General features: G+C 36.0%; 3 protein-coding genes and 1 non-coding gene across 6 annotated transcripts; 2 read left to right on the top strand and 2 right to left on the bottom strand.

Annotated features, from left to right (window-relative positions):
- Window positions 1-15,088: 15,088 nt before the first annotated feature.
- On the bottom strand, window positions 15,089-15,195 carry LOC120072372 (small nucleolar RNA R71). Its single transcript, XR_005480436.1, has one exon. It is a non-coding gene; the product is annotated as a small nucleolar RNA R71 (small nucleolar RNA).
- Window positions 15,196-28,662: 13,467 nt separating this feature from the next.
- Window positions 28,663-31,364, top strand: UBC27 (ubiquitin-conjugating enzyme 27). Its single transcript, XM_039023693.2, has 5 exons — window positions 28,663-29,128; window positions 30,059-30,107; window positions 30,508-30,667; window positions 30,791-30,880; window positions 30,994-31,364. The coding sequence occupies exons 1-5, from the start codon at window positions 28,951-28,953 to the stop codon at window positions 31,099-31,101; spliced, it is 585 nt and encodes a 194-aa protein (XP_038879621.1). The 5' UTR covers window positions 28,663-28,950; the 3' UTR covers window positions 31,102-31,364.
- A 16,992-nt stretch (window positions 31,365-48,356) lies between these two features.
- LOC120071283 (ATP/DNA binding protein) lies at window positions 48,357-58,718 on the top strand. Of its 3 annotated transcripts, none has more exons than XM_039023471.2 (4): window positions 48,357-48,572; window positions 48,692-48,902; window positions 49,885-54,636; window positions 58,489-58,718. In XM_039023471.2, exons 1-3 carry the CDS (start codon window positions 48,408-48,410, stop codon window positions 54,630-54,632), a joined length of 5,124 nt encoding a protein of 1,707 aa, XP_038879399.1. In that variant the 5' UTR covers window positions 48,357-48,407; the 3' UTR covers window positions 54,633-54,636; window positions 58,489-58,718. The 3 variants fall into 3 exon arrangements, with proteins under 3 accessions (XP_038879399.1, XP_038879400.1, XP_038879398.1); XM_039023472.2 differs by lacking the exon at window positions 58,489-58,718 and adding an exon at window positions 55,661-56,237; XM_039023470.2 differs by lacking the exon at window positions 58,489-58,718 and having other exon boundaries at window positions 49,885-54,749.
- On the bottom strand, window positions 52,494-56,005 carry LOC120071284 (nuclear polyadenylated RNA-binding protein). Its single transcript, XM_039023473.2, has 3 exons — window positions 55,432-56,005; window positions 55,248-55,342; window positions 52,494-55,176 (listed from the first exon to the last, which is right to left on the bottom strand). Exons 1-3 carry the CDS (start codon window positions 56,003-56,005, stop codon window positions 54,997-54,999), a joined length of 849 nt encoding a protein of 282 aa, XP_038879401.2. The 3' UTR covers window positions 52,494-54,996.
- Window positions 58,719-72,089: the final 13,371 nt, after the last annotated feature.

Here is a 72,089-nt window from a genome sequence, read left to right as displayed (position 1 = left end):
TCATTTGATTGGGGAGCTGAGAACTCAACAACACAAGATGAAATTCACTCCTTCCCTGAAGAAAAGGTAAGTAAATAGATTGCTCCCTTAAGGGCTGATTCCGAGGCTTGAACAATGTGACACCACACACTTTTTCATGGCCCGAGAAGTGTTCACTCATAGTAGGACTATGATGTATTGTTCATTAGAGGAATCAGTGGTACTTAAGGAGTTAAATGTAACTACAGGGGCAAAACGATAAATTGGCCTAGTTGTACTTACGAGCGATCTATGAAGGATTATCGTACTATTGATTGGTTATATCCAATGGACACAGAAATATATCTGTAGTGCAAAGAGTGCAGCTGTCGGTCTTTAGTGGAGTGCCCGGCAGTTAATGGATGGTGGATATCGTGATTAAAGACTTTAGTCAGTTATTCACATACCTTGGAGCTTCAAGCTACAAGTCCATAAGGTCCCCTTGGTAGCTCAATGGATTCAAGTTGAAAATCAGTTTTTAGGTTAGATTGAAGTGTTCAAATTAATATGAGGGAATTTGATTATATATGATATAATTAAATTGGTTCAATTATATGTGATATAATTGATTTGATGTATTAGATACGTTAATTGAAGAATTTGATATAAATATGATTTATATTAAATAAAGGAGAAAAAAACTATGGTTTGAATATTACATATGATGTGAATTAAAACTATATGTTATAAATATATCATGATAAGTTAGTTATTACATTTATTTATAATAAAAAAATAATTATGAGATAATTGTTTAGTCGGTTTTTTTTCTGTTAACCGTGAAAGTGGGAGGTTATTTTAGGTTTTAATAACTAAAGAATAAAATGAAAAGAGTTTTCATTTTATGAACGATTACTTCATTTTTTCAGATAACTAATCGATCGCTCACGAAAGATTATACGATAGCCCATTCGAGAGACTAATGATCGAGTGAGATTTGGCTAGACGATTGCTCACGAGAGCGAGAGATTGCTAGACGATTGGCTAGACCATTGCACACGCGAGCGAGACATTGCTAGATGATTGTTCACGAGAGCGAGAGATTGCTAGACGATTGAGTACCCTTTGTCTATACGATAGACTAGACCTTTCTCCCACTTACTCGATCGTGTAGCTTGATCGTATACATCCTCCTTCCCTCTACCAAATTCACACAGAGCCCACACTTTCTGAATTCTCACTCCGAGAATACCAAGGTTACTGAGTGGTTGTATCGAGGGTTGCTGTTCAAGGTTCAGACAAATCGTGTTTGTGACGAGAGCGAGATTTTGCGAGACGATTGCAACGTGAGCGAGATTTTTCTAGACGATTGCTCCTCATTTCTTTGCGTTTGTGATCGTTGAGACTTTGCTAAAGAAGAGTTCTTCAAAGGTATGTCTCTTGATTCCCTTTGTTTTAGTAATAAAGCATGCTGTAATTTTCTCTTTAATGCATAACTGTATTATTGTATGTTTGTGAATGCATTTATTCTTTCACAATGCGCTTGGAAAGATCTTGCTTCCGCTCACTGGTTCTCTTGAATAAGAGATCCTTCAACTATAAAATAAAATCATGCAACTACATATTATTACATTTATAATATAAATTATGCATGAATAAAATGCATAAACTATGGTGGGATTTTACTATATGGCATACCTTATGATATATAATAATAAATATAAATCATACATCAAATTCATAATTAAAAAAATAATTATTGGACCGGGATTGTACTCTTAAAACCAATAATTAAATTAATATAACATTTATATTAATTTAATTAATCAAAAAGTCTAACTATTACAAAATAATAGTCAACCGGTTCGAAACAAGTGAACCGGGCCTTGATCCGCTTGAACCGAACCGCCCATCGACAATCTCTTAGCAGCCATCTCTTAGCAACGATCTCTTAGAAAATGCTGAGAGATCTCTTAGCAAACACTAAAAGAGCGCATAGTAGCAAATGCTACACAATCTCTTAGTAAACGCTACGTGATCTCATACCAAACACTACGCGATCTCTTACCAAATGCTACGTGATATCTACCTCATTGTAGCAATGTTTTTTTCCCTCTAAAACACATCGAGAACAGCATGAGTGACTCAAAACTTTAAAATACAGACTCAATTGCAAACAATTATGTTCAACACAGGGGCCCTTACAAACCAATTTGTAAAAAGAAAACGATAAATCTAAATAGTCCAATCTCAAATATACATCCAATAATCATAAACCATTCATATTCACAAACATTCAACACATGAACATATACAAAATGCTATGCACCAATTCTGTAAAAATTAATTCTAAAAAAAAAAAAAAAGGGAACCAAAACCTGGCTCTGATACCAATTGAAGGGAAATTGGTGAAGGTTCTTGTGCAAAAGCATGAGGATCGGTCCCAATTCTTCAGTTTTTATAGAATCACAAAATTTTACAAAACATAAAAAACTTATGCATTATAAGATTTAAATTACAACATGCTAAAAATAACATAATAAGATGCGAAGAAAAACGTTTACCCTTGAAGCCAATCTTCTTCGCGAATTCCCTTGATCCAGATCACGAACTCTTCAATTTAGATCTAGATCTTCAAAACTGAAAACCCAAATGAACACCACCACAAATGAACCTCTTGTATTCTCTTTAGGGATTGAGAATTAGTAGGAGGTGTGGGCTCTGCTATGGATTTTGGAAGAGGGAAGAAAGTTTTTCAGGGAGAGGAATTCTATGAGTCCAGTTAGTGAGTAGAAGATAAAAAATTGAACACCCCATAATCATCAAACTGTAAACTCTTCACACGTTTTTGTTGAGAGAAAAAAGGGGAGGAAGTTATAACTCCCTCCTTTTATTAAATTCAAAATTTAATAAATAAGTAAATAAATAAATAAATATATATATATATATATATATATATATATATATTCTATGATAACCAACTTATCATACAAAATATATTAAACTATATGTTATATAAAATATAACGCATAATCTATAGTTCTTATATTGTATCAAATACAATATAACCTATAGTTTATATTTCTCTCAATTAATCAACATATTTAATATAAATCTCATTTATACCAAATTCAATTATATGAATCTCATCCATATAATTAATATTTGAATCATAAAATATTTAATTCCTCTCAAATAAAATGTATCAAATACATTATATTAATCATATCGCAAATAATTAAATTCACTAGTTATATCATATATAATTAATTCCCTCAACTAATTTGAACAATTCAAAGTAATCCAAAATTAATTCTCAATAAACCTTGTTGAGCTATAGAGGGGACCTTATGGATCTGTAGATTAAAGCTCCAATAGTACTTGGATAATTAACTAAACTCTTTAACTAAATTACCAAATATCTATTAACTATCGGTCACTCCATTAAAGACCGACAATTGCACTCTTCGCACTATAGATATATTTTTGTGTCCATTGGATATAACCAGAAAAAAATGCGATAACCCTTCCCAAATTGCTCGTAAGTACAGTTGTGCCAAAATTACCGTTTTGCTCCTATAGTTGCATTTAACTCCTTAAGTACCATTGATCCCTCTAATGAAAAATAAGTTATAGTCCAACTATAACCAAGTCCTTCTCGGGCCAAGAGAGGGTGTGCCACATTGTTCAAGCCCTTAAGAGAACAATTTATCTACTTATCCCGGCAACGGGAAAGAAGTGAATTCAGTCTTGTGTAGCTATGATTGTTGGGGAGGATGCCCTAAAGTCTCGTGTCCTGTAGTTTGTAAACAAAATTTGTACAAACACTTGTGGTGTATAATATATGATATTTTCTTCACTACTTGACTTTGGACATTGGATGTTTTATTTTCTTTACCACAAACCAATAAACTAAAATCCCTGATTGTCATTATGTAACTTAAGCATGTATGTGGTGACATACAAGTGGATCATGTCTTAAGAGACAACTAAAATGGTCTGTAGTATATGGATATAGAAAGGAAACCTTATCCTAGTAACGCTATAGATGCGGTCCACTTTGTGGAATAGTTACAAGTGTTGTGACTTGCTATAGATGGTCTGATCCTGATCATTCGTGTGGGGACATGTGAGCGGGGGCATCCTATACAAAGAGTTTGTATAAGACCTGACCACGAAGTGTTAATGTCTCGTTATACCTTCTCATGGCCCGAGAGGTGTCCACACATAATAGGACTATGTTGTATTGTTCATTAGAAGGATCAATGGTAATTAAGAAGTTAGATGTAACTACAAGGGCAAAATGGTAAATTGGCCCAGTTGTACTTACGAGCATCTGTGAAGGGTTATCGTACTGATGATTGGTTATATTCGATGGACAAAGAAATATATTTGTGGTAAGAAGAGTTCAACTATCGGTCTTTAGTGGAATGCCTGGCAGTTAATGAATGGTGGATCTCGTGGCTAAAGAGTTTAGTCAGCTATTCACATACTGTTGGAGCTTTGAGCCATAGGTTCATAAGGTCCCCTTGGTAGCTTGGATTCAAGTTGAGAATCAGTTTTTGGGTCAGTTTGAAATGTTCAAATTGACAAGAGGGAGTTCGATTATATATGATATAATTGAACTAGTTAATTATATATGATATGATTGACTTTATGTATGAGATACATTAATTGGAGGAAAATGGATATAAATATGATTTATATCTAGTGGAGGAGAAAATACTATGGTTGATATATGGTATTAAACTATAGGTTAATGAATATTATATGATCATATTTATTATTATTATTTTTGGCAATTATGAGATAATTGACCGTTGTTTTCTCTGTAACTGTGCGTTAGTGGGAAGTTCCATTCGATTTTCATAACTGAAGAATAAAATGAAATTTTTTTTCATTTTGCAAAGAACACTATTGCTCACGAGGGTTTTGCATCCTATCGCTTAGTGAATTGAGAGACTATGCGATAACTCACTTTTTACTACACGATCGCTTACACGTGTGCGCTTCTTTTTAAACGATCGCCTACTTTTTGCTAAATGATCATCTAGTGCCCGAGCTTTACTAAACGATCGTATAGACGATCATCTACCTTTTCCTATTCAATCGTATATTTTAGCTAAACGATCAAGCACTTTGTCTATACGATAGACTTATCTCTCTCCCACTTGCTTGATCATTGTATACGATCTCTTTTCCTCCTCCCCTCTACCAAATCCGAGCAAAGCCTACTCTTTGGATTCTCATACCAAGAATGCTAAGAGTTCCAAGTGGTGGTGTCATCCTCATTCTTCATCTGTTCGTGTGGAGACCGTTCGTGGTAGACGACCGATGGTGTTGTTGAGCGATTGGCTTGCCGATCCAGTAAGAGCGTGAGGAGTTTGTTCACTTGGAGAGAACGAGCTTTGCTAAAGAGAGTCTTCAACTGGTAAGTTTCCTTATTCTCTTGTTTCTTAATCTTAAAGCATGTCGGTAATTTACAGTTTAATGCATATATGTTTGTTTGAATGTAAATGTGGTAATTCTGTCACAATGTTTTTGGAAAGATCCGCTTCTGCTCAGAAGTACTCTTGTATAAGAGTTCCTTCAGTTTCTAGCTCCTCAATCAGACGAATCCCCAAAATGGTAGGCATATTGAGTTGGTAATCTGACCACTCTCACCCATACAAATCAAAAGATACCTTCATGAGTAAGAATTCATACATCACTCAAGATTTAGGTAATGTCACTTGTGGTCATCTTGGTGAAATGTAAATCTATATTATTAACGGTGTTATATAATGAGACTAATCATTTCATGGTCTGGTCTTATACAAACTCTTTGTATAGGATGCCCCCGCTCGCATGTCTCTACATGAATGATCAGGATTAAATCATTTGTAGCACTTTACAACACTTGTAACAACTACAAAGCGGGTCGTATCCGTAGTGTCACCAGGAAGGTACCTAACCTTATCCATCTACTATAGACCATTTAGGTTATCATTTAAACAAGATCCACATGTATGTATCTACATACTTGTTTATATTACATCAAATAACCTAGGATCTTAGTTTATTGGATTGAGTGTATGCTTACAAAATAACAATTATTTTATTAATAACAATTTGTTTATATAATATTTACGGAGGAGCAGTAGTATGGGTGAACACCAAGCAAGGGTGCGTTGCTAACTCTACCATGGAGGCTGAGTATGTAGTAGCTTGTGAAGCTGCTAAGGAAGCTGTGTGGCTTAGGAAATTCCTGACTAATCTGCTCATCCAAATGCGGGAAGCATATAGATCGGAAGTATCATCTCATCCAAGAGATTGTGCATCGAGGGGACGTGATCATCACACAGATAGCTTCGGAGCACAACATTGCTGATCCGTTTACAAAAACCCTCATGGCTAAGGTGTTTGAGGGTCACCTATAGAGTATGGGTCTATGAGATAGGCCATGTTTAGACTAGGGCACGTGGGAGATTTGTATTGGGCGGGTTATGCCCTATTTTATCGTTTTGTGTACTTTGTATATTAGTTTGACTTTTATATTGTATACCCAACTAGCTTTAGGTCAAGTGGGAGATTGTTGATTGATGCCCTAAATCTCATATGGTTCTATAGTTTGTAATTGTATTGTACAAACATCTTATTTATCTAATAAAATATGTGATGTTTTATTTAACATGTAGTTGCATTAAACCCACAAACCAACAAACTAACATCCAAGGTTATCTTGTAGCTTAAACATATATGTAGAGACATACAGGTAGATCATGTTTAAGTGATAACCTAAATGGTCTGTAGTAGATGGATAAAGTTGGGTACCTTATCCTTGTGACACTACGAGTATGACCCACGCTGTAGATGTTACGATTGTTGTAAAGTGCTACAAATGACTTGATCTTGATCATTCATGTGAAGACATATGAGCGAGGATATTCTATACAAAGGAATTTGTATTAGACTGGATCACGATATGACTAGTCTCATTATATAACCCTGTTCATAATATAGACTTACATTTAACCAGGATGACCATAGGTAACATGACCAGAATCCTGAGTGAGTTGTGAACTCCTACCTATGAAGGCAGATCTTTGATTTGTATGAATGAGACTGGCTAGATCGCCGAATCAACAAGCCTACCATTTTTTGGATTTGTTTGATTGGGGAGCTGGGAATACAGCTACATAAGAAGGAATTCACTTCTTCCCCTATGTCAGGGCAAATAGATAAATTGCTCCCTTAAGGGATGATTCTGGGACTTGAACAATGAAGCGCCACACCCTCTCTTTGCTCAAGAGGGGTTTGGTCATAGTTAGACTATGATTTATTGTTCATTCGAGGGATCAGTGGTACTTAAGGAGTTAGATGTAACTACAGGGGTAAAATAGTAATTTTGGCCTATTGTACTTATAAGCAATTTATGAAGGGTCATTGTCACACTTGGCAGGTTGGCGGATTCACCGTCGTTCATAAACTCGTATCTACCAAAATAATATTTATAAATCACCAAACTAACTACTTATACTAACTGGTAGTACAAGTGGCAAGTCTGGGGTCGAACCTTAGGGAAGCACGAAAGATTAGTTCATTAAGTTTGTTTTCAGCTAAAGTGATAAATTGGGGAGGGGGAGGGGGAGGGGGAGGGGGATTGGTATGGTTGGATAATCGAAATTACTTGAAAATAAAAATGCAAGAAAAGTAAAGATAGAAACACAATTAACTGAGATGTCTTATTTAGAGAACAGATTTGCACAACGTAATTTAGATCATCGACCCAATTTATGACTTAAATTTCTTGTTTATACTTAGCCCAATTGATTAGAATCCCAACCAATAGTCCTAATTATCTAATTAGTCAAAATGCCACAGAAAACGAATCCGTTCCATACAAATTAATGGATCTCATTAAGATCTAAGGATTACGCTAAGATGAATGTTAATTTCCATTGTCTAATTAAACAATCAATGCGGTCTTTTTCTAGGTTGCTAGGAACAATCCTTTTTGCCTAACTATCCTATTGCTTCCAATGGGATTATCCTATAAATACGTGTCAGGTATTACAAGGTAATCTCAAAAGCGTTAAAATTACATGATAAAATTATTGGGCGTTAATCAACAATTAAAATCATGCAATTCATACATATAGATTCAGATCAAAACCCATAAACAAATTCGAATAAATCATTAAATTAAAATCTCATAAATTACATCGAGTTCCTTCGAATGCCTAAACTAAGAAACCAAAATCTTAGCTTCCCATGGGAGATGAGAAGTTACAATCTGGAATTACTCGATTAACTACTAAAGAAACACCCCAAAATACAAGTGGATAGGGAAAAGAAAGGGGAAAATCAGTTGGAAGCCAATGGTGGGCGTCCTTTTTTTTACCTAAAAAGGGAAAAATTTATATAGGGCAGAGTCGCAGCGTTGCAACGCTGCCTAGCGTGCATGTCCGTCATCATGTTCATAGCGTTGCAACGCTACAACGCTGTCCTATTTTGTCCAATATGGGAAGTTACTGCCTTATAGCATTGTGCAACGCTCCGTCTAGGGGTGTTTTCGTCCATTCACGCCTCTTTGAAGCCCAGTAGCTCAAATTAGCTTCTAATTGCTTCAAATTAACCCCAAATAGCTCGTAACGACCGATTCTACCTCCAAGATGCTCAATACCTATAAAATCATCAAATAAACACAGTAAACATAGTAATGATCGAGAATTAAGCAGAAAAAATAGCACATTTTTGGTGCTATCAAATCCCCCAACTTAATTCTTGATCATCCTCGAGTAAGGTAAAATAACATATTCATACAAAAGATTATGCTTGCTCAATCACATGGGTCGTTACTCTAGTTTCAATAGTCTATAAGGATTAGATTTTCAATAAAAAAATATAATCAGATTTCAATCAATCAATGAAATACGTTTAAAAATGATTTTAATCATACTCATGCATGAGTGAGTCGGAAGCCTTACTGTTTAAGCTCGTAAAACTCGGAATGGTTTTATAAGGCTCTCAATTCGTTTTTCCCCTATACTAGCTCGAAGGCTCAAGGGCCAAGCTTCTTAGACTCGATTTTGTAATGACACACTTAAGGAAACCATACTTTTATTTTACCCTTTTATATATATATATATATTCCTTTTTTTTTTTTACATCAAAGGGGAAGCCTTATCCAGACACATCATCTTCATTTTGGCTTGCGCACACGGGTATCATGTGAGTCATCTAACTACAAGCAATGTCTCCTAACAAGGTGTCAAAGCTTACTCAATCCTCGGGGTACTTTAGCTCAGAGGGAAACTCCAGGTGTCATAGCCGCCCTAGTTTAATCATAACCCAAGAAAAAGGAGTAATCCCCTTCGAAAATAACATACAACTTGCTTCTACTTTACAACACACTCTGCCTTTTAAAAACTTGCTATTTATATACTCTACATATGGCTTTTATAATACAAAACAAAAGTTTGGCAAAAACTTAGGCATGTATTACTAGGTTCAGTTTTCAGTCACTTAACACGTATAACCTAGGCCTTTCGGGGTGACAATGAAAATATAAGCCCCATAATACGACTATAAGCATGCAAGTCCTAATTTCGTTGGACAAGGGAATTACAGATGCATGAGAGATAAGAAAATATTTTAAAACGGGCTAAAAATCATGATCATGCTCTTCAAAACATAGTTTCATGTAAATCTAATCACAAAATGGGTGTGTCATCAACTACTTCATCGTAACAAACCAAGCAAGAGAGCAAACAAGCAAATTAAGCACACAAACATCGTCCAAGCACAACGCTTAAGGACCCCAACAACCACCACATACCTCCACCCTCAACTTAAAATAATACATTGTCCCCAATGTATTTCCCAAATAAAGCTCAATGAAATAAAATAGTCAAGGGAACAAAAAACCTCCCCTTTTCTACACATGGGATGGTGGTAAGATGGCGGCATTAAGTTGATCTTCTTCCTTTTTTAGAGCAGAAGGAAAGATCCTACAAAAAAAAACAAAAGAAAGAAAAACTATAAAACAAAACCTACAAAACAAAAAAAGAAGTTAGCCAATTAAAAAAGGAAAGAGAAATAAAAAAGGTAAAAGAAAAGAAAAGAAAATAAAGAAACCGAGGGTATATAGTAGAAAGAAAAGACTAGCCTCAGTCAGAATCTGGAGAATCTGGATCTCTTTGAAGACACTCTGGAAACCGATGCTAGCGTAGTAGAGATGGTTTTCCTCAGCAATGAAGTTCACCGTCCTTTCCATACGCCTCGCCCGAGGAGCAGCCTCATGACTTATTCTCAGCGACTCAGTGGCTACCTTAGTGCCTCAGTGGACATCCTCAATGCCTGCTCCGCATAAGACTCCATTGATATTGAAACGTTAGTTTGATCCTGGCGACCAACACGGGGGATCTCTTCTATTGTGGGAGCCTGCTCATCCTCCTCGTCTGGCTAGTCTACACCTCTCCCATGGAAAGTGGCAACCGAAGACCTGCAGATGGGAGCACGACGCCCCATCCTCTCCTCATCCTCTAGAATCTCCACCCCCGACCTCTAGCACAACTCCGTAATCAGGCTCGGGTGACCTAAGCTACGGTTTGTGGAACAACGTCCACAAAAGTGGATCAAAGCCCTAATGAATCGTCCGACGTTAATGAATATTCCCTGGACAAGACAGTAAAGGAGCTTGGCCTGGTCCTTTGTGACGTTAGTGAGGTGTAGCATTGGCATTAACCTAGAATACACCAATGCATGCCAGATCTGGCTAGAGACGGACATATCCGTATCCCTGAATCTCACTGCCACTCCCCTGGACCTGGCCTACTGAACTCCTGGACCACACAAGATCTGAATTATCTCATCCTCTAGGAACTGACGAGACCAGAACTTGTTGTACTCATTATTGAAGTCACATAGATCGTAGTCTTCGTTGATGCGGGACGACGAAAAAGGGACCCTAACACCTCTAACCAATAAGAAGTCCCTACTCTTGGTGTAGAACTCCTTAACTAGGGGAACAACTGCCTCACCAGAACAGCCGGCCAAAGACTCCCACCCCCTCTCCTGAATCTCTTCAGTGATGTGTGGGTAGTAATTAGCCTCCAAGGTTAAGGCTCTCTCTGGAACTAGACTCCTAGAAGACACTACATAATGGTATCTATATAAAACCTCATTAAAACTAAACCTAGGGTGCCAAAAGCTGCCTCGTGGTTTTGCTCGGCCCCACTGGAACTCGTCTCACTTCTTCCTACTCTTCTAGAACCCATTCTAAAAGATTTTAACAAATGGCGAACACAAAATTTGGTATCCTAGGCATTCCCACAACTCTCCCTCTAAACTATCAACTCACAAACCACCCAAAAACTCTCACACTCAATCAAGTTCAACCTGCACGAAGAAAAAATCCCAACCATTCACAAATATATTCAATATCCACAACATCCAAATCTTCAAACTATATAAAATCAAGGAAGGATCTATGCAATACCAAGAAATCTCCTACCATTCACTATCAATATGCAATAACAAGCAAGGAATGGAAAAAAAACGTACACTCGAAGTGGAGAAACCTGAAAATGCCAAGAACTTGCTAGACTTTCAAGTTTTGAGAAAAACCCACAACAATGGCTTTAGATCTGAAGCAAAACGTGGGGATTTGGAAGAGATTGAAGGGGAAAATGTGTTTTGGAAGTAAAATGATGAAGAAATGGAGAAAAAAACATGGGTGAAGAGTGCTTGAAATCGAGAGAAAATGGAAGAATAATGTGGAGCAACAAAGCAACACAGTGTTATAACGTTGTTCTGCTTCACAGCGTTGCGATGCCATGCCTTAATTTTTTTGAATATATATATACATACACTTTAATTAAGACCTAGAAATTTTAAAACCTTAGAATTTAAAACCCTAAAAATATAATAAATAAATAAATAAATCTAACCTAAAAAAAGAAAACTTTTAAAACCTGGTTGCCTTTAGGAAGCACAAATTTTTAACATTGGTTGCTCGACGTAATCTATCTCTCTATCAAGGTATAAAGAAATTCTCGTATTTCTCTGGTCCCTTCTTGGATGAGTCAAGATAGCTTGTAGGGGCTATAAGGTTTCTCATCTTTTGAAGAGAACCAGGAAGGTTGAATTTGGGTTTTTTGAAATATGGTAAAAAAGAAAAAAAATTAAATAATCGAAAGACTCAAGTGACTCAAAAGAATCAAAAGAAAAAAAAGACATAACTGACTCGGGAGGACTAGCGGAACAAAACTCTAGTATATACGAAATACCAGAAGTTAGAACAGGGCGAGGTCTTTTCACCTCTAACTCTATCACTTGGGTGTCGTTAAATGTAGGCATAGAATTCTCCTTAGCCTCAAAAACTGGCAAGCATAGAGGGACGTCCTCATCATCACTAGAGTAGTAGCACTTTGTAAAGAACTTGGCCTTTGAGGTATAGACGATGCATTGCTCTAAGGTGCTTTCCAGTTCCTACGTGGTCTCTGTTAGCTGGGCAACATGGATGATCAATCCTTGCTGCTGAGCTTGAAGATCCTGCTAAGACTGAAAAGAACTATTAGCAAGTTTAGAAATTGAAAATTCCAAATTCATCTTGGGCACGAATCTTTAGGAAGTGGTTCCTACTCCTCCATCGGGTCGATTTGGACTTCCTCATGCCTATGGGTCTTTAGAAAATCAAAGGAATGGTTTGGCAACAGCTCGTCCGGCCTCCCAATTGAAGTTGCAAGCCAAGCAACGAAGTCATTTAGACTTTGCAAGTTAGTCTTAGCCTCTGCCTTGGGGCAAAGACTCTCCTACTGGATGCATTTGAACTCTTGCTGCCTATGGAGGTTGTTCTGCTCAAGCTTAAAAATTCTGTTAGCAAGCTCCATATCCAAATCCTGTAAAGACATACCTGACCTCGAAGACTGAACGTGAGTCAACTCGTGTGGTATTGTGAAATCTTGGCCGCCAAAGCCCTGTTTCCATCCTGAGTATCTATGGTCAAAGGATTCACCCCGCAAAGGGTCGTGAGGTTCATAATCCCAAGGACCATAACACCCCTCCTCGGTAAATCCATGTGGTGCTGGCATCCACTGCAACCTCGGGCATGCTTGCGTGGAATGCCCTTCAAGTAGGCAAATCTCACACACCTCTATTTGTTGCGATCTTCTTTTCACCAAGTGGCCAACCAAGGAAGTCAACTCGGTAAGCTCGTGGCAAAGGCCACTTACCTTGTCCTCGAAATTTGCAACTTGACCTTTGGACGTCGAAGATTGATTTAGAAATCCTACCATGCTTAACTGACACAAAAAGAAAAGAAATCAAAGCAAAAGAAACTTTAACTAAAAACTAACTAAGAAAAACTAATTTCCTTCTCCAGTAACGACGCCAATTTGGCAGGTCGATGGATTCACTATCGTTCGTAAACCCGCGCCTACGCAAATAATATTTATAAATCACCAAGCTAACTACTTATACTAACTAGTAGTGCAAGGGCAAGTTCAGGGTCGAACCTCAGAGAAGCACAGAAGATTAGTTCATCAAGTTTGTTTTCAGTTAAAGTGATAAATGGGGGGATTGGTATGATTCGATAATTGAAATTGCGTGAAAATAAAAATACAAGAAAAGTAAATTGAAATGCAATTAACTGAGATGTCTTAGTTTAGAGGAACGAATTTACCCAACGTAATTTAGATCATTGACCCAATTTATGACTTAAATTTCTTGTTTATGCATAGCTCAATTGATTGGAATCCCAACTAATGGCCCTAATTATCTAATTAGTCAAAATGCATAGAAAACGAATCCACTCCATACAAATTAACGAAACGCATTAAGATCTAGAGATTACGCTAAGATGAATGTTAATTGCCATCGTCTAATTAAACAATCAATGCAGTTTTTCTCCAGGTTGCTAGGAATAGTCCTTTTTGCCTAACTAACCTATTGCTTCCATGGGATTATCCTATAAATACGTGTCAGGTATTATAAGGTAATCTTAAAAGCATTAAAATTACATGACAAAATTATTGGGCATCAATCAAGAATCCAAATCATGCAATTCATACATATAGATTCAGAACAAAACCCATAAACAAGTTCGAATTAATCATTAAATTAAAATCTCATAAATTACATCAAGTTCTGATAACTGGTAGAAATACAAGTTATTAAAGCTCAAATTATTAAAACAATGGGAGAAAACGATGATAAAATAGGCAATATTACGATTGAATGCGCTAAACTAAAAGAAAATTGTGATCGCTAACGATCATCGCGTAAAAATAGTTACATTGCATTATTCTGTGCAAGTATAATGCGATGGCGCGTTTGAGTTTGCGATCCAAGGGTACCTCAAATATGATCGCGTAAAGACCTTACATAAAGGCGACAACATAATATAATTATTAAAACTTGTATGATCATCGCATCCACACATCCCTACATCGCATGATAAACCAACGCATAAAGTTTTTGGCACCGTTGTCGGGGATTATGGTATAGATTGCACTAACATCAAACCTCTTGATATTTGTTGCTTTCGATCTTTGTTGTATCACCATTCCACTTGCGAAGGAAGAAACAAGCATCGTATGAGCAAAGGACATACTCCGGAGCTCAAGTACGACTCAGAGATTGAAAGAACTTTTCGCGAAAGGCAGAGAAACAGACGTAAACGACAAGGAAGAGGTTACAGAATGGCTGAACAACCTGAGGAACGAGTAGCAAATGAAAACAAATGATGGAAAATCCTATCCTATTGGAAAATTATCGCAATAGACCCATCCGGGACTATACGTGACCAAACTTGTATGATTTCTCCCCAGGAATCATGAGACCATCATTGGATGGATCAAGGTTCGAGATGAAGCCAATAATGTTACAAATGATACAAACAGCAGGACAGTTTGGAGGACGGCGTGGTGAAGATCCGCATGCCCATCTACGAAGCTTCATTGAAATTTGCAACACTTTTATGTTCCCTAATATTTCCCCAAAAGAGGTTCGACTTACGTTATTTCCATTTTCACTATGCGATAAAGTAAGAAAATGGGCTTACTCTCTCAAACCAAGAGAGATAACATCATGGGAGTAAGTTATGGAGAAGTTTATGAAGAAATATTTTCCTCCTACAGAAAATGCCAGAAGGAGGAAATTGATCCCCAATTTCGAACAAGAAGAAGATGAATCACTCAGTGACATATGGGCGAGATTCAAGAGACTAGTACGCGATTGCCCACATAATGGATTGTCGGATTGCCTCCAAATGGAGATTTTTTTATCATGGACTCAACTCTACATCGCAGACAGCTGTCAATGCGGCAACAGCAGAAGGTCTGCTGGACAAAACATATGATGAAGCAAAGAATATTCTTGATCGCATCTCGAAAAACCACAAAGATTGGCAAGAAAGCGATCAAAGAACAAAGCCCATAGAAGATAATGCGAGGGTGCCATCACATCATTACAAAATCAGATGAATGTGATGATAAACTTGTTGCAAGGCATCACAATAAACAATTCAGGAACTCGAAATGGGCAAGTCAATGCGATAGAGTAAACAAGTACCAGTTATATGAAGAATCACATTCTTTTGAGGAATGTCCACGAAATCCTCAATCAGTTTACTTTGTCAAAAACAATCCTTTTTCAAACATTTACAACCCGAGGTGGCGAAATCACCCTAATTTTTCTTGGAAGAACAACCAACAACAAGGCAGTCAGCCTATGGCTCAGAGAGAGGGACCGCCAAGGTTTTTCCATAGAACTAATGGACAACAGCAACAGCAAGCTAGCATCTCTCAAACACCATCCTCATCATTCCTGGAAAACTTGTTGAAGCAATACATCGAAAAGAATGAAACAATTCTTAAAAAATAAGCTACATCCATCCGCAATTTGGAAATTCAAATAGGAAAAATTGCGGGAGAGCTAAAGAACAGACCCTACGGAACATTGCCTAGCTCAACCGAGCTTCCACGCAATCCAGGGAATACAAGGAAAGAACACTACCAAGCAGTCACCCTAAGAAATGGATCGGCGACAGTAGAAGCCATAAAGGAGCTTGCAGAACCAAGTCAAAGGATTAACATGTAATTGAATCAAAGAAACCTCTATCGCAGATTGAATCAAAGGAGTCCGAAACTACGGAACCAGAAGATGTGATCACCTCTAAGCCTCCAGACCATGAAACATTGAAAGTACAGCTACCTCAATTTCCTCAAAGATGAAAAGAAACATAACGATGAAGGCCAGTATCAGTGATTCTTGGAAATATTGAAACAATTGCACATCAATATTCCATTCATAGAAGCGATAGGGTAGATGTCCATGTATGCGAATTTTTTTAAAGACATTGTCTCAAAGAAGAGAAGCACAGAAAGATTTTCCATGGTGGCATTGACACAAGAATCCAACACTATAATCCCACCAAAGATGCTCGGCCCAGGCATTTTCATAATACCCTGCTCAATAGGAGGAATCTATATTGGTCAAGCATTATGCGATCTTGGGGAAAGCATAAACTTAATGTCCCTTTCAATCTTCAAAAGATTGAATGTAGGACAGCTAACACCCACAACAGTGACTCTTCAACTCGCCGATAGATCCTTGGTGCACCCTGAAGGGAAATTAAAGGATATCTTGGTATAATAGACATATTCATTCTACCTATAGACTTCATTATCTTAGATTATAAGGCAGATAAAAATGTTCCATTCATATTGGGACGACCATTCTTGTCTACTAGTCATGCTCAAATAGGTGTGCACAAGGGAGAAATCACAATGAGCATCAACGAAAAGAAGCTCAGGTTCAATATTATCAAGGCAATGAAGTTCCCAGATGAGGAAGGCTTATCAGATTCTAATGATGAACACACTTGCGTTGAAGATTGGGAGTCTGAGTAAGAAAATAAAGAAAGAGAGGATGTGACAACATTCATAGAGACTTGCCATGCAATAACAGAGATATTGAAGAATGAAGAAATGCTGAATTTGAATGAAGAAAGAAAAGCACAGAAGCCCTCTTTAGAGCAACCACCTACACTGGAACTAAAAACTCTACCAACCTACTTGAAGTACGTATTTCTTGGCCAAAATGAAACCTTATCAATCATCATATCCTCTGCGTTACCTGAAGAAAAAGAAACTGCGCTCCTCAGTGTTCTAAAGAAATATATTAAAGCAATCGGATGGACGCTTGCAGACATTAGAGGTATCAGCTCGATGTATTGCATGCATCGAATTCGGCTTGAAGAAAACCAAAAGGGCTAGATAGAACCTTAACGTAGATTGAAACCTACGATGAAAGAGGTTGTTAAAAAAGAAATCATCAAATGGTTAAATGCCGACATTATCTCCTCTATCGCAGATAGCACATGGGTCAGCCCCGTGCAGTGTGTTCCCAAAAAGGGTGGGATGACAGTAGTTCTTAACGCAAACAACGATATGATCCCCATGAGGACCGTCACGGGTTAGGATTTGTATGGACTACAAAAAACTCAACGCGGCGACAAAGAAAGATCATTTCCCCCTACTTTTCGTTGATCAAATGCTCGACCGATTAGCAGTGAATGACTATTTCTACTTCCTTGATGGGTACGCAGGCTATAACCAAATTATGATCGCACTAGAGGATCAAGAAAATACCACGTTCACATGTCGTTATGGAACGTTCGCCTTTCGTCGCATGCCTTTTGGATTATGAAATGCTCCAAGTACGTTTTAAACGTGTATGATGGGGATCTTCTCCGAGTACCTTGAAGACTCAGTTGAAATCTTTCTGGATGATTTCTCAGTCTATGGGCAAACATATGAAATCTATCTGCAAAACCTGGAGAGAATACTAAAAAGATGTGAAGAAACTAATCTGGTTCTGAATTGGGAAAAGTTCCATTTTATGGTTAAAGAAGGAATTGTGCTCAGGCACAAGGTTTCGAAGGATGGGTTAGAAGTGGACAAAGCTAAAATTGAAGCTATAAAAAAACTTCCACCTCCAGCAAATGTGAAAGCTTTGAGGATTTTCCTAGGACACGCAGGGTTTTACAGAAGTTTTATGAAGGACTTCTCCAAAATCGCTCGACCCTTGAATGCGTTGTTGGAAGCTGATAGACCCTTTGATTTTGATTCACACTGTCTCACTGCATTCAAAACACTAAAGGACGCTTTGACTATAGCGCCAATTTTGATCGCACCCGATTGGGCAAAGCCATTCGAACTAATGTGCGATGCCAGCGGATATGCGATGGAGGCAGTCTTGGCACAAAAAGTAAAGACAATATTACACCCTATCGCATATGCTAGCAGAACACTAAACTCCACGCAAGCGAATTACACCACCACCGATAAGGAACTTTTAGCGGTAAATTTTTAGATTGAAAATTCAGACCTTACTTGTTGGGGTCAAAAGTGATAGTCCGCACAGACCATTCGGTGATAAGATATTTGATGACCAAAAAAGATGCGAAGCCTAGACTAATCTGATGGGTTCTCTTACTTTAAGAATTTAATATGGAAATAATTGGCCGAAAGGGAACAGAGAATCAGGTCACTGACCATTTATCGAGATTAGAAAATCCTGAAGTGGATCGCATCCAATCGAAGGTGAACGCTTCATTTCTTGATGAGTAATTGTTTAAGATTGAAGAACTACCCTAGTATGCATATATTGTCAACTTCTTGGTCTACAAACAATTCCCTGAAAACTACATATCCCATCAAAAGAAAAGGCTCATTCATGAATGCAAATTTTACTACTGGGACTATCCGAATATCTACAAAAGGGAACCAAACCAGATATTGAGACTCTATGTTCCAGAAACTGCTTTCCATCACATACTGTTTCAATGTCATGAATCACCCTATGGAGGGCATTTCGGTGGACAGCGCACAATAGCAAGAGTTTTGCAATGTGGGTATTATTGGCACACTCTGTTTAAGGACGCACGAAAATACTCCATGAAATGTGATAAGTGCCAATGCACTGGAAGCATTTCAGAAAAAAATTTGATGCCAATGAACATCATATTGGAGGTAGAACTATTCAACGTCTGAGGAATAGATTTCATGGGACCATTTCCATCGTCAAATGGTCATAAATACATTCTATTGGCTGTCGTCTATATTTCCAAATGGATTGAAGTTGTTTCATGCATTGCAAATGATGCGACAACAGTCTCTAAGTTCTTGCAGAAAAACATCTTCACTCGTTTTGGTACCCCACGTGCCGTAATAAGTGACGAAGGAACCCACTTTGTGAATTGCATTGTTAGTAAATTGTTGATCAAATATAATGTCCAACATAAGATTGCCACCGCATATCACCCCCAAACAAACGGGCAAGCAGAGGTTTCTAACAGGGAAATCAAGTCAATCTTAGAGAAGGTGGTGAACCAATCACGGAAGGATTGGACCATTAAACTGGATGATGCCTTGTGGGCATATCAGATTGCTTATAAGACACCCATAGACATGTCACCAAATGTGTTAGTGTTTGGAAAGGCTTGTCATCTGCCGTTGGAACTAGAATATAAGGCGATGTGGGCAGTTAAGAAACTTAACTTTGATCTTAAGGCTGCAGGAGAAGAGAGAAAACTTTAGCTACTAGAGCTGGACGAGTGAAGATTACAGGCGTATGAGAATTCCAAAATTTACAAAAAACGCACTAAGCGATGGCATGATAAGCGTCTTTGCGAGAAAACCCTCAAGGTAGGTCAAAGGGTATTACTGTTCAACTCTAGGCTGTGTTTCTTTCCTGGAAAATTGAAGTCGCGTTGGTTCGGGCCTTTCATAATCAAGGACGTATTCCCGCATGGAACGGTGGAATTGACCAACGAAGATGGGACCAACGCATTTAAAGTGAATGGACAAAGAGTAAAGATGTATCATGGAGGAGATTTCCAACGCGAAAAAACCTCCATTGACTTGTAGCCAGAATAAAGAAGAAACATTCAGTCCCTGCGATGATAAGCAACATACATTCATCTGGGACGAAGTATATCCTTTTGAGTATCCTTTTTGTTTTTTTGTCAAGAATCTATTTTACTCTTTGCATATTTACTCTTTATGATTGTCAATTTTTTCTTTCATACTTCTAATCTTTTTGATTTCATCATTTTGATTGCAATAAACGAATGCGATGGGGTAATGTGATGGGCTTAAAACACGTGATTGGTTCAATTTAAATAATAATAATAATAATAACATCAGCCTATCGCAATTACAATTTCAGAGAATCACAAGAAAGGATGCGATCACAATGATGCAGGCAAAAAAATTAAAGGGTTGTATCCTTCCTTGCCTAATCTAATCAATTTTTGTACTTCTCACTTTCAATTTAATATTGCTGAATTCTACTATCGCATTCTCTCTCGTTTGGCTCAATCCTGAATTTTTGATTGCTTTATTTAGTCGCCACATTCATTCTTTGCCCATTATGACTTCATTGATGAAATATATGCTTCTTTTTTTATCACAGGAACTAGTGTCAGATTAAATTTCAGGACAATCGATTCACAAAATATTTCTAAAATTTAGTGGTTTACCAGCTTTACTTCAAAACTATTTTTTCCAAAATTTTCTAAGTCCATTGCATGAATTATTTCGTCTTCAGCAATGAGACATTGCTTCATATTAAATTTGGAGGGTTCTATTTTCAGCCTTGTTATTTTCAGATGTTCAATTTAAAAAAAAAAAGAGAGGAGAAAGAAAAATAATATATAACATTGAGATCGGATCCTGCTAGTAGTTGGATGTTTGCATGACACCCGTGGGGGAAAGCTAAAACGAAGGTGGGAATCGTGATCAATGCAGAAGCTAAGTGATCGCAACTTTGCTACCAAATAAAAAGATGGGCATGAGTTTTGACTGAAAAGAGCGCCTCACTCATAGTTGAATGTCCACATGACACCCATGGGGGCAAGCCAAAACGATGGTTGGGCACTGATCAACGCAAGATCACAAAACGTATATCTAAATCATGTGAAGGCCAAAACTACATGAACACCCTAGTTTGAAGAAATTTGAAATAAATCATGCGATATCCTGAGAAATGAGTAAAGACTTTTTTTTTTCTAAGATTAAGCTCGCGGTCCCTAAAGGTTAGAAATATTTTAGGAAGAGATTAGGATAGAAATTAATAAGGCATTAGTTCAACGATTTGAATAAGGCACCATGAGAAGCCTAGACAGGGTGAAGGCGATTAAAATTTTGAGAAATCTTTAGTTTATGCTTAAGGGCAAGCATTGTTTTAAATTTAGGGATGTGATAACTGGTAGAAATACAATTTATTAAAGCTAAAATTATTAAAACAATGAGAGAAAGCGATGGTAAAATAGGCAATATTACGATTGAATGCGCTAAACTAAAAGAAAATTGTGATCGCTAATGTTCATCGCATAAAAACAGTTAAATTGCGTTATTCTGTGCAGGTACAATGCAATGGCGCGTTTGAGTTTGCGATCCAAGGGTACCTCAAAGATGATCGTGTAAAGACCTTACATAAAGGCGACAACATAATATAATGAAACATGATGGGATGTAAAGCTGATAACGGTCAATTCGAAAATATAGTTGACGGGCATTGAAGACCATACCGTTACAAATACATTGAACTTCAGGTGACTATCAGACGACGCAACAGGGTATGGAAATTAATGTTGCCCATCCACACAATCATTAGTGAGAAGAACTGCTTTTCTTAGAAGTCTATAAATACCCAATGTTACCAAACCAACGAGAGCGCATGAGATGGCAAGGCAGAGCCGAGGGAAGGGAATTCGTAAGAAAAAAATTAATTTTCAGAGAGGTCGAGAGACTGCCGAAAACAGCACGAAGAAGAGACACCCAACCCTTGCAAGAGCAAGATTCTACAATTCGGAAAGGAGTTGAAGTGATAAGAGTAGTGTAAAAAGCCAGAGGAAGCAAGACATAGCTTACCTGGCTTGATACTTCTTACTCCATTTATTGTTTTGTACTTAACACTTTATTTGCAATAATGGAAACTTCATTTCAATTTATGATCAGTTTCTCCACACCATACATGAGTACCTAAATTTGTGAATATGTTGAGAAGTATTTGGAGTACTTGAGAGAGTAGTCTAAGGATAGAATCTAGGCTCAGGAGAGTCGGATTAGATCGCATAAGCAAGAGTAGAGACTTAGAAATAAGTTCTATCTGCTACATTCCGTACACACTGCATGCATTCTAGAAATAGAAGATGTGGTATTATGTATTGAGAAATGTAGTGCTTAATATTTGTGTATATCATGATCGCATGACTTGTACAAAATCTTAAAAAATGTTAGCTAAATCTCTTCTCAACCCCTTCATCGCATACTTGTCACAATACCACCTGTTCATCGCTCCGCATATTCCATCGCATTAAAAAATCTAAATTAAATCACCATCTACTTCTTTATCATCATCGCAATAGAATCATAGAGTCCGTCGCATATCTATTTAGTAATCCCTGCGTTCAACCCTGGGCTTACCAGGATCCTAAGAAGGCTTATACTTGGGCTTTGTTAGGAAAACTTGTATGATCATCGCATCCACACATCCCTATATCGCATGATAAACCAACACATCAAGTTCCTCCAAATTCCTAAACTAAGAAACCAAAATCTTACCTTCCCATGGGAGATAAGAGGTTACAATCTGGAATTACTCGATTAACTACTAAAGAAACACCCCAAAATACAAGTGGATAAGGGAAAAGAAAGGGGAAAATCGGTTGTAAGCTGATGGTGGGCATCCTTTTTTGACCTAAAATGGGAAGAGCTTATATAGGGTAGGGTCGCAGCGTTGCAACGCTACTTAGTGCACGTGTCCATCACCATGTTCACAGCATTGCAACACTACAAGCAGCATTACAACGCTGCCCTGTTTCGTCCAATACAAGTAGCTACTGCCCTATAGCATTGTGCAACACTCGTTTGAGCATTGCAACGCTCCGTCTAGGGGTGTTTTCGTCCATTCACGTCCCTTTGAAGCCCAATTGCTCAAATTAGCTTCTGATTGCTTCAAATTAATCTCAAATAGCTCGTAACGACCGATTCTACCTCCAAGATGCTCGATACCTACAAAATCATCAAATAAACACATTAAACGTAGTAATGACTGAGAATTAAGCAGAGAAAAATAGCACATTTTCGGTGCCATCACACCCCCTCCCAGATTACCCTCTTAATTCAGAAAAGAATGTGACGATAGCAGTTACCAACCCTTTTGTGACACTTACTACCTAACTGACCTCCTTAACCTGCTTTGGAAACCCTAGAAATATATTTATAACATACAGTAAGCTTTTAGAACTTTAAACAACTTTAACAGTCTCTAGGGTTCAACAAACAACATAGTTACATCTTATATACATAAACAAAGTTCAATGGGTCCCAACACTTAACATTAGTCTCTAACACGAGCACACATATGTATAGACATTTACAAGTAAACACCTAAGTTTCTCTTTTTCCTTGTTCTTTAACTGGAGTCTTTGAGTGGTAGAGCAGTAGTGTAGTTAACCTTTGGGGAATTGATCACTACCTAAGGAAAAGAAAACATTTAAAACGAGTGAACTATTAGCCCTGTGAGTGACTAATAAATCATAAACATCATGCTTTGAATTGAAAACCACCAAGCAAACTTATACTTAATACTTTCTTAAAACATAACATACCTAACTGAAAACGTTATGTAACTTAACCCTTTAGTTGAGAAAGAACCCTTTTGCTCAATCTCTCCATGTCATACCTTAGTTGGTGTGGAGTGTTCTCAACACAACCAACGTCAATTCTACATACGTGCACGTGGTAATAATTAAGTATCGTCATACCTTAGGTACTAAGCCCAGATACCTTCTCCTAGTCCTTCAGTATCGACTTTAACATATTCATCATAAAACTCATTCATTGAAGAATTTATACTCGAAAGCATAGTAGCATGAACATGAGCTTTAATATCTTTAACATATAAACATAAGCCTTTAACGCATGTTTTGTGTAAGTAAAGCACATAAATACTTAAACATGCCTTGTGAACTTCGTTTAGTTAATCATGTGTTAATAGCTTTTAAACTTAGTTTGCTTGGGAAAACATTCTTTAAGTAAACTAGCATGAGTCATAAAAGCATGAGTTATTGAAACATTGAGAAAACATTCCGTTTTTCACTCACAGCCTTGGGCGTTCCTCCTAAGGTTGATAGGCTTCTCCTATTGGCGTTAACCCTGTAGAGATAGTAAACATATTTAGCTCATGCTATTGGTTTACTTGTGAGACTATCTCTCCTAAAGAAGCTTAATATTTATCTTTAAACATCTCTTTCTACCTCAATGCATACCTTCTTATGCGTTCAATGCTTAGGAAAATTCTTGGTTACTTGGGCTAAACCATGTGGCCATCTAGCACCATCCATGCACCAACGCATGCCTCATGCATTCACTCAGTCACGCACCTAGAGAAACCTTACGCTTAGCGCCTCGCGCACCTGGTTGCACAGCCTTGCTCTTACCTACCGCACAACCTATCACCTACATAGCGCCCCCTTGCACTCAAGGATTTAGCACACGCCCGTACCTTCTAACATATACCAATGCATCCTTACGTCCAGCTCAGCGCATGCTTTGCACTCAACCTGCAGCCTGCTTGGGTTGAGCTACTTGCTCGCTTAACGGTTGCAACTGTTTGCTTGTTTAACCAAAATTCCATATTAAACTTTGAGCTTGCATAACTAATTTTTTAGGTCTTTTCTTGGAAAACTTCCTTCTACAAACTTGTTTAAAAACATCTCAACTTGCTTACCTTAAATTTGGGCTCTGAATTCCTCTTGGTTTTGCTGGAAGCCTTCAATTTTCACCACTGGCCTAGATTCATCCGAGAGCCTAATCTTCTAGATGATCTCTTCAGATTTCACTTTGAATCCTTTGGAAATTCCTTTTGACAACCCTAGATCTTCAACTATACTCAACCCTTGCTCAAATGGCTCTGAAATCACCTCGAAAGCATGAGTATTTTGCTCAAACTGACCTTTTGAACTGAGGCATTCCTTTATATACTTGAGACTGCATGCCCACAATTCATCCTTAGGCTGAAAACTCACTCACTAAGTGGGTTTAGTTTTCCTAACCTTGATAGCTGGCCCAGTCAAGTCGGTGGTTAAGCTGTGATCACTTCTTAAACCAATGCAAGGCTCACCATCATCTTACCATCGCATGACACATTCAAACGCACACCCTTAATGCATCTTGCACCTGTCGCATTGCCTAAGGTCATCGCTTATCTTTTCTTGCCTGTAGCCTTTGCCTAAATAATGCATAGCCACATCTATATGTCCAAGGCCTCCTTGTGCTGCCGCACACATCCTTTCCCAACTAACCTCTCATGAGATTTGGCCAACGCATAGCCCATGCCTATCACATGGTAACTCACGGCCAACACTTAGTCATTTTCTCCATGCAACACGGCCATCATGCGCTCAACTAATCTCCAAAGGACATGGCTATCGCACACCTCAATAACCTTCAGTGTATGGGCTTCCAACGTATGGCCACATCTAGCTTCCACACTTAACCAAAATTTTCCTTACTAAATGTCATTAATACCTTGCTGCTCGAGAGCCATATTTCTCAATACTTAAAACTTTTCATTCTTCTAACCATCTTCAAGCTTTCCATACAAACATAATATTGGCTTTTACTTAACCTTAATTAACATATTAATTAACTCACTTAAGTAGAAAAATTAGGGTTCGGGGTTTACAGTCATTGTACTGTTGACTGGTTATATCCAATGGATATAAAGATATATCTGTAGTGCCAAGAGTGCAGTTATTGGTCTTTAGTGGAGTGCTTGATAGTTAATGGATAGTGAATAATTTAATTAAAAGAGTTTAATTAATTATTCACGTACGGTTGGAGCTTTAAGCTACAAGTCCATGAGGTTTCCTCTGTAGTTCAACGAGAATTAATGTGAATCAATTTTGGGATTAATTTGAATTATTCATGTTAATTGAGGGAACTAATTATATGTGATATAATTAATTTAATCTAATTATATATGATATGATTACTATAATATATTTGATACATTATAATATAAAGTTTATTTGAGAGAAAACAAATATTTGAATATGATTCAAATATTAATTATATGAATTTGATTCATATAATTACATTTAATATAAATAAGATTTATATTAAATGCCATTGGTGAGAGAATAGAAATTATAGGTTTTATATTGTATTTGATACAATATAGAAACTATAAGTTATGTGTTATATTTGATATAATGTATAGTTTAATATATATTATATGATAAGGTAGTTATCATATAAATATATATTAAATTGATTTATGGAAAATATATATTATAGTTTAATCTTTTCTCTCTTCTACGTGATAGTGGGGAATGTGGAGTGGGGGTTCTTTCTTCTCCTACTGATTTTCACAAAAAAATTTCCAGATTCACAAAAACGTTCTGAGAAAATCTAAATCCCATCACTTCCTCTCATCTCTCTAAAAACCACTTTTTTCAAAAATAGTCAGAGCCCACAAAACTACTGAATTCTCATCATAGAGAATATAAAGGAAACTATTTTAGTAGTGGCCATTTGGGAAAATTAAGGATTTCAAGTTCGTGTTTTTGCGGAGAAGAGGATACGTGAAGAAATCATTCTTTAAGGGTTAGTTCTCTCACCTTAATTCTCTTATTTCCTTTGTTTGCATGCGGTAAATTTATGACTATGCATAACATTTATACTATATAATTTTGATTCTATGAAAATAAATTTTAGATCGATCTCCACGCTTCCACTCAAGGACTTTCAAAGGTTCCTTCACCTCTAATGGCGATGAACCATCCCTGTGCTGGTGTCTGACATTCTGCTGAATTCTCCAAAGAGCTCCGATGGTGTCCGTGCGACGGTTGGGAAATTCAAACTTAACATGGACACGCGTGCCATCTTGACTTGCTATACATTGGACTGGGTGTTGTGATTCAGGATGCTACAGGGGAGGTTCTTGCTGCTCGAGCCTCTTTTAGTCATGGGTGTCTGTGTGAAAGCAAGTGAAGTTCTGGCTTTATTCGAGGGACTGAAATTTGTTGCTTCTTTGGATGTCTAGGCCTCGTAATCGAATCTGATGCTGAAATTGTGGTACACAATCTCCATTATATGAACTTTCCTTTCTCCACACATGTTGTGATTTATGCTAAGTTCCAGCTTTAATGTCAAGTTTGCACATCAAAAGTCTTCCTTTTGTTTCTAGGCATTATAATAGAGTGACCCATAAGTTAGCCCATTATGCTATTTTTGTCAAAAACTCATGTAATTGGACTTTAGACCTACCCATTTGGCTCTCCCAGATTGTGTGTCTTGGGAAGGTTATGGTGTTTGTTGGTGGTTTTGCAATGAAATGTTATTCTCCTTTAAAAAAAAAAAAAAAATTATATGGGGTTAATATTAGAAACATAGAAATATGAAATATTTGTTCAAGTTGATTGAAAATAAAAAGTTACAAATAAAAATAAATTAAAACAATTAAAAAGGAAAAAAAGGAAAAAAAAAAAAAATGGTGCCGCCTCCAAAGTTTGATCTCTAGGCCAGAGTTAAATAGACCAATTCTTCGGCTCTTGTACCAACTATGTAATCTGTGTTTAACATGAGAAAGCAACTAATATTTAATAAAAAAGCAACATACATAGATGTAAACATCATGGTTTGAGGGGGCATGCCGCTGCCTCTTAATAGATCCACTCTCGAGTCATGGTAAAATGTTTTCACTCAGTTTCATGGTTTCAACTTTGTTTGGAATGTTTTAATGAAAATCATTAAGTTTAGTTACCCTTTCAAATTTATTATTTCTTTTCATCAACATTTTTAGGAGATTCTAAACAAAAGTTTTGTTTTAACTCTCACTAAATTATCTTCACAATGTTTTATTTATTTAGTAAAAAAAGTTTTATCTTAAAATTGTCAAATAGTTTGATTTTTTGAAAATTATATTCATGATAGTAATGAGTCCAATTTGAATATTTTACACCATGTGCTGGATTGATCACAATAATCTATTCTTTCCAACAATCTTACTATCCTTTCCTTATTTCATTTTTGTCAAAAGAAAAAAAAGAAAAAAAGAAAAAAATCAATTTATACCCCTAAATTTGGATGTTGTATCAAATTAAACCATAGACTAATAATTGTATCAATTAAAAACGAGTTGTATTAATTTAAACCCCAAACTAATAATTATATTAATTTAAACCCTCTACTATTATAATTATATCAACTTCTTAAACCCTTTATTATATTTTAATACATTTATGAAAGATTAGAGTTTAAATTGTTATGTTTATGAAAATCAAGGGGATTGTTTTTAAATATAGAAAAATGAATAAAAATATTTACAAAACATAGCAAAATAGACATCGATATACTATCAGTATCTATGAGTGATATTGTTAGACACTAACGGAAGTCTATCCATGTCTATCAACGTCTATCGTTTTGAAATTTTGCTATATTTTATAAATATATTTTTAGGAGTTTTATCATTTGAAATAATTTTTGTAATCTATTGTGTAAATTGATACATTTATAAAATTTAAAATTTAAAATTGATATAATTATTAATTATGATTTAAATGGATATTTGAAGATTTAAATTGATAAATTTGAAAATTTAAAAGAGTATAAACCGAGATACGGGGCATGTTAACGAAACGGCCTCTTAAAGCAGGAAGTAAAAGGAAACAAAAAAAAAAGAAAGAAAAAAGAGCAGAGAAGATTGGAAGAGATAGTAGTGGGGTCGGTAGGGAAGGCATAATTCTGTGCGACAGAAAGAAGGGAGAGAGTGAAAGCGAAACCAGGCAACGCAACCGCCTTTTCGCTTCTTCAATCTCCAATCTCCAACCTTGCAATTTTCTTTTTTATTTTTTATTTTTTATTTTCAGTTCTATTAGGGTTCCTTCTCTTCTTCTCATTTATCGATCACTCAGTCACGAAGAAGAAGATGATAGACTTCGCTCGCGTCCAGAAGGAGCTCCAAGAATGCACTAAAGACATCGAGGCTTCTGGTATTAGAGTCACCCCTAAAGCCGATAGTCTTTCCCATTTGCTCGGCATCATTCCTGGTCCTATCGCTACTCCTTATGAGGGTGGAACCTTCCAAATTGATATCACATTGCCAGGTGCCTCTTATTACCCCTTTACTCTTCTTCTTCTTCTTCCGCTTATTCTTTGCTGTGCGCTTAAGCTAAATGGTCTCGATCAGATTTCTATTAGGGTTTCCATTTATTTATTTATTTATTTTGTAGTGTAGCTAATGATAATGATCTGCTTTGTTATCTTTATGATTTGGTACTTTTCCCTGAAAATTGTCATTGACAAGTTCATGATTCTGTAATTATAAATTATAATTTCAGTTGGATAAACATCTTTTGAATAGCTAAATAAAAGACTATGTAAAATAAAGAGATTTTTGTACGAAACACCCATTCTCAAAGCCTTTGTGCGTTTTTTCACTTACAATTATTTTGTTACACTTCTTTGCTTGTTTAATTTTATTGAACCCGCTTATTTAACAATCCTGTTATGCATTTGAGGCATATATAAAATCATTCTCCTGTAAGAACTTTGTGGAAAGAACCATTCCTTGCTCTATTGAAATTTTGTGGTAAAAGATTGTAAATTGTCCAAGTGTCTTCCGCGACTTTTAATCATGTTCCCTTGGTTTCTATAACATATCATTACTTGTTTGACTGGCTGCTTGCTATAATTTCCATGAGTGGAGTCTTTGAACTCAATGTTTTCTAAAGCTTAAGGATAATAATGCAATAGCACTCTAAGTGAGGTACGTTGTTTGTGAGGTGCAATAGAAAAATATTATACTACATAATATGAAAATGAAAAATGTAAGACATTAGAGCTTCTGAAAGTTTGTCTAAAGAAAGTAACGAGGGATTTTGGAGGATATTTCTTGGCTTTAAAAATAAAAAATGCTGAGGCTTTATGATATGCGCTTCAGTGAACACTATATAACATGGGAAACTTGCCTAAGCACACTTCCAAAACACTGCTTTATCTAACCCGTGGGTTTTTTTTCCTTTTTTTCCTTGCAGATGGGTATCCATTTGAGCCCCCCAAAATGCAATTTGCTACAAAAGTCTGGTAAGGATGATTTATGTGTGACTTCCTCTCTTCTTACGTCTGCTGAGCAGACAATGTTGAGATCTCTTAATTGTGCATAGAATGCATTCGTGTTTAGTGGATGGAGTTGCTTTTTAGAGAACATTTATGTGTATATATGTATATTTTGATTTAATCAAATAATATAAATATATATATATATATATTTTGGAAGTGGAGATTTTGGAGATCATCAATTGTGCATACGATGTTGTGGTTTTCTTTCAACATGTTGACCTAGCTATGCATTTTGAAATTCTCTCTCTCAAAAATGTTTTAATCATAAAGTAGTTTGTGACTTCATATTAATGGCTTAGTTCTATATATGTATATGAGGTTATACTGAAACTTTAGAGTTTGTTTGATCTATTATGTTTTGAAGGCACCCTAATATCAGTAGTCAAAGTGGTGCAATTTGCCTGGACATTTTGAAGGATCAGTGGAGCCCAGCACTCACGCTGAAGACAGCCCTGCTTTCTGTGCAGGCATTGCTATCTGCTCCTCAACCTGATGATCCTCAAGATGCTGTCGTAGCTCAACAGGTATTGTTAAGTCTATCTTCACTGCATGGATGTTCGTTCTTTTTGTTATTGAAGATATTAACTTTAGATTCTATCAAAATAGATTTTAACTTCAGTATGTCATGCCATTACATATTGCTGCAGTATCTTAGAGACTACCAGACTTTTGCTGGCACAGCACGATATTGGACAGAAACTTTTGCCAAGACGTCATCTCGTGGGGTGGAAGAAAAGGTTAAAGCCTTAACTTTGGTTTTGGGTGTTGTGTGCATGATAAATCATATAGTTCTTTCATTACGCGTGTGTTTTTGTGTTCACTGAAGATTGATGTGAAAGAAATGGCGCAGGTTCAGAAACTTGTGGAGATGGGATTCCCGGAGGCTCAAGTAAGGAGCAGTTTGGAAGCTGTGGGTTGGGATGAAAATTTGGCTTTGGAAAAGCTCTGTTCCGGCTAAATTCTCACTCGGCCACCTACGAAACATAGGAGTACATACTTGATCCAAAGGGTCGCATTTATATTATAGTTTTTTTAAAAAAAAATTTAAAATTTTAATTTCTGTTTCAAGTTGCTATGTCCTCATTTTTAATGTGGAGGGTCTCCTTAACCTGTCCCCACCAATTCCCCTATCATTTCTCTTCACGGATCTCGCATCAAGTTCTGATCTGCTGTTGAGTTTCAGTTTTCATTACTTATTTAATTCAAAGTTTCTTTTCTTAATTTGAAAAAGTACATGGATAATAGTTTCCCCCTAAAATTCAAAACAGAGGATATTATCACTAGAAAAGATTGTCAAACATTTTTCTTGTTCAAAAAGTAATAGGTTGTTTTCTTCCAGCTATGAAGATTGGCATTATTGAAAATGTTATGAGATATATAGTAGTAATGGTATTTTTTTTTTTTTTTTTGTTATGGGTTAAGTATCTTTCATTTTCAGGAAATATTATAATTACACATTTAAGTTAGATAATGGTAGTACTGAGGACTGTTTTTTTGTAGTAATGTAGCGTAGTTTGAGTAACCCAGGACAGATATCATATCTTTTTCTCGAAGTAGATTTTCGAAGTTTCAATCATCAATTTGTTGAGTAAAGAAAAACATAGAAAGAGGCAAAATAGTCGAATAAAGTCGGCTTAAAAAAGTTTCAGGAAAAAGAAGTATATACTTTGAAATTTAAATGGATCTTTTTATAATTAATTGTCATGATCATTTTCATTTCCACATTTCTGTCTATTTTAATTCCTCCATTAATCGCTTTCTCCACGATGTTTTCTTAATCCTTTGGTGATTAATATGAATTAAACAAGTAACTTAATCAGTGCTAAAGAGATAAAAATGTTTAGTTAAAGCATGTTAGACGGAATCTTCACTTGTGAGAGCAAAAGTGAAGATGTATCTGTTGAGAGAAGGTTAGAAGAAGTACTTCCAGAGATGGAAGAAACCTTGCGTTCACTACGTTCGTCCTTATTTCACCACAGAGATGTGGGAAACGTAGCCGATCATTGAGAGGTGTACGGCAAGGGAAAGGGAATCGTACTTATATCTTTAATGCAATTAAGAAACTTGCTCTGTTTATATTAATTATCCTTTCTCTTTCTGCTTCGCACATCAGCCTTTCCATCGCATAACACGATTCTTTGTATATTCTTCACAGTCAGTCTCAACCTTGGTATCTTGTATCATGTAACCTGTATCTTGTATCATCATAGCTTAGGTTTATTTTATCGCACTTTACTTTTATCGCAATTTACTTTATTATCGCATTTTTCTCGTTTATCTTTACTTTTCTGCACAATTTACTCTATCGCATTTTTAAATGCCTGTACACACAACTTTTATTAAATTGAAAAACCCCTGATCGCATATATCACAAATATAACGCAATTAACCTAAAACAATCCCTGTGTTCGACCTCGGATCACATCGAGAAACTTACAGTGAAATTCTACTTGGTTTCAACGTAAGGAAACTTGTGACAACGCATGGTATACTACAAGATTCTCATAAATAACGCATATCTAGAAGTAGTATCACATAAATTAAGTGTGTGTGAATAAGTATAACACAACATCCACATTCCATTTCCATTCCAAGTCATTGAGTTTATGGTAACATGAGCTTGTATGATCCATCATTCATCACAATCTATATGCCTATTTAGAATCACCGCATCTTAAGCGTTGTATGGCATCATCACATTTTATTCTTTCTTGCATCATTGTTTAGTTTATGCCATTACAATATACATAACCCACTGAGTATGTACCTCTTTCGTACATCTGGTTAAGTATACACCCCTTTCATATACACCTAACCTACTAAGTATGTACCTCTTTCGTACACCCCAGATCCTCTCTATAAAGGTAGGGATGCGTACACATAGTTAGGCATACACCTCGTTCGTATACACATAACCGATTAAGTATGTACCTCTTTCGTACACCCAGTACCCTCTGGGTATGTATCACTTTCATACACACCAGCCCTAGTACATATCTTTCATGTACTAGTGCCTTTGAACGTGCATCACTTTCATGCAGTCACATAGTCTGGAAAGGAAAAGAGATTACATCTAACTTCATATTACATATAACATTCACCTAATCATGAATCCTCTAAAATCTCCTGATCAAGGTCAGGCTAGTTAACCTCAACGTAATCTAGTATTAATGGATCCACTCTAGTACATCACTTTCATGCACTAACTCATGTAACAATCAAACATTTGAAATTTCATAATACATCATATAACTTACGCACTTTCATAATAAATCACATCAACAAAATGCTCCAACTTTCACCTAACTTTAAGACATTTCCGTAGTGGTGTTGCTTAACTCATAATTTAGGGTCATGCCCAATCGTCCTTTTAATATATTTCATAAAATTCTAAATCATGCTCATACATTAACGTGCTTCAGTCATATTATCACATGCTCATATATTTTTTTATTTTTTTTTAAACAATCTATTAAATCTCATAACAGTCAAAATTATCCTTGTAACTAGTCTTACAATCCTCAACATCAACAGATCAAATACAACCATATGGAATCACATACCATCTCATGCTAGCATTCACGTGTCTATGTGCATAAATAAATAATTCAGATCTCGTACCAGAACATACTTTGATCATATTATACTATTAGTCTATCATGCTATCATCCTACCATAACAATCATTTATCATGCTAGCATACATCTAATGCCTGGCCCGTGGGCAGTTCCAGTAGTAAGATTACTTACCTCTAATAACAAACTCTAGAAATTAGAAGCTCAACCTCTTTCCTTGCCCAATGGAACCTTAATCAAATAAACATGTAAAATAACTTTAATCCTTGTTGGTTGTTGTTCGAAATTTGGAGCTATTAAGAAGTGGGTAACTCAAATCTAATGTCGAAATAGAATAGGGAACTCTCGAAAAATTGTCAAAAAGGGGAAAAACGTTGTTGTTAGGGTGTTTTGATCATGCGAGATGTTGTTTAAAGTTGCTAGAAGTCGCAAGCGTTGTGACCGTTGAAGTTGTATGCTGCAATGTCAGAGGACATTGGTTGGAGATCCTAGGCATTGCCGTTGTTCATTGGAAGGAGAAAAAACGAACAGATGGGAGGTGGAGTTTGATTTTTAGAAAAAACAACAACAACAATAATAATAATAAAACAAAAAAGGAAATAAGTATAATTACATTTAATTCCTTTCCGTTTTACTATTAAATTCCATTACATTTAATTCCTTTCCGTTTCAAAAGAAAATTAATTCCTGCCATTAATTTCCAATTTGAATAATTTCACGCCAACAATTAAATTCCCGAACTTACACTTGAAGTCCAAAATTCCAAAAATTTCCTCCAACTAATAACAATTACTGAAGTTCCAAATAATAAAGTTACTGAAATTACATTATAACTAAAAAATGTGCGAGGTATTACAACTTTGCATACCGTTGTTTTCCCTCAGCGTTCCTAGGACTTTCCGAAGATGTTCCTCGTGTTCTGCCTCTGTCTTGGAATAAACCAAGATATCATCAATGAAAACAATCACAAATGTGTCCAGGAAATCCCTGAACACCATGTTCATCAAATCCATGAATACCGCTGGAGCATTGGTCAGACCAAAAGACATTACAATGAATTAGTAATGTCCATATTTGGAGCAGAACGTAGTCTTCGGGATATCACTGTCCCTCATCCTTAGTTGATGGTAACCTGACCGTAGGTCAATCTTGGAAAATACAGTAGCACCTTTTAGCTGGTCCAACAGGTCATCGATCCTAGGAAGCGGGTACTTGTTCTTGATGGTCATCTTATTCAATTCCCTATAGTCTATGCATAAGCATAACGATCCATCCTTTTTCTTCACAAACAACACTTATGCACCCCACGAAGAAACACTGGGTCGTATGAACCCTTTATTAAGCATTTCCTGCAACTGGACCTTTAGTTCTTTGAATTCGATCAGAGCCATTATGTACGGAGCTTTGGATATGGGAATAGTGTATGGCTCCAACTCGATCCCAAAATCAATCTCCCTTGGTGGAGACAACCCTGGAATTTCTTGGAAACACATCGAGATAATCTCTCATAACTGGTTCAGAGGTTAGAGCAATCTGGGCTTCACTAGTGTCAACTACAGTAGCCAAGATACTTCAGACACCTTGGTTAATCAACCTCTTGGCCTTTACAGCTAAAATCACCTTGGGCAAAACTACAGTCCCAACCCCCTTAAACTTAAAACTGGATTCCCTAGAAGGGGTTAAAAATCACCTCCTTACGAGAACAGTCTATGCTAGCATAGTTGGCAGCCAACCAATCTATGCCCAGAATCACATCAAAGTCATGCATGTCTAACACTATTAGAGTCACATCAAGTGTGCGATTCGCTATTTCTAACTGACACACTTTTATCTTTTCACTTGCTATCATAATTTCTCTTGACGGTGTAGATACTGATAAAACATAACCTAAAGGTTCTAAAACTAGCAGATCATGCTTTAGAACAACGATGAAATGAAAGAGTGAGACAAGCTAAATTCAAATAATGCCAAGGCATAGTGCCCCAAGATTGGGAGCGTACTTGTCACTACTGTTCCCGAATGCTAAGCTTCCCGACGATTGATGGCATAGACCCGACCTTGTTGCTACTGTCGGTTTGAAATACCTTGATGTGAACTCGGAGGTGACCCCCTGCACTTCCAGAACCACTACTAGGGCATTGGTTTGCCGTATGCCCTGCCTGCGTGTTGGGGTTGGTGCCCTAAAGTCTCGTGTCCTGTAACAATATGTATGAACACTGGTGTTGTTAATATATGATATTTACTTCACATCTTGTATTTTGCTCGGTTATTTGTTTTATTTGCTTTACCACAAACCAATAAACATAAAATCCCTGGTTATCTGTATGTGACTCAAGCATGTATATGGTGATATACAAGTGGATCATGTCTTGAGTGATAACCAAAATGGTCTGTAGTATATGTGGATATAGGAGGGAAACCTTATCCTGGTAACGCTACGGACGTGGATCGCTTTGTAGAATGGTCACAAGTGTTGTGACTTGTCACAGATGGTCTGATCTGATCATTCGTGTTGGGGACATGCGAGCGGGGGCGTTCTATACAAAGAATTTGTATAAGACCTGACCACGAAATGTTAATGTCTCGTTATATAACACCGTTCATGACAGAGACTTCACTTCACTAGGATGGCCATAGGTAACATGACCTCAATCTTGAGTGAGTTGGGAACTCCTGCCATTGAGGGCGGTCCTTTGATTTGTTTGGATGTGAGTGGCCAAGTCGCCGATTCAAACCTACCATTTTGGGGATTCGTCTGATTTAGAAGCTGGGAACTCAGCTACACAAGATAGAATTCACTCCTTCCCTGAGGTAGGAGCAAGTAGATAGATGGTTCCCTTAAGGGCTGATTCTGGGGCTTGAACGATGTGGCGCCATACACCTTCTCTTGGCCCGAGCGGTGTTCATACATAGTTGGACTATGTTGTATTGTTCATTGAGGAATCAGTAGTACTTAAGGAGTGAGATGTAACTATAGGGGCAAAACAGTAAATTACCCAGCTGTACTTACTAGCATCTGTGAAGGGTCATCGTACTCATGATTGGTTATATCCGATGGACACAAAAATATATTTGTGGTAAGAAGAGTTCAGCTGTTGGTCTTTAGTGGAATCACTGACAGTTAACAGATGGTAGATCTCGTGGCTAAAGAGTTTAGTCAGCTATTCACGTACCGTTGAAGCTTCTAGCCATAAGTTCATTAGGTCACCTAGGTAGCTTGGATAAAGTCGAGAACTAGTGTTTGGGTTAATTTGAAATGTTCAAATTGACAAGAGGAAGTTCAATTATATATGATATAATTGGATTGGTTAATTATATATGATATAATGGGCCAAATGTATGAGATACATTAATTTGGAGGAAATTAGATATAAATATGATTTATATCAAGTAGAGGAGAAAATACTATAATAGATATGTGATATCAAACTATAGGATATAAATATAATATGATTATATTAATTAATTAATTATATGATAATTAACTAATTTGTCCACCTTCGAACGTCGGAAGTGAGCTGCGTTGGTTATGGTAACCGACGGGCTAAAAATGAAAATCGTTTTCATTTTTCAATATCGTGCATTCATAATTTTCTCCTGCCCAAAAGAATTCGTGAAAGCGATCGCGAGAGCCTATACGATAGAAGCTCTGCCGTCTAAACGATCATCTACCTCACGACTTCTCTAAATGATCGTATAGGTTTTTCCTAAACGATCGTCCAGCCTTTTCTACACGATCATGTAGCTCTTTTATACGATAAGCACTTTCGCTATACGATAACACAGTTTATCTCCCACTTGCTTATCGTCTACACGACGCGTTGTCCTCCGTCCTTTACCAAACTCACCAAAACCCACTCTTTGGGTTTTCACTCTGAGGATACTCGGGTTTCACTAGTGGTGGTGTCGTTCCCACTACAGTGTTCGTGTTTATTCTGATCATGCTGTTGCAGTCGGCATATAGCCGGGTGTTGGTAGATCCATTGGACGGTTTTCGCTGCTTAGGGTTCAGACGTTCGAAGAGAGTCTTCAATTGGTATGAACCATTTCCCTGTTAGTTATTGTGTTCTGAGCATGCTGATAATTAGGTTTATATGCATAACTGTATGTATTGAATGTATATCTTTTGTATTTCGGTCACTGTGAAATCGAAGCGATCTGAACCCGTTCATGGAACTCTCGGTATGAGATCCTTCACTGTGTACATCTGAAGCAAGTCCCTGTGCCAATCAGACAGCATCCCCAATGCCGCTTCTCACACGACTTGCAAACCGGTCTTTCCCTCCAAACTCCTCCTAAAGTAGTAGCTTGCCTTTGGACATGCCCTAGCGACCTGTCTATACTTTGAACCTTCTATGAAGGTCCCGGAGCTTTTTGCTCAGCTTTCCTCTTCTGGCCTAGGGCAGGTTCCTCCGTTAAGGACTTCAGGAACTCTATCCCTGAAGAACAACCCAAACATACTGTCGCTCGGAATGTTGTAGCGTAGATGGGAGGCTCTAGAACTTGCACAATACCTCGCACCCTATCTCGACACTAGATCAGGGGCGAAGCAAGACAACCTGTCAAACTCATCCTCATACTCCTCTACTGTCATGGTCCCCTACTTCATATTCATAAACTCAACCTGCTTGTTGTACCTCACGTGAGCAGAGATGTACTTCTCGTAAAATCATTCCTTGAACTGGTTCCACATGGCTTAGCCCTTACTGGCTTCTATATTCTTTCAGCTGATCGCCACCAGCGCTTGGCATTATCGATGAAAACAAAAGCGACAAACTGCAACTTCTGCTCCTCCGGACACCTCATGTACTGAAAAATCCCTTCCACAGTGGACAACCACAACTCTGCATTTGTAGGGTCTTTCAGGGACCTATTAAACGTCGAGGGATCATACTTCTTGAAGTTTCATAGATATCCGGCCTTCAAGGAAGGGCTTACCACAGTCCTGTTCGTAGCCCTATCTTGATTCAGAACTTGTGGTAATGGGATCGACGAGGATGGCACCTATTGCGACTGTGTGTGCTGAGTTATCTGCTCGACCACCATATCCCTTCGTCGCCCAACTACGTCCTATGTGACGACATTCCTAATAGTCGTAGCCATGGCCATATATTCTACTAGAATTTCTGAGGATGATGGTTCTTGCGAGGGCACAGTCGAAGTTCGAGGCCCGCTTCTTGGTCTAACCCTTTCTTGGTACTATATGTAAATGATATCCTACTCATTGAGAATGATGTAGGGTATCTGACTGACATTAAGAATTGGCTAGCTACCTAGTTCCAAATGAAAGATTTGGGTGAGGCACAATATGTTCTAGGGATCCAGATCATTCGGGATCGCAAGAACAAATGGTTAGTCCTGTCTCAGACATCGTACATTGATCAAATGTTGATCAGTTACAGGATGCAGGATTCCAAGAGGGGTTTGTTACCCTTTAGGCATGGTATCGTTTTGTCTAAGGATCAATATCCTAAGACACCACTAGAAGAAATCGGGCTTTCATGTCGGTTGGAAAAAGTGAAATCGGATGTATAATGTCGGTTTAGAAAAAAATAGATCTTTAATGTCGGTTTTAAACCGACGTTGAAGATGGGCTTTAATGTTGGTTTAAAACCGACATTAAAGGTGTAATTTTTTTCTTATTTTATTAAATAATATATCCCTAAATTGCGCACTCCTTTTCGATTTCTTTATGCCCAAACCCTTTTCTGTCGTGCCGTCATTAAATCTTACCTCGCCCAATCCCTAAACCTTTCCCTCGCCGTCCGTCGATCGTTCTTCAGCTTTCTTTGCTCGTCATTGATCGTTCTTTAGCATTCTTTGCTCGCCGCCGATCGTTCTTCAGCTTTCTTATTGTTTTAGAGGTATGACTTGAAATCATCAGCTTCTATGAAATTAGGGGGGAGAGAGGGGAGAGGAAGTTATTAGAGTGATTTACCTATTCTTTTGTGTTTCTAAATCATTAATTTGTTTACAAGAAAAAAAACATGTTATGTAACCTTACTCCCATTGATTTAATTTGCAATCTATGTTTTTAGTTGAAGTTGATTTTTACTGCAAGGAATTTGCAATCTATGTTTCTCTTAACTGAAGGAACTACATGAATATTGATTGACAGATTAGAAAATTTTTTATTTTGCTGTGCTTCCAATATGACATTCAATTGACAAATTTGAATAGAAGGTTATGTGAGCTCTATTGAAACAAAATATGATTGATTACTTCTGTTAACTTGTGTTGTGGAGTTTGGATTTTTGGTTTGAACATTTTTTCAGTTTTTCAAGTTTTAGAACATGACATAACAGAAGAAAAAGTTACGAGCACGAAAAGAAATAAGTACTTTTGCTAAACTTAATTAAATTATTTTGGTATAATACATTTAAAATAGTATTTTAAACCATCAATATACTTCTTTTCTTTACACTCTTTGTTAAGTCTACTATGGCTTCTATAGTGCAAGTAGGATGTAACTACCAACTTATGTAACTACTAACTTATGGGTCAAGAACTATGGAGTAATTGTTTTGATATGTAGTATGTAATATTTTTCCTATTGTTAATGAAGTTGGATCCTTTGTAACTACTAACTTTGGGTCAAGAACTATGGAGTAACTACCCAGTCATATATTCCCTTTTGTAATTGTTTTATGATATTTTGTGAAGGGATGACCTCATTTTTCTTGTGATTAATAGTTCCTTATCTGACTCTTTGTTAAGTCTACTATGGCTTCCATAGTGCAAGTAGAATGTAACTACCATCTTATGTAACTACTAACTTATGGGTCAAGAAGTATGGAGTAGTTGTTTTGATATGTAGTATGTAATATTTTTCCTATTGTTAATGAAGTTGGATCCTTTGTAACTACTAACTTTGGGTCGAGAACTATGGAAGAACTACTAACTCAATCGTATATTCCTTTTTGTAAATTATCCACCATATGTTATAATCTTTGCTAAGGTATGTAGTTTCGAGATTCTAGTTTAATGGTTTGAGATTATAGCTTAATTATGTAATAGCTCTAAAAAAGAGCTATTATTCCTTGATATTAACTCATACAAAATCGAAGGATACGGTTTATTGTGATATTTGTTTGGATTGATATTTGTTTTGATTCAATTCTTGATTTTGAGAAGTTTTTCATTTGTTAGGTTCAAGTTTGACGTGTAAGGCTAAATTTTGATTGTTGGGGATTTAGAAGGAAGATAAGAAGATTGCATTTGACGTGTTTTAAGAAGGTTGACAAGTGGAGAAGGTGCACCTGATATAAAAAGGACTTCATAACAACATTAATAACAAAGACAAGGTAATATTTATAAGATGCTTATCTTAAAAGTCTAGATGTTCTAAATTTGTTGATGTTGCATATTTTACAATCATAATTTTATGCTTTTAAATTTTTCCTTGTTATTATTATTATTATTATTATTATTTTGTAGATTAAGTTGCATATTTTGCAATAATGGATAAATCATGGATGAAAATGAATAGAACGTCAGCTGAGTATGGTTTAGGGGTCGAGGTGTTTATTAAAAATGGTCTACAACATTCAAATATACCAAATGTCATGAGTTGTCCATGTTTGAAACGTGTTAATGCAAAGACTCTAGATGTGAACAAAATAAGAGAACACTTGTTTTTTAAGGGTATAGATCAAAGTTATCAGACATGGATTTTTCATGGTAAATCATTACTGATTAAGAGAAATAATGAAAATGTGTCTACTAGTGAAAGAGACGAAGTTGATGAGGATGATGTTGATGTTGATGACACAATTGGAATGTTTGAGGCTGCATACAATAACTATTTTAGTGGAAAATTCGATAATTTTGAAGAATTATTAGATGATGTGAAGAAACTATTGTACCCAAATTGTAAAACTTTTTCCAAAATATCTACATTGGTAAACTTATATAATTTAAGTTATTTTTAATTTTCATTATACACATACTAATATTTCAAATTGTTGCTTATTATAGTTATCATTGGATATTGATTGTAATCAATCTACAAGAAAATTGTGTTTATGTTTTGGATTCTCTTCGAAGTAAGGTTCAAGAGGATTTTCATGGAGTTATAAATATGTAAGAGTAATTAAACTTTCTTAGCTCTTAATTGAAGTATTTATGTTTAACTAATATTTTAGTGGATTGAAAACATGGCAAGCCAAGCACGATCTCCAACACTATCGGTCTTCTCCAAAATGGAAACCTGTAAAGGTAAATTTGTATTCATTTTTTAACAATTTATGTTCATTCAACTTCTTTATAAAAATTTAACAATTATTTTCAACTTCTTTATATGCAGTGCCCTTGTCAATTAGATTCTGTAGGAAGCGGGTACTATGTGCAAAAGTATATACATGAAATAGTGCATAATCCTACTACTCCCATTACTAGCCTCGTACGTAAATTATTTATTTATTTTTTTATAGTACTAGCTTTAATTTAATAAATGGATGTAAACTTATGTTGAATTTATCTTTTCTTTTTTTCCTTTTTGTAGTACAATACAAAAGATGCATATACGCAAGGAGAGATCGACGTAATTCGGACCCAATGGGCAAGTTTTGTTGGCCGATTTGTATAAGGATATAATTTTTGTTTTTTGTCTCAATAGAATGTAAATGCTAGCTTAGAATGAATGTAAATTTATCTAACCATGATCCTTGTGAATAGAATTAGTACTAATATGATATTTGTGAATGAGAGAAATGATGGCTTGGTGTAAGTATTCTATGAAAGTCTGGTTGTGGTATTGTGATTCTTGTTTGTAGATAAATTCATAGGTGGAAGACATGATCTGTTTATTATTGGAAGTTGTATTCATGGTATTGTGATTCTGGTATTGTGATTCTTGTTTATTCATGGAATTAGTACTAATTGATATTTGTGAATGAGAGAAATGATGGCTTTGGTGTAAGCTGTATTCTATGGAAGTCTGGTTCTGGTATTGTTTTGCAAATTTTGGTGGATAAATTCATAGGTGGAAGACAAATATTGATGAGCATATGTAATGGATTGGAAATATTAATTCTTGTTTGTGGATAAATTCATAGGTGGAAGACATGATCTGTTTATTATTGAAAGTTATATTCATGGTATTGTGATTCTTGTTTATTCATGGAATTAGTACTAATTGATATTTGTGAATGAGAGAAATGATGGCTTTGGTGTAAGCTGTATTCTATGAAAGTCTGGTTCTAGTATTGTTTTGCAAATTTTGGTGGATAAATTCATAGGTGGAATAAAAATATTGATGAGTATATGTAATGGATTGGAAATATTGATTCTTGTTTGTGGATAAATTCATAGGTGGAAGACAAATATTGATGGGCTCGCCATGCAATTTTTTTATACCTTTTAATATAAAACAATGACGAACATTTCCTAACCCAACACGAGACATATAATGTCGTTTTTAACTTATTTGGCCAAAAAAATGGATTCGGCAACGGAATCTTAAAAAAACGGACAGATTCGGGTTTCAATGTCAGTTAAGAATTAAAAAAAAAAAACAGGCAACCGACATTAAAGTTCAATGTTGAGACCTTTAATGTTGGTTGCAACCGACATTGAAGACTATAATATTGGTGTTATTGAATCCTTTTAATGTCGGTTTAAAACCGACATTAAAGGCTTTTAATAACACTATCTTTAATGTTAGTTGCCAAGCAATATTAAAGCCCTTTAATGTCGGTTTTTAAAACCGACATTAAAGCACGAATTTCTTCTAGTGCACCTTAAGAAGTTGAGGAGATGAGACGGATTCCCTATGCTTCTGCTGTAGGAAGCTTGACGTATGCAATGTTGAGTACCAGACCCAACATCTGTTATGTAGTAGGGATTATCAATCGGTATCAGTCCAATCTAGGATTCGATCACTGGATGGCGGTCAGACAATCCTCAAGTATCTTCGGAGAACGAGGGACTACATGCTTGTGTATGGAGATAAGAATCTGATCCTTATAGGATACACGGACTCTAACTTTCAGACCGATCGAGATTCTTGCAAATCAACATCAGGGTTAGTTTTCCTTCTGAATGGAGGGGATGTATTCTAACAAAGCATCAAGCAAGGATGCATCGCCGACTCACTATGGAAGCCGAATATGTAGACACTTATGAAGCAGCTCAGAAGGCTGTTTGGTTGAGGAAGTTCCTTTCAGATTTGGAAGTTGTTCCAAATATGGATTTCCCTATCACTCTTTATTGTGATAATAGTGGGGTTGTGGCAAATTCGAAGGAGCCTCAGAGTCATCGTTGGGGTAAGCAAATCAAAGGAAAATATCACATCATCAGGAAGATTGTGCATCACGGTGATGTGATAGTCACAAAGATCACGTTGGAGCACAACGTTGTTGATCCCTTTACAAAGACCCTCACGACTAAAGTGTTCGAGGGTCACCTGGAGAGTTTAAGTCTACAAGACATGCGACATCTTGTCTAGGACAAGTGGGAAATGATACTGGGGTCTGCCCTAGTTTATTGTATATTGTACATTTTTATATTGTATTGTACATTAGTCTGCCGAGTCATTAGGACAAGTGGGAGATTGTTGGGATTGGTGTTCTAATTCTCCTGGAGTCTCATTATTTTGTAAGGATACACATTGTTTGATGAATAAAATAAATGTTATTTAATTCTAGCATTTACTCATATCCAATAAACAAAGCTCCTTGGTTATCTTATGTGAACTTAAGCATGTATATGTCATATACAAGTGGATCATGCCTTAAGTGATAACCTAAATAGGTATGTAGTATAAAGATTATGGTGGGATACCTGATTCTGGTGACACTACGGATACGACTCACTTTGTAGAGTTTTGCAAGTGTTGTAAACTACTACAGATGGTAAATCCTGACCATTCATGTCGACACGTGCGAGCGAGGGTATCCTATACAAAGAGTTTGTATAAGACCTAGACCACGAGATGCTAGACTCTGTATATAACGCCGTTAATACTAGAGACTTACATCTCACCTAAATGACCATAGGTGACATGATCTCAATCCTGAGTGTTTAGAGAACTCCTGCTTTTGAGGGCGGTCCTTTGATTAGTATGGGTGAGAATGGCCAGATTGCTAACTCAACATGCCTACCTTTTTAGGAACTTGTCTGATCTGGTAGCTGGGAACTCAATCCACAAGATGAAATTCACTCATTTCCCGAAGTAGGGATAAGTAGAGAGATTGCTCCCTTAAGGCTGATTCCGGGGCTTGAACATAGTGGTCACAACTTTTGTTTGGAAGAGATGACTCAGTCATAGTAGGACTATGACTTATGTTTATTAAAGGGATCAGTGGTACTTAAGAAGTTAGATGTAACTACATGGGCATAACGGTTATTGGCCTAGCTGTACTTATGAGCAATCTGTGAAGGGTTGTCGAACTTTTGATTGGTTAAGATGGACACATAATATATCTGTAGTAAGGAGAATTCAGCTGTCAGTCTTTAATGGTGTGTCTAGCAGTTAACGGATGGTGGATCATGTGACTAAAGAGTTTAGTCAGTTATTCACGTACCGTTGGAGCTTCGAGCTACAGGTCCATAAGATCCCCTTGGTAGCTCAATGGGTTCAGTTGAGGATTAGTTCTTGGTGTTGATTTGAAATGTTCAAATTGACAAGAGGTATTTTGATTATATATGATATAATCGGTATGATGTATGAGATACATCCAGTGGAGGATTGATGTAAATGAGATTCACATTAAGTATCATGGAATAAAAAAATAACTATGGTTTATATCTTTCATGAGATGAAATATTAAAACTATAGGTTATAAATATAGTATGATAAGTTGGTTATCATTTATACTTATAATAATATTAATTATTGGATAATTAAATCTTTTTCTTTAATAACCAATTGAATGGGAGGTTATTGGTGGTTTATGTTAACCGTGAGTTAAAAGGAAAATTGTTTTCCTAATTTTAGTAAGTTTTTACAAAAGGTCAAAAATTGTTTTGAGATTTCTCTCGGAAAGAAGAAACTCACGAAAGCTTGTCAAGTAAATACAAATTTACTAAGCGACAGCTTAAGCGAAGTAAACGATCGTGTAGTGTTTTGTAGGCGACAGACAGTGAGCTAAATGATCGCTTAGCTTTTGCTAGATGATCGCTTAGCTTTAGCTAAACGATTGGGAATTGACCTATGTGATAGGTTTCAGCCATCTCACACTTGCCTAATCGTGTACACGATTGTTCATTCCTCCTTCGTCTGTCTCATACCAAGTCCAAACAGAGCCACCCTTTGGATTCTCACACCGAGAATACCAAAATAGCCTTCTTGGTGGTGTCATACTCAACTCGATGTCGTCGATATTCTGTGGAGGCCGTTCATTTTCTTGCTGAGGAGTTCGTGACCGAGGCAATCATTGAGGACGAGCGTAAAGTGTTCGTGCAGTGTTGTAGTCGTTTTGTTCGAGCGTTCGAGGTTGTTGTTGTTCGAGCGTTCATGAGCAAGGAGCGTAGAGACAAGTTGACAAACGTTCATAGCGTTTATCCTTGTTCATTTTATTTTCATGCTGTAATTTCTGTAAAGATTGCATAACTGTATTTTTTGTTTACGATTGTAATTTGTAAGGTTCATTCATGATTGTAATTTGAAATAATCTATTTTCTTTTCTTTCTTTTCTCTACACACAAACCGAGGCCACTTAAATCCCTCATTTATAACCAATTGTTCCCCTGCTAAACCCTAACTCCTCCCTTTTCGTTAAAGAAATATACATATAACTTTATATATATATATATATATATATATATATATAAAAGTATATTTTTTCCTAAACCCCTAATTCCCTCATTTAATTAAATAACCACCCCGAACAAGGTAAAATCCAAAAATTAACTCAATTCCAAAATCCCAAACCACTTATCACGTATTTTCAAAACCAAAAATAAAAAAGAATAAAAAAAATTTTACTTTACAATTTTTGGGATGTCACAACTACGACATTTATAAAAAAAAATGGAAAGTTTAAAATATAAGTGTAATATTGGCCTATAATTAAGGGTAGAAACCTAAAAAACAATGACCTGACAAGGAATTGGTCTAGAGTGCCTGTAACAACTCATTTGATTTTTTTCTTACGTGAAAAATAAATAAAAATGAATAAAAATGTACTTGAATCTGAATGAAAAAGATAATTAAGTACAAAATCATGCTGAGGGCATTCTCGAAATATCCTTCACTGGGAGTGTAGTTCATGGGGTCGAAAGCGGAAAAAAAACATATAACGATTGACCTTCTCAGTCATTTCCAAGAGGCTAAAGAATTGGTCCAATCGGCGTCAATCCGTATGCTTTATTAAAAAATTATATATAAAAGAAAAAGGTTGTATGGAAATGCTTCGTGACCAAGTTTTTCAATTTCAAAAGCTAGGAATTTTGTTAAGTGGAAGTTTGTAGCTTTTTTGTTCCCTCTTTCCTAAATAGCAACAAAAATTATAAAAGAAATATAATAATATGATAACAGGAAGAAAATTTATAATTATTTTTCAAAAATTAAAATTTTATAGAGGAAATATACAAACCTAAGAGGATTTAGTAATAATTCTTGGAAGAAGAAGAATGAAAAGATGATCTAAGAGACAAAGAATAAAAAAGGGAGAGTGATTTTCTATAAATTCTTAAAAGAGAAGAGAGCAAAATTTTGAGAAGTATTAGAAGAAGAAGACGACCATAAAGAGCAACGGAAGGCAGTGAGCAAGGTGGATGGAAAATTGTGATATGGGAAGCTTATGGTGTGGTTTAAAAAATTGTAGGTCAAGTTTTCAAAACTCAACCCAATTGAAGTTTGACGGACAGATGAGATGTGATTGTGCGTTGAGTGTTGAAAACTCGACATATGTAGGTCGAGTTTTCAACACAAGATCTCACTATAATCTTTATCGCCGAGTTTTGAAAACTCAACTTAGTCCTCTCTCTCTTTCTCGAGTCTGCCAAACTACAATATATCTCTAAATAGTTTTCAAGCTATCCTAATTCTCTAAACATTTCTCAAAACTACAATATTTCAATAAAACCTCCCTTAGAAACATGTATCTTTATGCATCCGACAAAATTGTCATAACACAAGGTGACATGTGTCAAACTATTTTTATCTGTTTTTTACAATATTTTAATTATTATTATTTTATTATATATGAGTGATTAGAGACGAATGGGTGTATCTTAAAATAGATTTTAAGTATTACCCTTTTTCAAATAATCCCACGCTGTGACACTAAAACGCGGAAGAAAAAACTCTTGCCTCTCTGCCTTATCTTCTTCAGCGGCAAGGAGTCCTCGGCCTTCTGCTGAATTGTGTTCTTTTATGGACGAGTCACCACCCATGCTTAATAGGAAAAAAACAATGACCCGACAAGGAATTGGGTTTAAGTGCCTGTAAGAACTCATGCTGAGGGCATTTTCGAAATATCCTTCATTGGGAGTGTAGTTGATGGGGTCAGAAGCGAAAGAAAACAACTAACGATTGACCTTCCCAGTCATTTCCAAGACGCCAAAGACCTGGTCCAATCGGCGTCAATCCGTACCATGTATAAAAGAAAAAAAAGTGTATGGAAAAGGAAATGCTTCGTGACCAAGTTTTCGAACATCGTTTGTTTTATAAGTAGTACTGCTACTTTTCTCTTATTCTTCTTCATTCACTAATTTGGTGGAATTATTGAGATTGAGAATTGAGATGGCTTCCCCTTCCCCTAAACAGCACATTGAAGACATAAGGCGAAGCAAGTTTTCGATAGGAGGTCCGGCGAATCCCTTAACAGAGGATCTCCATCAGGCTGTCAGGAACCTTTCTGCGGAGCTTTACACCAAGGACGTTCACTTTCTCATGGAGCTTATTCAGGTGCGTACTATGATCTATCAATTACGAATTAGGAAGCGCATTGGATTACTATTATTCTGATCATTTCATAATATATATATATATATATGTAATGAATGTAATATGTTTATTTTCTTTAGAATGCTGAAGATAACGAGTATTCCACCTCCGTAAAACCCTCGCTGGAGTTCATTCTAACATCACGAGACGTCACCGCAAGTGGAGCTGCTACCACACTTTTGATTTTCAACAACGAGATTGGCTTTTCTTCTAAAAATATCGATTCCATTTGCAGCGTTGGCCGCTCCACTAAAAAGAACAACCGGGAACGCGGTTATATTGGCGAGAAAGGTACCCCACCCTTAAATTTATTTATTTGTTTATTTATACTTAATGCCATTGTATAAGTAACATGCATATATTTATTATTTATTTTATTTTCCAGTAACATTTTTTTTTTTTTGTCTTTAAATGCTAATCTTTTTATATTATTAATTAAAATTACGTTTAATCTTAGTTTCTTGTTTTAAAATAAATAATAGATATTTTACCACCAATAACATAACTCAACTGACATTATGTTCCTATTATCAACTTCGTGTTTGAGGTTTGATTCCCTCACCCTGCACTCTAATCATTGATAGGTTGAATTACGTCTCTAGACTTTGATTTACTTTTATTCTTATTGTTATCCTTTCATTTTGAAATTCGTTTGGGGAGATATAATAAAACCTAGCATAAGGTTGATATTTGGTATGATTTTTAAATATTTAGATATTGACCTTTTACTTTTTCTCAAAATAAATAAATGACTTTATAAATTCAAAGTCCAATAAATTGATGGTTTATATTTGATTGCCTTATTATCTTATTGGGTTGAAGAAATATACAACTTTAATAATTGAATTTGGTCTAAAAGGCATATCAGTTCAACCCGAACTCAATCATGAATATTTCTACTTATTAAACATAGCAACTTTTAAATACTGAAACCTGAAATTTAATGTTTTTTTTTTTTTCTAAAGAGAGTTCATGGTTGAACATGCAATTTAACCCCCCAAAACAAAACGAATTTTTATAAATTCCATTCATTATTTGATTATTCACTGTTATATATGTAGTTTTGATCTCAATATCTTCATCAATATCGATATTTCAATGAGTTAATGATGCTAAGCTAAACCTGTGTGGTGTGTTATACAATTTAGAAGTCCCCTGAATTCATAAGTTTGGGATGTTTACGCATTGTGGTTTGGTTGCACAGAGTTTAGAATGGTGCCATCAAATTGATCAATTCTTGATATTGATTGTGGTTTCGTTGTTTGGTGTGCAGGAATTGGATTCAAAAGTGTTTTTCTGATTACTTCGCAGCCTTACATATTCAGCAATGGATATCAGATACGCTTCCATGAACAGCCTTGTCCACATTGTGGGGTTGGGTTCGTTGTTCCTGAGTGGGTTGAAGAGAATCCAATTCTTTCTACCATCAAGGAAATTTACGGTCGACAGTCTATACTGCCAACAACCACAATAGTCTTGCCGTTGAAGGCCGAGAAGATCAAAGCTGTGAAGCAGCAGCTTTCAAGCATTCACCCAGAAGTTCTATTGTTCCTTACCAAAATTAAGCAACTTTCGGTGAGGGAAGTGAATGAGGATCCCAAGTCCAATACTGTAAATGCAATTGCTATTTCAAGTGAGACAAACTTCGTGTCGAGGAAGAACATTGATGCTGAGTCCTACACTCTCCATCTCTCTTCCGAGGAAAATGTGGGTGGAAAAATGGATTCCCAATGCTCCTACTACATGTGGAAGCAGAAGTTTCCAGTGAAGGAAGAAAACAGAGTGGAGCGGAGGAGGGGAGTGGAGGAATTGGTTATCATATTGGCTTTTCCAAATGGAGAACGTCTCAACAGAGGAGTTAAGTCCCCTGGGGTCTACGCTTTCCTTCCCACCGAGATGATAACTGACTTTCCCTTTATAATTCAGGCAGACTTTGTTTTATCATCATCCAGAGAAACTATTCTTCTCGATAACAAATGGAATCAAGGCATTCTCGACTGTGTTCCCTCTGCTTTTGTCAATGCTTTCGTTTCATTGGTGAAAAATTCGAATGAAGCTCCCTTGTCTTCTTTGGCTCTTATGTTCAACTTCTTGCCCACCATTTCTTCTTCCTATGATAACTTGAATGTTGTGAGGGACTTAATCAAGGAAAAGTTGCTCCAACAAAATATTGTTCCAAGTCATTCATTCTTGAAGCAGAGGTTCTTTCATAAACCTTGCGAAGTGGGTAGAATTTTGCCCACCTTTTGGAATATCTTAATGAAGGCACACACTCAAGGGGTGAGTTTGCTTAATCTAGCGTCCCATGGAAAGCACATCTTAAGTTTCTCACTCGATACGAAGGAATACGATCAGGTCCTCAGTTTCCTTGGCGTGAAACTAGTCGATGATGAATGGTATGCAAAGTGCTTACGGGGTACCAACATTGTGGAGGGTGTGTCTGACGATCTTTATTTGGAGCTTCTACAGTTTGTTGCAGAAAATTGGAGTTCAAGATTTCATGTTTCAAGCATGAAGAACGTGCCACTTATAAGATATGTTGGTCTTGATGGGAAAGTTTCCCTCTGCAGTTTAAATGAGTCCACGGGGAATGGTGGAAGAAAGGTGTGTCTTGCTCAACATAGCCATCATCTATCTTGGCTTAGTAAATCGAACATGGAATTCAGATCTGTTTCCAACTGTTCTTTTATGCCGGAAAGCACGCATAAGTCCATCCAATCATGTCCTAGGAATAAGGACATGTTGTTGCAATGGCTTCGGGACCAGGTTAAAGTCGATACCATCACCGTATTTCAATTTGCAAAGCTCCTTGTCTATTCTCTTGGGAATAACCCAAAAAACATAATAACCTATCTTCACTTCCTTTGCCACTCATCATCAAAGCGTTATCTGACGGATATGGAGGTTCAGTCTCTGTGTGGTGCTATGCCTGTAGTAGACACATATGGTGGTGTGATTAAAAATAGGCAGGAGCTTCTCATCCCAGCAGGTGTTAGCAAATGGGCACAATTGCTTGATTCAAATCCTTGGCAAAATTATGGCTATGTTGAGTTGGGAGCTGACTACATCTGCCCAGTCTATTTTGCAGGTGAAACTATGACTAAAGAACAGTTAATACATTTTCTCAAGACTCATATCGGTGCTTCTGATATTCCTTCTATTTCTCCCCCAAATATAGAAATTTCAGTTTTTTCTTCACCACTCACTGTCCAGAATGTGCTTTTGCTATTGAATTGGATTCGTTGCTTGAAAACTATTCCTTCCAAGTTTTTGAAATGCATAAAGGAAGGTTGCTGGCTAAGAACTACTTTGAATGGATCTTCTGGCTATAGGTCACCATCTCAGTCTTTTGACATCTCCTCGTCATGGTCAAATGTTTTGCAACGTGGGTCAGTTCTGGTGGACATCCCCCAAATTGATCACCGATTCTATGGTAATGAGTTAAAAGGCTATTCTCAGGAGCTGAAAACTGTTGGTGTCATGTTTGAGTATGACGAAGTTTTAAAATTTATTGGGAATCACCTCATGTCAGTGGCGACTTTATCAAGTTTGACGAGAGAAAATGTCTTCTCCATGTTAAAATTCATCCGGTTTTTGAAAAATCAATATCCTGTTGAAGGCTTTATTGCAAGCATAAGAGAAGGGACATGGCTCAAGACACGTCGTGGTTATACTTCTCCAGTTGGATCAGTATTGTACAATAAGGAATGGGCGACGGCTTCACTTCTGAGCAACATCCCTTTTATTGACGAGGATTACTATGGCGATGAGATACTTTTGTTCCGGGAAGAACTTAAATTACTTGGCGTCGTGGTTGACTTCCACAAAGTTTCCCAACTTGTTGTGGACAATTTGAAGCCACCTTCTCAATTAACTTGTCTTGGGGCTGAGGCATTTTTGTTGATTCTTTCCTTTATGTTGAAACTCAGATCAGGTGTTCTTGTTAACACATTCAAAAGTGTGAAATGCGTCAAGACAAATCAAGGCTACAAATATCCTGGTGAATGTTACTTGTCGGATCCTTCTTGGGGTTGCATTCTACAGGTTTTCACTGGTTTCCCAGTGGTTGATTGTGATTTCTATGGAAGCCGTATTTTGGTTTTCCAGAAGGAATTGAAAAATATGGGAGTGGTGGTTGATTTTGAAGAAGCAGTCAAGACATTTTCTCAAGTGTTCAGGCAAAGAGCGGCTGCAAACTCCCTGACAAAGGAAAGTGCAATATCGTTTCTGTCAAGCTACAAACAGCTAAAATATTCAACTAAAAAGTTTCCTTCAGATCTTAAGAAGTGCATTCATGAGTTGAAGTGGTTGCGGACTCGACTCGGTGATTACAGGTCTCCTAAAGATTGCATATTGTATGGTCCAAGTTGGAAATCTATATCTGCAATTACTCTTCTCCCTTTTGTCGATGATAGTAAAAACTACTATGGAGACCAAATTCACAAATACAAAAAAGAGTTGAAGAGTATGGGTGTTATTACTGACTTTAAAGATGGTGCTCATATGGTTGCTGCTGGGCTTTATCTTCCACAAGATCCTACTAAAATTACTTCTGAAAATGTCCATTCACTTTTGAACTGCATCCGAACTCTGCTGGAGAAGAATCTTTCCTTGCCAGACGATTTTTCTGGAAAGGTATCTCGGAAATGGTTGAAGACCGCTTATGGTTATAGGTCTCCAAAAGAGAGTTTGCTCTTCGTTCATGAGTGGGATTCTTATCTGAAGCCGACGGATGGGCCATTCATTGATGAACAATTCTACACATTTGACATCAAGTTGTATACAAGGGAGCTCAAAGAGATCGGGGTTGTAGTTGACTTGGACCATGGATGTCAACTAGTTTCAAGATTTCTAGACTCTCAGGGCCAGATCTCTACTATTGTACGAATGTATACGTATTTGAGTGCATTCAATTGGGAGCCAGACACTGAAGCTGCTGCAAGGATTTGGGTACCTGTTGGAGATGCTAATGGACTGTGGATCAACCCAGAAAATTGTGTGCTTTTTGACAAGGAGAATCTTTTTGGCTTGCAGTTGACAGTTCTTGAGAGATACTATGAACAAGAATTACTCGTGTTCTTTTCCAAAGCCTTTAAAGTAAGATCCAATCCTTCCACTGAAGACTACTGCAAACTGTGGAAAAGTTGGGAAAGTAATCAAGATAGACTTTCTGATGACAAGTGCTTTAAGTTTTGGAAATATGTTACCAAGCACTTCAATTCAAAAACCGAGCGAGCTTTCAGTGATGCAATTGTCAAGGTGCCTGCAATTTCTGGCTTAGATGGAGTTTCTTTGTTTGATAAGCGTGACATTTTTATTGGCGATGATCTACAACTGAAGGATTTATTTGAACGAATGTCTCCTCTTCCGATTTTTGTATGGTATCCTCAACCAAACTCACTTTCCTTGTCTCGGACAAGGTTATTGGAAGTTTATAAGAATATCGGGGTTCAGAATATCTCTGAGTCTGTTCGGAGGGTGGAGTCAGCAATCGTTGACGGGGTCAATCTCAAGCAAGTGAATCCAACTGACATTTCAATTGGAAAAGAGCTGATCCGGATCATTCTTGGTTTCTTAGCAGACCCTGGTAAGAAAATTGAAGCAGCGAAGAGGCATGAAATTGTTCAATGTCTCCTCAATCTTACTGTTCTTGAGACTGGAGAACCTGTCATGATAAACTACAGTTTATCCCTAACTTCAGGGAAGATCATCAGTGCTAATGCAACCCAATTGATACGTTGGGAAAGGGAGAGTTCAAAGCTGTTCACTCGGAAAATGGTAATGTCAGGTGGACATAAGGAGATAATAGAGTATGCTACCTACTTTTCTGAGGTCATATCTGAAGGTGTCCTTTGGGAGTACAATGATTATATATGTGCATTATCTGAGCTCATCAAGTTGGCATTTGTTTTGAATTTTGATGATGGAGCTGTTAGTTTCATACTGAAATCCAAGAATCTGGAAATCTTGGAGGAGGATGAGCACTTCCTCTCTTCTGCTTTCAGTGAGCAATCCAATTAATTAGGTGAACTTTTAATTCTGCATCTTTTAATTTCCTTGTGTTTTTATGTGGAATTTTTTTGTGTATCTGTGGTGGAGACTATTTGTGGTGTTATGGAAAATGCTTAAAAACGTGTATATAGTGGATGTGTCACAACGTTTTCTGGTATTGATGTTAAAGAGATGGTTGATGAATTAACAAGGGGTTTGAAATGAATGAATTCATATTACATTATAGGTACAAATTCTACCTATATAAATATGATGGGTTTGATCACATTGAGGGACTAATGACCTAAAAAATCAGCATGAAACCTCCGTTCTCCAACCCCTTGAAATGGAGAAAGGAGGGATACAAACTATCCCTTCCATTGCTAGGAAAATCTTAAGCTTCGGCTTTTCTAGCTAGAAGATTGGCTCTGTCATTTCCCGAACAACTTAAATGATAGCAAGATTTAACATTCAACAGATTCTTCACTCCAACGCCAACTGGTCTTTTTTTACTGATGACTCTATTGAAAGTCGTTCCTTTTTTCCCTTTCTTCATCACCTTGTTCTCCTGGTCCTGTTCAAGTGAAATCAAAATCAATGAGAGAAACACAACAAAAATCCCAAACATCAAATCTTCTAACCCACCTCGGCAGATTTTGCACTAGTGGCGCTCTCAACGCTCTCATGACTTGGCGACTTCTTGTGTGAGACATCTTCAATACCTGCATCTTTCATTTCAACTGAACAATATGTATATGCTACTGTGTTGGTCATAATACACAATGATTTCGATATTTAGCTTCAAAGTTCTGTTTTGTTTTTAGTTTACCATTTGCTTTGTCATCTTGTGTTTCTTCAACAAAATAAACTCTGAAACTGGGAGATCCAGGACAGATGAAGCCTCGATTCTCTTCGTTTTCAGGCCTTCCCTCTTCTCCTTCTTTCTTGTTTTCATCTCCTTGTTGGATACATTTATGTTCGTCCATGGTTTTGTGTTGTTTGAGTACAAGATCAGGAGTGTCATCAGGGTGAATAGTTTTCATTTGTACTTGTGGCAGAGGCTCTTCCGCCAAGAGGTGTTTGGTTTGATCACCATCTATGGTTGCATTGTTAGACTGCTCATCCTTATGGACAATGTTGGTGTGTTCATGTTGTGAGGCCAAGCAATTTGTGGTTTCCTCATGTGAACAACTCATGCTCTTCCTGTTATCAACAAGCATGGAGTTCTCTTCTTCTGATTCTCCATCTTTCAGAAGCACTTTCTTTGACAGCGTTCCATCTCTTAGATTGGTTCCATTCTTACGTCTCCTCAACTCCAAAAATTTACTGCGCACAAGAAGTGGGCGAATCCTTGAAGGAATCAATTCTCCTTCCGGATTAAGCTTGGAGTTTCCACACCCCATTGCCACACAAACACACACAAAAAAGAAAAGGAATGAGATGAGATGGAAGAAAGCGTAGAGAATTTGAAAGAGAATTCACAACTGTTTTTGAAACAAGAATAGGACATGTAGCATTGTGACAGTCTGTTGGTAGAAAATTAGATGCGTTAAAAATAGTTAATAATAAAACCAAAAAATAATAATATTAAGGTGTAAATGAGCTTGAAATGCCACCTCTTCTTCCATTCTCCTGTGATCCTTCCCCCATTAACTACTTCTAGATACTTTGTTATCTTTCCTTCTGGATATTCAACCACATTTTCCTTTTTCTGTTCTCAATTTCCCAAAATTAGAGGCCACACAACATTTCCAACTGTCCACACCTGTTCTTCCATTTCATTCTTTTATTATAAGTATAACCCTAATATTTACGTTCATATTACCTTTAGATGAAAGATTCTAACTTTTTATTCTCTTTTCCCTCAAATCTCATTACTTCCTATTCTTCTTTGTCTTTTCTTTCATTTTTTTTCAATCTTGTCATGCCCTAAGATTGTTAACAACTTCAACATTCTTTCAACTTCAATCTTTTTGAGGTAAAATTTTATGATTTCTTTTTATTGTTATAAATTTTTTTTGGCCCCTCTACTCTTATTCTTATGTCGATGTTGAGTAATGTTAGGTTAATTTTTTTTTCTCTTGAACCTGAACGTTGAATCCTAAATCAATCTTTTTATACTTGTTTTAAGTAATTTTTAAATTTTGCAAACATATTGCAATATCTCGAAACAACTTTTCAACTTTCAAATTAGAAATATCCAACCACAAATCATTATTATATGTGTTTTAGGTGATTTAGGGTGGGTATAGAAATCTTTTAGATTGTATTTTAGGTAATGTTTTTTTTTTAATCTTGTAACATCTTACAACAACTTTCCAACTTCCGAACTTGAAACGTCCAACTCCAAATCATTTTTATAAGTATTTTAGGAGATTTAAGATGAGTTTAGACATGTTCTAAATAGTTTTTTAGGTATTATTTTTTATCTCGCAATAACTTTTTAACTTCTAAACTTGAAACACCAAACTCTAAATCATCCTTTTGTTTTGGTTTGGGTTTTACAATTGGCCTTCCAATTATGGAATAATACTTTTATTTATTGAGACTCGTAATTCATGTATATATTAGAATTCAAATATAATGTGTATATCTTATCATAAATATCTTTGTCTTGTTATTTGTTTTCCTGACATAGTATTACAAAATCTGAACCAGATGTTAGATATTCAAAATCTGAACAAGATCTTTGTCATATTATTTGTTTCTTGCTTTATAAATACTTTCCAAACTTATTTAGAATTGGCTTACTTTTATTTTGTATTAGTTTGTTTTTTATTTGTTTTAGGTGTCTAATCATGGTCCATTAATTGCCTTTAAATTATGCATGTGATGTATAATTATTTTATTATTATATGTCATATTGTATGTCATATAGTATAAAATCCCACCATAGGTAATGCATTTAATTTCATGCATCATTTATATTATAATTGTTATAATATATGTTTAGATGCATGATTTAATTTTATAGCATGCTCATGCATCATACAGTATAAATGTTATAATATATACATGCATGTATTAAGAACATATACATGCATCATTTATATTATAAGAGTTATAATATTTATTATGTATGTATGTTTACAGTATGTTATTGATAATTTCATTACTTTAGTATATAATTGTTATGTATGTTATTAATGAAATGAAATTGCATAAAGCATACCACCACTTTAGGGTAATTTATAATTGTTATAAAATTACCTAAGCATGCTTTACTTGCAATGTATGGTTTTAATATATTTCATTTGCTTATAATTCTGATAACAAAGATGGAATTAGAAATTAAAATCAACAAATCAAAATTGCATGCAAATCTTAGGTTAAATTCATTTTTTAAAATAGTTTTAAAATATGAATAATATAGACCTAAGATCACTTTTCTAATGAGATTAGAATTTTTAAGTTTAATCTTTTAATTGGTTTAATAGGATTAAATTGATTCTTAATAAAAGATTAACTTTGTAACAAATATATCTATAAGGGACCTTTTGTCTACGGCTAGTTTTGTCTAGGCTGAGGTATTTAAGTTGACGGAAGCATAACACCCCTACCTGGAAACTTACTTGGAAAGGTGAATTAGATAGATTTGTAACAAGCATGTACGTTTGATTGAAGTTTGTTAAAGAGTTTAACCGATCTTAATCAAAATTGTTTAACTATACAAAGACAAGTGTTATTTTTGGGCAAATTAAACAATCACTTAGTTAAAATCAGTAACCAAATTTTTCTAAGTTAATTAACCCTAGGTAAAATACTTAGTGGGAGGAAAATGGGTATATGATACTTCATTTTTCTAGAAACCTATTTAGTGGAGAATGATGATTCAGCCTGGATAATTAATCCAGGTTCTACTAACCATGTTTGTTCTTCATTTTAGGGAATTAATTCCTGGCGGCAACTGGAAGCTGGGGAGAGGGTTGGAACTGGACACGTCATCTCAGCTGTGGCAGTGGGAGGTCTCCAGTTAACTTTACAAAATAGATATATTTTGCTAGAAAATGTATATATAGTTCCTGGTTTGAAAATGAACTTAATTTCTGTAAAATGTTTATTAGAACAAAATTATTGTATAAATTTCTCTATAAATAAAGTGTTTATTTCAAAGAATTGTGCCAATATTTATTCAGCTGAACTGAAAAATAATTTATATGTGCTAAGGGCGTTAGCAACTAAATTCCTCCATAATACTGAAAGGTTAAAACTGCTGTAACTCAACATAAAAGACTTAAACTTTTTCCTAAAGAAAATTCCCAACTTTAGCACTTGAGATTATGACACATCAATCTCAATAGAATTGAGAGGTTGGTGAAGAATGGACCTCTAAGCGAGTTAAGAAAAAAAAAATCTTTATGTGTGTGTGAGTCATGCCTTGAAGGCAAAATGACTAAAAGACCCTTTACTGGAAAAGGGCATAGGGCCAAAGAACCTCTAGAGCTGGTACATTCAGACCTATGTAGTCCTTTGAATGTTAAAACAATGGGAGGTTTTGAATATTTCATCATTTTTACTTATAATTATTGAAGATATGAGTATGTTTATTAATGCAACATAAGTATGAATCTTTTGAAAAGTTCAAAGAATTCAAGGCTGAAGTTAAAAATCCATTAAATAGAACAGTTAAGACATTTCAATCTGATCGAGGTGGAGAGTTTTTGGATCGAACATTCCAGAATTATTTGACAGAAGATGGAATTGTATCCCAACTCTCAGCACCTGGTACAACTCAACAGAATGGTGTATCAGAAAGGAGAAATCGAACCCTGTTAGACATGGTTGAGTATATGATGAGTTACACTTCCTTACCTAATTCGTTTTGGGGTTTTACAGTACAAACTACAACATACATTTTGAATTATATTCCATCCAAAAGTGTTACTAGAACACCTTTGGAATTATGGAATGCTTGTAAAGCTAGTTTATATCATTTCAAAATTTGGGGTTGCCCAACACATGTACTTGAGGCAAATCCTAAGAAACTAGAACCTCGTTCAAAACTATGTCTATTTGTAAGCTACCCCAAAGGCACAAGAGGTGGTTACTTCTTCGACCCTAAGGAAAATAAGTGTTTGTATTGACAAACACTATTTTTTTGGAAGAAGACCACATAAGGGAGCACAAACCCCGCAGTAAGGTTGTGTTAAATGAACTTTCCAAGGAATCTACTGAACCTTCAACAAGAGTTGTTGAAGAACCCAACACTTCAACAAGAGTTGTTAAAGTTAGATCATCTAGTATGTCAAATCCACCTTAAGTGTTGAGGGAACCTCGACGCAGTGTGAGGGTTGCGAACCCACCTATTTGTTATATAAGTTTAATAGAAATCCTAACTATGATAACTGACGGAGATGTTGAGAATTCATTGTATTAGAAGAAGGCAATTGAGAATATTGACAAAGATGAGTGGATCAAAGCTATGGATATCGAAATGGAGTCAATGTACTTCAATTCGGTTTGGGATCTTGTTAATCTACTTGATGGGGTTAAACCTATAGGTTGCAAATAGATCTACAAGAGAAAATGGGATGCTGTTAGGAAAGTGCAAACCTTCAAGGCTAGACTAGTGGCAAAGGGTTATACCCAAGTTGAAGGAGTTGACTATGAGGAGATTTTCTCACCTGTTGCCATGCTTAAGTCTATTCGGATCCTCATGTCCATTGCCTCATATTATGACTATGAGATTTGGTAAATAGATTTCAAGACTGCCTTTCTAAATGGTAATTTTGAGAAGACCATTTATATGGAGCAGTCCGAGAGATTCATAACCTATGGTCAAGAGCAAAAGGTTTGCAGGCTTAATAAGTCCATGGACTGAAGCAAGCTTCTTGATCTTGGAACATAAGGTTTAATACTGCAATCAAATCTTATGGCTTTGATCAAAATATTGATGAGCCTTATGTATACAAGAGGATCATCAACAGTTCAGTAGCTTTCCTAGTGTTATATGTAGACGATATCTTATTCATTGGAAATGATGTAGGTCTACTGACTGAAGTTAAGAACTGGCTAGCGACCCAATTCCAAATGAAAAATTTAGGAGAGGCTCAATTTGTTCTTGGAATTAAGATCTTTAGAGATCAAAAGAATAAAATGCTAGCTCTGTCTCAAGCATCGTACATTGACAAAATGCTTGTCAAGTATTTGATGCAGAACACCAAGAGAGGTTTGCTACCATTTAGGCATGGAGTTATATTGTCTAAGAAATAATGTCCTAAGGCACCTCAAGAAGTTGAGAAAATGAGACGGATCCTCTATGCATCGACTATTGGCAGCTTGATGTAAGCGATGTTATGTACTAGACTTGACACCTACTATGCGGTGGGGATAGTTAGTAGATATCAGTCTAATCTAGGATATGGTCACTGGATCGTCGTTAAGAATATCTTTAAGTATCTACAGAGAATGAGGGATTACATGCTCATGTATGATTCTAAGGATTTAATCCTTACAGGATACACGGACCCTCATTTCTCGACTGATAAGGATTCTAGGAAATCCACATCAGGGTTAATGTTCACTCTTAACGGAGGTGTAGTAGTCTGGAGGAGCACCAAGCAAGGGTGCATTACTGACTCCACTATGGAGGCTGAATATGTAGCAACTTGTGAAGCTGCTAAAGAAGTTGTTTGGCTCAGGAAGTTTCTGATTGATCTGGAAGTTGTTCTAGACATGTCAAAGCCCATCACCCTTTTATTGTGATAATAATGGTGTTGTGGTTAATTCTCGAGAGCCTCAGTCACAAACACGGGAAGCACATAGAGCAGAAATATCATCTCATCCAAGAGATTGTGCATTGAGAAGACGTGATCGTCACACAGATAGCTTCGGAGCACAACGTTGCTGATCTATTTACAAAGGCTCTCACGGCTAAGGTGTTTGAGGTCACCTGCAGAGTATGAGTCTACAGAACAGGCCACGTTTAGACCAAGGCAAGTGGAAGATTTGTACTAGGCGTGTTATGCCCTAGTTTATTGTTTGTGTACTTTGTATATTAGTTTGACTTATATATTGTACACTCCACTAGCTTTAGGTCAAGTGGGAGATTGTTAGGGTTGATGCCCTAAATCTCATAAAGTCATATAGTTTGTAATTATATTGTACAAATATTTTATTTATGTAATAAAATATGTGATATTTTATTTCCAAATTAGTTGCATTAAACATAAACCAATAAACTAACATCCAAGGTCATCTTGTAGCTTAAACATGCATGTAGAGACATACAGGTGGATCATGTTTAATTGATAACCTAAATGGTCTGTAGTAGATGGATAAGGCTGGATACCTTATCATGGTGACACTACGAGTATGACTCGTTTTGTAGATGTTACAATTGTTGTAAAGTGCTACAAATAATCTGATACTGATCATTCATGTGGAGACATGTGACCAGGAAAATTCTATAAAAAGGAGTTTGTATAAGATCAGACCATGAAATATTTAGTCTCATTATATAACGTCGTCCATAATAGAGACTTACATTTCACCAGGATGACTATGGGTAACATGACTTGAATTCTGAGTGAGTTGTGAACATCTATAAAGGTGGTTCTTTGATTTGTATGGGTGAGAGTGGCCAGATCGCCGACTCAACAAGCCTACCATTTTGGGATTTGTCTGATTGGGGAGTTGGGAACACAGCTACATAAGAAGGAATTCACTAATTCCCCAATGTTGGGGTAAGTAGATAAATTGCTCCCTTAAGGGCTGATTTTGAGGCTTGAGCAATGTGGTGCCACACCCTCTCCTAGACTGAGAAGGGTTCGGTCATAGTTGAACTATGGTTTATTGTTTATTAGAGGGATCAATGATACTTAAGGAATTAGATGTAACTACAGGGGTAAAAACGGTAATTTTGGCCCAGTTGTACTTATGAGCAATTTGTGAAGGGTCATTGTACTATTGACTGGTTATATCTAATGGACATGGAAATATATTTGCAGTACAAAGAGTGCAATTGTCAATCTTTATGGAGTGCCCAACAGTTAACAAATGGTGAATAATTTAATTAAAGAAGTTTAATTAATTATTCATGTATCGTTGGAGCTTCAAGTTACAGGTCCATGAGATCCTCTCTGTAGCTCAACGAGAATTAATGAGAATCAAATTTAAGATTAATTGAAGCTAATTATATATGATATACTTACTATAATGAATTTGATACATTATAATATAAAGTTTATTTGAGAGGAAATAAATATTTGAATATGATTCATATAATTAAATTTAATATAAATGAGATTTATATTAAATGTCATTGGTCAGAGAATAGAAACTATAGATTATGTGTTGATATAACATATAGTTTAATATATATATTATTGAAGGAACTCTTATTCAAGAGTACCTATGAGCGGAAGCGGATCTTTCCAATGCATTATGATAGAATTACCGCATATACATTCAAACATACTTTCATAATGCTAAAGAGATCAAGAAATCATACCAAATGAAGATTTCTTCTTTACAGCGAGTCTAAAGCCCAACCGTCTACCTCAAACAATCACCACTCGGACAGAAGGAAACAGGGAAGACAACATCACTCAGAGCCCTTAGTATTCTTGGAGTGAGAATCCAAAGTGTGGGCTTTGTTCGGATTTGGTAGGGAAGGAGGAAGAAAGACCGTACACAACGATCATGGGAGATGCGGTCATCTATCGCATAAACAAGATGCTTGATCGTTTAGGTGAAGTATACGATCGTGTAGGAAAAGGGTGAAGGATCGTTCGAACAATCGCGTAGGAAAAACTAAGCGATCGTCTATACAATCGTTTAGTAAATATCGAGAGCTAAACGATTGCTTAGGAAAAAGGTAAACGATCGTTTAGATAATAGCGCGCGTCGGTGTAATCTGTATGCGATCGCTTAGCAATATCGTATATGTAAGCGATCATACAATCACTATCGTATAGACACTGATTTTCTAAACGATGACATTATCTTTTTCACAATATCTGCGCACACCGAGATCAACACACCGTCTGCTATTTATAATACATTCATCCGTTATTTAGAACGAAGAGGCGCCTTCCCATTTCCTTTATAACTGTCCAATGAATGTGATCTTATCACATTCATAACTTATAAATTAATATCATATATTAATTATAATATTATTCTTCTACTAAATATAAATCATATTTATATCCAATTTCCTCCAAATTAATATCTAGTAGTGGAAAATATTATAATTAATATATGATATTAATTATATGTTATGAATATGAGAAGATCACATTCATTGGATGGTTATAAAGGAAATGGGAAAGTGCCTCATTTTTTCTAAATAACGGATGAGTGCCTTATAAATAGTTGGATGGTGTGTTGATCTCGGTGTGCATGGACATTGTGAAAAGATAGTGTCATTGTTTAAAATCAGTGCCTATACGATAGTGACTGTACGATTGCTTAGATATACGATATTGTTAAGCGATCGCATACCGATTACACTGTCACGCGCTATTATCTAAACAATCGTTTACCTTTTTCCTAAGCGATCGTTTAGCTCTCGATATTTACTAAATGATCGTATAGACTATGACTTAGTTTGTTCTATGCGATTGTTCAGACGATCCCTCACCCATTTCCTACACGATTGTTTAGACGATCGTTTACCTTTTCCTACATGATCGTTTAGACGATCGCTTAATTTTCTTACACAATCATATACTTCACCTAAACGATCAATCATCTTGTCTATGCGATAGATGATCGTATCTCCCATGATTGTTGTGTACGGTCTCTCTTCCTCCTTCCCTCTACTAAATCCAAACAAAGCCCACACTTTGGATTCTCACTCTAAGAATACTGAAAGCTCTGAGTGGTGTTGTCTTCTCTGTTTCCTTCTGTCTGAATGGTGATTGTTTGAGGTAGACAGTTGGGCTTCAGACTCGCTGTAAAGAAGAAATCTTCTTCTGGTATGATTTCTTGATCTCTTTTCATTATGAAAGTATGTTTGAATGTATATGCGGTAATTCTGTCACAATGAATTGGAAAGATCCGCTTCCGCATGTAGGTACTCTTGAATAAGAGTTCCTTCACCCCACCCTCTCATTGGCCTGAGAGAGACTCGGTTTAGTGATTGGATCACAAACCATTTATTCATTAAAGGATCAGTTGGACTTAAGGAGCAAGATGTAATCTCGAGAATAAAACAACTTTTGACCCGGTTATTATTACGAACAACCTGTGAAGGGTTAACTTACTAATTATGATTATATTGAGTGGACATAATATATCTACAGTGAGGAGAGTGCAACTACTGACCTTTTAATGAAATGACTTGGTAGTAAACGAATAGTGGTTAATTAGATTAAAGAGTTTAGCCGGTTAATCTCGAATCGTTGGAGCCCATGATCTCTAGGTCCATGAGGTCCCCCTACTAGCTCATATTGGACTAAACCTTAGAACAGTGTGACGAACGAATTTGAAGTGTTCAAATTCGATTTTTAGAGCAAAGTGGTAAATATATACGATATTTAACCTAATGTTTAATTGTGAATTAAACATAAAAAGAGAGAAAATAGGAGATATTTAAATAAGATTTAAATATTAAGATTATGAATTGAGATTCATATTCATTGGGATTATTGTTGGATTTAATATTAAATTAAATTAATTAAACTGTTTAATTAATTATTTCATATTAATTTAATTTTAAAATTGATTATTGGAATTAATTTTGAAATTAAATGGAATTGGTCAAAATTACATTAAATATCAAATTGTTGGATAGGTAAAAAATGCAATGAAAGTCAAATTATTGACTTTTGACTTTGAAAGTAAAAAAAAAAGTCAAATTTGTTGACTTTGGACTTTGAGAGTCAAACTTTGACTATTGACTAAGTTAGTGGAAAGATCTAACAAATTGTGAATGGGAAATGCCAACTTTTGCATTGCTAAGTGTTGTCTTCATTTGAAGACACTTGCCCCACTAAATCTCACTTTGAGTTAGTGGATTTTTTAATTTCAAATTCTCATCAAACTCAAAGTTGTATGTTTTGCATGTAATGGTCTTTAAAAGAAAAAGTTTATGATTGTTTAGAACTCTTGGCCATAGTGGAAATTGATGAGATTATGTGATAATCTCATAACAATTTTCACTCAAAGACTTAACCTTTTCCTCTTCAAATTAGCACTTACCAGATTCAACATTAAAGATTTTGATGGTTTTCTCGGTTTCGAATAGTATATGACGTTCTAAGGTCGGAGAATAGTCGAGAAGAATCTCGTGGTGGTCTACAAACCATTCATGAGGAGATTGGAGCTAATTTGAAAAAGATTCAAAGTTTACGAAGATTGTATTTCTACTTCCCCTTTTACTTTATTTAAATGCATGTTTATCCTTTGTCATTAACCTAATTAGAGTACTTTAGATCCGTTTTTCTTCTGCTGTGCATATGTTAGTTCCATCAAGATAACTGTTGAAGATTAACCTAAGAAACTTTATCCGTTACTGGAGTTTACATTGTTCTGAATCTTATGATCAGGCTCTCGGAAGGGGTGGTCACTCCAAAACGACACGCAGATGGACCATAAAAATTTTACGGTGCAACCTAATGGAGGAGACCGTAGGATACGTTGACACTCGTACTTCTCCCACTTACTATGAATACTTTCCCTATTCACCTTGGTATTGACCCATGCAAACACTTTCCGAAGGGAGGCCACGCCCAAGGAAACACAAAGCCAAGCATGGATCTCATAGTATGAACTCTTAGAGACGTGAGAGCTAAAAGTTGCTATATCCCATATAGCATTTTTCTCCCACTAAAGTGTTCTACCATTTTAGTATTTTATTATACTTAATTAAATTTCCTCTAATGAATCTATCTAAGTCAATGCTTATTATAACTCTTATAATAAGGTCTTTACTCTAATATTCTAGGTTAATTAAACCATTTAATTAACCTAGTGACATTGCATGCTAATAGGACTAAGGTTAATTCAACTCAAGCTTCAGGTCAGTTCCCAGATAAGAGGTGTTCCGTAAATACTCATCTTAAGAACCCTCAACCTAGACAAAACTTCACCGGTAAAGTTCCCTTATAACCTAAAGTCCTATTTGTCCTATTAATCATATTTTAAATCTATTAAAACAAATAGGACATAATTCTAATCTTATTAGAATTAATGTGATCTAAGGTCTAGATTAATTTTAAACATTTTAAATTAATTCCAATTCCCTAAGATTAGAGTTTGCATGCAACTTTTTATTATAGGTTGACGATTACTAAATATCAATTTTACAACTATTACAAAATTAATTATTAGCCTTACAATCATGCTTTCTGTGGTTTAATTGATTAACAATCAAATCCTAATTAACAAGAAAACCATATTACATGCATTTCATGACTTTAATATAACAATTATATTAAACTATGGATGTGTCATGCTCAATGAAAATTGATTTTCAACTTTATTAATATAACACTTATATTAAACAACTCATAAAAATCCACTAAGCATATACAAGACATTAATATATATAACTCTTTATATTTACCTAAGTAATGTCATGCATCATGCTTTTCAAATTTCATATATTTAATATATCAAAATATATTAATTAACTTATGAAATCATATAAACATCATGCATTAAAACATACATTATAATGCTTATAATATATTAAAATGCATGAACATGCTTAACACATGGTAGGATTATCTAAATGACATCCACAAAGCATTTAAATAGCAAATGAACTGGTAATTTGGTCCTTAGGATAAGATAAAGCAATAAATTACAATAAGTATGCTAATTTTATCCTAAAACTGCTTCCACTGCTTCAAAACCGGACCAGACCAACTCGAACCAACCCAAACCACTTCGAACCAATTTGCAATAAATTACAATAGCAAATGAACTGATAGTTACAGTAACAAGAAATTCTATATATTGGTTGAGAATGTCTCATTTTAGAGAAGGGGCACCTAATCACCTTATGTGGATTTTGTCCTACCTCACTGAAATATCATTGAAAAATAGATGTCACATAGGGTGCATTAACTAAATTTGCTAAACTTGATTGGTTTTTCCAAATGAGTGAATGCATAAAATAATAATATAAATAAATTGTATGTTTTTGCAAATTTCATTATGACATTCTCAACATTGAATTTACTCTCTACCGACAAACTTACCGACGAAAATTATACAACACAGAAAAACACAGTCAACACAATACTAATCATCGACGACCTGAGATTTTTCCTAATGGAGGATTGTCCTCCTTTTCCTTCAAAATGCCACTTGAAACGTTCGAGAAGCATACGAGCGTTGGATAAGGGCAAATGAAAAGGCCCAAGCATATATTTTGGCAAGATTTTCAGAAATCTTGGCCAAGAAGCATGAGCCTATGATTACTGTTTGTGAGATCATGAAGTCCCCACGGGGATGTTCGGACAATCGTTCACACAGTTCATATGCGACGCTCTTAAAAACATCTTCAATGCCTGTATGCAAAAAGAGGCATCTGTTAGAGAACATGTTATTAACATGATGGTCCACTTCAATATAGCGGAGATGAATGGGTCAGTCATTGATGAGGCTAGTTAGATTAGCTTCATCCTAGAATCTTTATCTGAAAGATTCCTGCAGTTCCGTAGTAATGTTATTATGAACATGATTGACTACAATCTGACCATCTTGCTTAATGAGCTACAAACTTTTCAATCCTTGATGAATAGCAAGGAGCAAAAGAGAGAGGCAAATGTTGCCTCATCCTTTAAAAAGTTGTATAGAGGATCGCCATCTGGAACTAAATCTGTGCCTTTTTCCTTAGGCACCAAAAGTGGAAGAAGAAGAAAGGTAGAAAGGGGAAACCTAACTCACCAGTTGCTACCTAAAAGGGCAAGAAGACCAAGGCTGCAAAGGGAATCTATTCCCATTGCAACCATGAAAAATACTGAAAGATGAATTTTCTCGAATACTTGGTAGAAAAGAAGAAGGCCAAGCAAGATAAATATGATTTACTTGTATTGGAGACTTGTTTAGTGGAGAATGATGATTCTGCCTAGATAATTGATTCAGGCGCCACTAACCATGTTTGTTCTTCATTTCAGGGAATCAGTTCTTGGCGGCAACTGGAGGCTGGGTAAATGACGATGCGTGTTAGAACTGGATACGTCGTCTCAGCTGTTAAATGGGAGGACTTCGATGCAGTAACTCAAAATAAAAGACTTAAAATTTCTCCTAAAGAAAATGCTCGTCTTTGGCACCTAAGGTTATGACACATTAATCTCAATATGATTGGAAGATTGGTTAAGAATGGACTTTTAAGCGAGTTAGAAGAAAATTCTTTGCCTGTGTGTGAGTCATGTCTTGAAGGCAAAATGACTAAAAGATATTTTACTGGAAAAGGTCATAGGGCCAAAGAGCCCTTGGAACTTGTACATTTATGTTGGGAATGTCCTAAAACTCGCAATTTGTAAACATTAAGCATATTTATTCACAATAAAGTTATTATTGAAATTTCTATCAATAAAGGTGTTATTGTATTATACTCTTTTATAAATCCAATAAACTAACCCATGACTATAATATAAATACTTAAACTTTATGCAGAGACATAAAAGAGAATCAAGTTTTAGTATATAGTCAAAAAGTTCCATAAATATATGGATAGGGTTGGGTACCTTATCTTGGGGACACTATTGATGCGGACCTCTTTGTATATTGATACAAATGATGTGATCCCAAAACCGTTCATGTAGAGACATGTGATTGGGGATATCTTATGCAAAAGATATTTGTATAAGATCATACCATGAAATAGTCACTTTTCTTTATAACGACCATTTACTATTAAAGCTGACTATTTCAATTCGATGTCATAAAGTAACTTGATCTTAACCCTGAGCTAACTATGAACTCTTATTTATACGAGATTATCCTTTAATTTGCATAGGTGAGAGTGGTTCAATATCACCGCTCAATAAGTCTCCTATTTTAGGGTTAAGATCGGATAAATAGTTGGGGACATAGTCTTGCAAGAAGGAATTCACTCCTACCTATCTTAGGTGCATACAGGTTTTTCCCTTAAGTACTAACTCCTGGTCTTGAACAAAGGGGCCCCGCCCTTTCATGGCAGAGAGGGATTTGGTTTATTAGTTGGATCACAAATAAATTATTCAATAGAGGATCAGTGGAGACTTAAGGAGCAAGATGTATTACAGGGGTAAAATGGTAATTTTGACCTAGCTGTAAATACGAAAGACCTGGGAAGGATTAACTTACTGATTATGGTTAAATCAAATGGACAGAAATATATCTATAGTGAGGATAGTACAACTACTGAACTATAGTGATATGTCTCGGTAGTTAACGAATAGTGATTAATTCGGTTTAAAGAGATTAGCCAGTTAATCTCAAATCGTTGGAGCTCATGATCTATAGGTCCTTAGGTCCCTCTACTAGCTCATGAAAGGATTAAACCTTAGAATAGCGTGTTGAGAGAATTTTGAATATTCAAACTCAGTTTAAGGTTTGGATTATTATTGATATAATCGATGTTTAATTAACGAATTAAACATTACGGTTTTAGTGAGTTGAGAATATTTAAATATGATTTAAATTTTTTATGAGGCTAATATTAAATTAATTTTATTACATTGGTTTAATTATTTTTAAAAATTAATTTATTAAAATTTTTGATTTTTTGAAATTCAAAATTATGAAATTAATTGGATTAAAATTTGATTTATGATTTTTAAAATTATAAAAAAAAATTTAATTAAAATTGGTTTTGAAAATCAGAATTTACTTTTAAAAATTTAATCAATTTTATGAAAAACAAAATGGATAATGGGTTTATCCCACTTTTTCTATTGAAGACCACATCATGCCACTAATATGGAAATGGAAAATGAAATGGCTTCTTCTTGTTTCATCCATATGCATGATCATCTTCTATTTATTGAAGTTATTGAACTATTTTTTCTTTATGAAACTAAAACTCTGAGATTCACAAAAGCTAAAAAATTGTTTCTGCCTTTCTTCAAACTCTCCAAAAATCACCTCAAATTCTCCTTAATTTGAAAACCACACTTCAATCTAAGGCCTGAGGATAGTAGAGAAAGCTTTGGTGGTGATCTACTACTGAGATTAGAGAAGAAATTGGAGAAGAATCAAGCAATTCGGTGGAAACTACGGAGGTTATATTCTATAAACCCTATTTCTGTTTTTTAATGAACATGCATGCTTTCCTTCAAAATTGATGTAATTAGAGTACTATCCTTAATTGCTTACATATGTTGAATGCCAACTCCATCAATTCAGACCTTTGTGGTCTAATGAATGTTAAAGCAAGAGAAGAGTTTGAATATTTCATCATTTTTATTAATGATTATTCAAGATATAGGTATGTTTATTTAATGCAACAGTAGTTTGAAGCTTTTGAAAAGTTCAAAGAGTTTAAGGCTGAAGTTGAAAATGTATTAAATAAAATAATTAAAACATTCCGATCTAATCGAGGTAGAGAGTTTTTTTATCTTACATTCCAGAACTATTTGATAGAATATAGAATAGTATCTCAACTCTTAGCACCTGGTACTCCTTAGCATAATGGTGTATCAAAATGGAGAAATCGGACCCTATTAAACATGGTTTGATCTATAATGAGTTATGACTCCTTATCTGGCTCGTTTTGGGGTTTTGCAGTACGAACTGCAACTTATATTTTGAACTGTGTTCCATCTAAAAGTGTTACGAAAACATCTTTCGAATTATGGAATGGTCGTAAATGTAGTTTACGCCATCTCAGGATCTAGGGTTGCTTAGCATATGTGCTTAAGAAAAATCCTAAGAAACTGGAACCTTGTTCAAAATCGTATCTATTTATAGGCTACCTTAAAGGAACGAGAGGTGGTTACTTCTACAATCCTAAAGAAAATAAAGTGTTTGTATTGACGAATTCTACATTTTTAGAATAGAACCACATAAAGGAGCATAAACCCCGTAGTAAAATTGTGTTGAATGAACTTTCCAAAGAAACTACTGAACCTTCAACAAGAGTTGTTGAATAATCCAACATCTCATCAGGAATTGTTGAAGTTAGTTCATCTAGTATGTCACATCCACCACAAGTGTAAGGGAGCCTCGACGTAGTGGGAGGGTTGCGAACCTACTTATTCGTTATATGAGTTTAACAGAAATCCTAACTATGGTAGCTGATGGAGATGTTGAAGATCCATTGTCTTACAAGAAGACAATAGAGGATGTTGATAAAGATGAGTGGATCAAAGTTATGGATCTCGAAATGGAGATACTTTATTTATGTTTGGGACCTTGTAGATCAACCTGATGGGTTAAACCTATAGGTTTTAGATGGATCTACAAGAGAAAATAGGATGCTAATAGGAAGGTGCAAACCTTCAAGGCTAGGCTTATAACAAAGGTTATACCTAAGTTGAGGGAGTCAACTATGAAGGGACTTTCTCACCTGTTGTCATGCTGAAGTCTATCTGAAACCTCCTG

The sequence above is a fragment of the Benincasa hispida genome, chromosome 2, assembly GCF_027475165.1.
Source record: "Benincasa hispida cultivar pf3 chromosome 2, pf3_genome.v1.1, whole genome shotgun sequence".
NCBI classification, from domain to species: Eukaryota; Viridiplantae; Streptophyta; class Magnoliopsida; order Cucurbitales; family Cucurbitaceae; genus Benincasa; species Benincasa hispida.
This window is presented reverse-complemented; position numbering and strand designations above follow the sequence as displayed.

Coding starts and splice junctions, on each gene's coding strand:
- LOC120071283 (XM_039023471.2), top strand. CDS start 48,408: ATGGCTTCCCCTTCCCCTAAACAGCACATTGAAGACATAAGGCGAAGC. Junction 48,573..48,691: donor TTCTCATGGAGCTTATTCAG/GTGCGTACTATG, acceptor TATTTTCTTTAG/AATGCTGAAGATAACGAGTA. Junction 48,903..49,884: donor CGGTTATATTGGCGAGAAAG/GTACCCCACCCT, acceptor TTTGGTGTGCAG/GAATTGGATTCAAAAGTGTT.
- UBC27 (XM_039023693.2), top strand. CDS start 28,951: ATGATAGACTTCGCTCGCGTCCAGAAGGAGCTCCAAGAATGCACTAAA. Junction 29,129..30,058: donor AATTGATATCACATTGCCAG/GTGCCTCTTATT, acceptor TTTTCCTTGCAG/ATGGGTATCCATTTGAGCCC. Junction 30,881..30,993: donor CTCGTGGGGTGGAAGAAAAG/GTTAAAGCCTTA, acceptor GAAATGGCGCAG/GTTCAGAAACTTGTGGAGAT.
- LOC120071284 (XM_039023473.2), bottom strand. CDS start 56,005: ATGGGGTGTGGAAACTCCAAGCTTAATCCGGAAGGAGAATTGATTCCT. Junction 55,343..55,431: donor ACAAGATGACAAAGCAAATG/GTAAACTAAAAA, acceptor CATATTGTTCAG/TTGAAATGAAAGATGCAGGT. Junction 55,177..55,247: donor CTAGTGCAAAATCTGCCGAG/GTGGGTTAGAAG, acceptor TCACTTGAACAG/GACCAGGAGAACAAGGTGAT.